The following is a 60,948-nucleotide window of genomic DNA, read 5'->3' as shown; positions in this document are numbered from 1 at the left end:
ATATATTGTTTTTGAGGAAAAGTGGTTGAGTGTGTTCCAAGTAAGGAACATTCTCAATTGCTCGCATTGATTTCTTCTGCAATAGAATTAAGCTATGTATATTCTTTAATGTCGTGTTCCCCCAAATCAGTGAGCAATAATCAAGCTGCGATTAGATTAATGAATTATAAAGAAGTTATTTTACACCAGTTGGAAACGAGAGACGGCAGCTATTTAAAATACTGGCAGCTTTTTGCACTTTTCCGCAAAGAATCTTGACATGTGCGTTCCAAGACATGTCATCTGAGAAAGTCATCCCAAGTGTTTTTACACTTTCATCGCACGATATACTAAATGGTCCTAATCTTGTAGTATTTTTCATCTTGACGCAAGTCCCTCGAGCCCTGAAAAGGACGCATTTTGTTTTTGCCTCGTTGATAAGCAGGTTGTTTCTTTTCGACCATTCTTGCTTGCTTTGCGAAGCATACATGATAAATCTCGGCCGGCAACGTACACAGTACAGTCATCGGCGTAGATTACAAATTGACATCTGGGGATTGCTTGAACAACATCATTTACATAGTACAAAAACAATATGGAACCTTGGATACTGCCTTGTGGAACGCCAGTTTTTATTTGTCGAGGGCTTGATTTATGTTGGTTTATTGCTACAAATTGGGTTCGTGAGTGAAGGTAAGATTTTAGAAGCTGGAGCTATAGTCCTCGGATACATATCTTTCTAATTTTGTGAGCAATAAGTCGTGGTTAACGCGGTCAAAAGCTTTACTGAAGTCAAGGTAGATACCAAGCGTCATTAATTTTTTTCAAAGTTATCTAGTATTATGTCTTTCTTAATTAGGCGGTTTCTGTAGAGCGATTTTGTCTGAAACCATGCTGACTATCTGTTATTAAATTATATTTGCGAAACTATCCACTCGGACCATAATTACCTTTTCAAGGCCTTTAGAAAAAATTGGCAGTATAGAGGCTTGATGATAATTACTCATATTGTTCCTATCTCCTCCTTTGTGTATAACTGTCACTTTCGCGATCTTCATGCTCTGGGGAAAAACGCCTGTTGACAATGCAGTGTTGAAAATATGAGCTAATACAGGTGCAATAAGATCCACTACATGCTTAACTGGTCTGATTTCGATGCCATCTGCATCTTTACTGCGGCTTTTTTTGAGGCTCTGGATAAGCGTTTTTACTTCTGAGGTTACACAGCGGCTGTTCTCCCATAAAAGCGCGGCTACAGGAGAGCGAATTATTTGTGCTTTGGGGAGTACTTCTGCGTAAAAAGGATGAAAGGATTGAGCATGTTTTCTTTGTCGGCTGGAATGCAGTTTTTTTCTGTGCCGTTGTCCAAATGACTTTTAAGAAAGATTTTGTTTCAGCCCTGTAGCATTAGATACCTGCAGATTGAAAACGAGATTGGCGGGCCTTACGATCTTGTCGTGGCTTTGGGAGAAGCCTTTGCCCTGCACTGGGCTGTTGGGGATCGGGGGAAAGCGCTCGGTGTCGCACCCTGGTGGGACCACAGGTCAGGAACGACGCTTGCTCCGAACACCGCCACCACCACCAGGACAGGACTGCCGACGAGTTAAAGGAGTTGGATGAGGGGAGGAAGGTAACAAGTGGGTTTATTTACATTATTTACATGGATAGAGATAAAAAGGAACTTCTCTCCGAAGAGAGGATCTTAAGGTAGGATCATAATGGAGGATCCCAAAATGGAGCATGGATTCCAAAATGGAGCACCCAGAAGGAGCATTAAAAGGAAGCATGATTCAGCGCACTCACCGTCCAGTTTTTATACAGTTCTCCGTCCCTAGATTTCCCAAGTTGAGGACGTCTCCGCCAGGGTGGGAGTGGCCTAAAACTTGCATTATCGCGCAAAAACACGCACCACCACACACAGGGACACGCCCTCGTCACGTGTCGAGCCAGGGAGAGAGGAGGATGACCCCGGGTTCACTCCGAATGCGAAGGGGATGATCTCGTAGCCAGCCGAAAGATCCCAAGCACCGCCGACACCTCTTCTTTAGATGTCAGCCGACGCGCCGGGCAAGATCGCACGGCCGGGTCAAGAAGTGGGAAGGAGTCGCTTCATCATTTGCCATGCCTGCGAAGATTAGAGGACGACGACCTCCAGCTTGCTGTTGTATCCCCACGCTGAATGTCTTCTACCGGGAATGAGGTCACATTAGTTCCCTGAGCTTAGTCACGGGCATTTGGGAAAAACAGTTGCCGTTGTATCGCTGCGGCGGCGCCTCCCCTTCACTTACTTGGTTCCCGGAATCCACCCGGGCGACGTTCTCGGGTACTCGGATCGGGACCGTGGGAGCGATCCTTATAGCGTGGCTCGGAACCATCCCGAAGCATCGTAGTGTTGGTTTCCAACAGGTGAGCCTTGGCGACGATGCCGCTAATACAGATGGGCGGGCGCCCGAATGTAACACGGCATAGTCAGGCTGATGATGATGAAGATGGTGATGATGAGTATATGAAGGAGCAGGGTGGCGGTGCGTCACGCAGACCTTGACGTACGGCTAGTTAGAGAGTATTAAAACAACAATTGCAAGATATCATAAAATATTCAGACATCAGGGTCCGGCCCCTTACTGCCTCCCGTACATTGAAACCTTAAACACCATTAGAGAATTTTAGTTTTCCTACGTCAGTCACTGGTTGGCTCTGGCTTCTTGTGTACAATGTTGGTATTCAGGTAGCAGCATCCCAACGCTGCCGCCAGTTGTTGGGATTCAGGTAGCCTGAATGGGCCGGAGAAGAGACGAGGACGATCGAAGGAAGAACACTTTGAAAAACTTTATACAAGGACTATTTACATAATGTACAAGTAAGGGCAACTGAGAGTGCCTCTCAGTAAAGAGAGCTTCTTAGCAGTCGGGAGTGTTGGGTATCTCTCTAGATGGCGGCTCTCCTCCGGTACCAAACCAGCAGCTCCTTAAATACTCTTCGTATTGCCCAGATCCCTAGCTGGGGAATATAGTTCGAAGAATGATGTCCAATCACACGATGGCACTGATGGTACCACTTACGGCAGGGCGGTCCTGATGTTCTCTCGCAGCTCGGTCGAGGGAAAGGAAACAGGACCCGGTCACGTTGTCGTCGCCGCGGCCTCCAGGCGGGTGCGCATGTGTGTCCGGACCGCGCCCATGGGGACCCAGAAGGCGCCTGCGTGACACAGGAATGCAGACTGTCTCCCAGCAGTGGTTGAAAGATCTTGTACTGATGACCGGAACGCGGAACCTCTGTCGAAGGCGTGGCACTCGGGCAATTGTTAAACCCCAGCGTGACTGAAGAGGGCAATGCTGATCCTGTACTTCGTCGCCTGATGACCGGAACGATTACGTGGGGACGCCGTGGTCATCGCTGCTTCCGGCAATCCTTTTCGAACACGCGGGGACGCTATTTTCGTCGCTGCTTCCGGCATTCCAGCAGCCAAGTCTCCCCCAGAGGGCTCACCCACCCTCGCGGGGGTCCTCAGGAAATCCTCCCCATGTCCAAATTCGCCGAACTCAACAGCAGGAAGGAAGCGCGAGCACAACAACATATTGTATGATCCAGTTGGCAATAAAGGGAATTAAAAACAAAGGAGCAGCAGGGGCGTAGTGGTCTAATGCAGCGACCAGCAAAGCTGATCTGTTCGCGCTATCCCGAATTGGTATCCCCTTCGTGGCCATAAAGTGGTTTATTAATTTGTTTATTTTATTACGTCACCGGCAAATGTGTCACTATAAATCCCCCTGATATGCTTGCCCTCTCCGTCAGCGACATCCATACTGTTGCAGCCTCCTAGCTGCTCCTGTGGTGGTGGGTTTTTAAATTAGGCGGTGCGCCTTTATAAAAATGGTCTATAGGTACTCTGCATACGTCTTATAGACTATATTGCCTTACTGTTGATATTTATTTTGTCTATTCATAGTCTATAGACGTTATATAACAAATGTATACTTAACGCGCATGATTATAAATCTATAGATTGTGAATAAAATGTCATAGGAATTGTATTGCCTATTGTCTATTCTTAAAGATTATCTATAGACAGTCTAGAGACTGTGCAGAGAGAAGTCTGCAGCTGCCGCGGTGGCTCAGTGGTTATGGCGCTCGGCTGCTAACCCGAAAGACGCGGGTTCGATCCCGGCCGCGGCCGTCGAATTTCGATGGAGGTGAAATTCTAGGCTAGGTTGGTGAACATCTACGCATAGTAGCGTATCGTGTAGGCTAGATCGATGAACATCTATGCATAGAATAGAAGCGTATCGTGTAGGGTAGATCGGTGAACGTCTATGTATAGTAGCGTATCGGATAGGTTTCGTAGTAGGTTGTCAGTAAACACCGCGTGGACAATACGGGCACAGGGAACTAAAGGACACGACGCAAACGAGCGCCCGAAGAATGCGATGTATTTCATGATCACCTACCAAGAACCCCCATGTTTAATGATAATCAACCTGATTTCTCCTTCGCGCGGACCTTCACGTTGTGTCCTTTCCTATGTGTGCCGTCTTGCCGCGCACCGCAACTGATTTAGACGCCTTTAGTCAGGAAGTGTCTGCGAAAATAAATTCTTCTAATAAAGTCTCTTGGAACTGGTTCTGCGAATTTTGGAACGCTTAACTCGCGTGGCGCGACGATAAATGTCTCGAAAACGCATCGCGGGCTTCTGCAGACGACGGTTTTAAAAATCCTCGTCTTCCAATATGTGGGTGTATTGAGCCAATCGGCCGACCATATCCCGGCATTCTGTGGCTGCGTCAGATAGCACGATGAGCTCATCGGGCTTTACTCTTCTCTGCAGGATCAAACTATGGGTTGGGCAACGGCAAAGTGCAGTCGTGTCCTTGAGCCCAGCTGCGACGGTGCAGGCCATGGTGCTGTTGAAGATGTACATGGACGGCTTTCCTTACTCCCACATCAGCGAGGCGGCCACCGCACCGATAAGCACGCAGTACACGTCGTTTAACCTCAACGAACTCTTCATCACGTTCCTCAATATACTGACGGAGTACAAAGTGGTGAGTACGCTCTTCGATAACAACGGCCCGACGCTGAAGGACATTGACGAACCGCCTAATGCCGGGGCCGGTTGAAGATGTCCTGTCAAGCGTGCCTAAAGTCCGTGGAGGTCGGGATCGGCCTTTATTTTCCTGCAGCAGCCGTATGGCCGGCAGGATCGTAATACCGCGACGACGGGCACGCGCACACTTGGGTGCCTCGATGGGCAATCGCGGAGGCTAGCGGACATCCGGCACCCTAGCGGATGGATAGTGGAAGATAGGAGCGTCCCCTTTCAAGCGGGGAGGTGGCAGTTGCCGTAATGTTGGGCTTTTTTTCTTTATATTTCTTTAATTCGATGTTAGCGGTCTGTAAATTCGCTCTCCTAGCGGTCGCGCTGGGAAAAACCTAGAGGGGAGGGATACAGAGAGAGAGAGCAGAAAGGAAGTGAATCCAGATGAATGAGCTAGAATGGATGGATTGGGCTGAACCCTTTAAATCGTGCGGTGGTTCAAACCACCTAGCCATCACTTGTGAAATTTTACTCTTGTCTTGATTTTAGCCACCAATCAGATAACCTTCACTTGGTTGCTTCCACCCGACTAAAATTTTTCCTTCACTGTTCTTAAACCCCAATGCATTTATTAAATCAACCCCGCTGCTTTCCACTGCAGGTTGAAGGCCTTTGCAGAAGCAGAAGCAGCGCGCACTGCGGTTGTTTCGCGAAACACTGATCGAGGACAGTTGGAGAGCTTATTTAGGGTGAAATTCTCGGTAAATATGTCTTTGACCCCACCTTGGGTACAAGAAAAATTTGGAGGAAACAAGCTGCCATGACAGGCGCAGTCTCATCGCCGACCTCCACTTCCTATATTCCGAGGGACTGTATAGCTCTGCCTTTAAGGTATGACGTAATAGCGTTAATGTCTCCCTTGAGTGAGCTGGGGAACTCTGCATATTACTTCGCAGACAAGCCCACTGTCGGATAAGGCAGGCAACGCCTCTGTTTAACCAAGTCAAACAAACATGCATCGAGGTATGCAAACATGCATACGGATAGTGTGTCTGACACTCAACTTAAGAGGTCACAGGTTAGATTCCCTTCTAGTTACCTCAATTTTCTTTTCAGGGCAATTAAATTACAATATTCTATGTTTAAGTGACGATTGAGTCATGCTGTGAAGCTATGCTCACAATTTATCTGGTGTTTTAAACACTTTTCAATTCCGCAGCTCTATTGTAACATCAAAAACTTTTTGACCAATCCCGATTTTCTCGACACACCATCGCCAACTACGACGAGGGGTTCTCCGCCGAATGGAACCCCTCTGACACAATCGCGCTACAAGCTGAGCTGCTTATAAACCATATGCTGTTCGCTGTAAATATGAAGTGTTCTAAGTTATCGCGACAAGCGATGACTTAGCTGAAATTAGAAAAATAGCTGTGCGCCCAAGTAGTATCATTGGGTGCCTGTCTTGAATATGCGACGTGCTCTCCGACGCTCCAAAGCGAAACACGGATCCGTATCGCCTTTTGCTGCTTTTAATTTCTTGTTTAGCGGACTGCAACTACAGGAACAAAAGGGGATACATTGTCGACGTGCAATAATGATGCGTGGCTACTTTCTATAGGTTTCTTAGCATTTGTGAAACACCCTCGCTTGGTCGTGCCATCTATGGTAAATGAGTGTAAGCGGAGCTAGTGAAGAGTTTAAAAAAATAAGAATCTATTCTGTAAATATACAGTGAATGCTAATGTATACCAGAGTTAGTTACAACGAGTTATTTTTTACGCTTGTGCAATTATCTATTTTTTTAACACAATAGCGTTAAAGACACCGTTAAGCAGAAGTCCGGTGTTGGCGGCGGCGTCGTTTTGAGCGAAAAATGGGGTAGCGTAAGGTGGTCCATGTGGCCAACCCCCTATGAAGCAACCTATGTTGGCCATCTACACAATCTGCCCACCGGATTGTGGGCAAACTGACCTCCGTGGCAGGTGGATGTTAAATTAATGATTGATTGCGATAGATTGCTCGAAAAGAGCAACTTGAGTGTCACAAGCCCCACCGGTGGCAGCGTCTGCCATCGCCCGACAGTGGCGCATCGCTTAACCGCTGCACCAATGAAGAAGGCGTTTTGTGAGCACTCACAGGGATCTTTGAATGTAAGGTCTAGGATGACCAATTCCGCATATATTCGCATTAACTCATTAACACTACTGTATCATATCGTTAAGACGGAGCATAAGTGACCTCTCCAATTTTTTCTCTTAGTCATTGTTTGTCATGTTGTGGGTTATTTGGAAATGTTAGTATTGATATCGCAGGTTTATCTGTTGGCAGAGCTAATTTTGAATGATCTTAAACATTTGTAATGCTGTATAACTGACATCGTTTATTTTGTTTTATTTTTTCTCATATTCTGCTCAAGTGCGTGGGAGAACGACTGCATTCCTTATTTAGAGTTTGCGAGAGACGGTGTAAGCCAGGTTTCAGCCCTCGAACCTTACACTACCTTCCATAAAACTTGAACGCTGCTTTTTGAGAAAGATGGCTCGCACTACCACCAAGACAACTTCGGCAAATTTTTCTGCCATTCTTAATCCAGCATGTTCGGGGAATGCTAGGTGAGGAATCGTGAAAACAGGGCGTGATAACCGCTCTGGGCGTTGAAAACAAATTTTGCGGTCTCTGTCCGTTTGCCTATCTTATCTATTTATACTATCTAATTCCACCTGGTGTTGGACGAGTGCGGCGCCGAGGCCGATGTTCCTGGTGCCGGTGATGACTTCGGTGTCAGCCTCTTCATCAAAGTGCGCAAGAACAGGGGTTGTTTGCAGTCGTCTGCGCAGCTCGGCAAAAGCCCCCTGTGGCTCGGCGGCCCACACGTACTGTGTACCAACGCGCGTGACGCGGTACAGGGGTGAGGCAATCTTGGATAAGTCGGCTATGAAGCGGCGGTAGTATGCACATGGACCCAGAAAGCGTTGGACACTTTTCTTGGTTGTAGGAACGGGAAAATCAGCGACAGCAGCAGTGTTCTCGGGGTAGGGCTTAACACCATTGGCGCCCACAAGATTACCAAGAAGCTTCAACTCTTTGTATTAAATGTGGCACTTCTCGGGCTTGAGCGTTAAGTCGGCCGACCGGAGGGCATCTAATCCTGTGCGCAGGCATTCAAGGCGTTCGGCAAAGGTTTCGGCAAACACGACATCATCGAGATAAACCAAACAAGTTTGCCATTTGAATCCAGCGAGAACTGTATCCATCATGCGCCGGGAAGTTGCCGGCGCTGAACTGAGCCCAATAGGCAGCACTTTAAATTCGTACAGCCCGTCGGGGTTAACGAAATACGTTTTTTCGGGGTCCCGCTCGTCGACCTCTATCTGCCAGTACCCGCTCTTTAAGTAAATTGAGGAGAAGTACTGGACGCGATGAAGTCTCTCGAGCGAGTAGTCGATACGGGGCAGCGGTATAGATGTCTTTTTTAGTGATGTTGTTCAGCTTTCGTTAACCAACACAGAATCGGAAGGTCCCATCCTTTTTCTTCACCAGCATGGCAGGTGACGACCACGGGTTGCTTGAAAGTTTAATTATTCCATCAGAAAGCATCTCCTTCACCTGCGTTTAGATCACGTCACGTTTCATCGATTAGATACGATACGGCTGCTGGCGGATAGGGCGGGCATCGTCGGGCGTAATGATGCGGTGCTTCAGAAGAGCCGTTTGCCGTACTTTCGACGAAGACGCGAAAGAGGTAGTGTATTCGAGTAGGAGGGCACGGAGTCCTCGCTGCCGAGTCGCCGAGAGGTGCGGCGTGATATCAAGGCCGTCAAGGGACGGGCGCACAGGTTCAACAGCTTCAAACGCAAAACATTCAGAAATCTCCGCTAAGGGGTCAGCGAATGCGATCGCAGTAGCACGAAAAAGATGCCAGGGTTCGTCAGTGAAGTTAGCCACCAGGAGCTCAGGCCAGCCGTCGCGGAGATGGATGAGGCTTCGCGCTGAGCAGATGCCGTGGGTGAGCAAAAGGGACCGGTTGCCTTCGGCGACAGCTTTGCCGTGACGTTCTCCATCGCAGTAAACACTCATAAAAACACTGGAACGTGGCGGAATCCAAACACTGTCGACAGAAATGCGAAGGGCGGCGCGGCGTTGACTGTCCTCGGTATAAACATAAGCTTTCTCGGTCGAAAATGTTACAGTGCGCTTTCGGAGGTCAGTAATAGCTGTATACTCCCGGAGAAAATCAACGCCAAAGATACAGTCACCGGAGCAGTCTGGTAGAACTGGGCAGCTGACGACAAATGTAGAGCTGCGAATTTGGACCCTTGCCGTGCACAGGCCAAGCGGAGTTGCGACATGTCCGCCAGCCGTGCGGATATGCGTGCCAGACCACGGCGTCATCTCCTTTTTAAGATGCGCCGCTAGCTTTCCGCTTAAAATCGAGAAATCAGAGCCAGTGTCCACCAAAGCGCTAATCTTATAGCCGTCGAGGAGCGCGGGTGTATCCAGCGAGAATCGATCTTCGATTTCAGGAACTGCCGTCGGCGCCTTTAATTCACGGTCGGTCGCTGTTCGCGCCGTCGGGGGGTCTTGTTCGCATCGACTGCCAGCGGCCTCGCCCCCGGAGATCGCTGACTTTAGTTTTCCCGGCGGGCGCTTGGCCACCGTCGCTGCGCCATCCAGGAGGAGCTTTCGGGCTGCGTCGAAGGTCGGCGTGGAGACGGAGATCGGGACTGCCGCTGGGAAATTTTCGCCATGCGCTGCTGGGGCACGTAGTCCTCTATCTCGCGGGGTCGGTGACTAAATGGGGGGGGGGGGAGGTGAGCAGATCATGTAGACGGGAAACTCGTAGAGTCCAAGGTGTCAGTATCGGCAAGCCGCATGCTCTCTCGCGCTGAAACAACCTTTTATACTACGAAAAAGGAATGCCTCGCGGTTGTGTGGGCAACCATCAAATTTCGTCCTTACCTCTACGGCCGTCCGCTCAAAGTGGTTACCGACCACCATTCTTTGTGCTGGCTGGCCAATCTTCGCGAGCCATCGGGGCGCCTAGCCCGATGGAGCCTCCGTCTGCATGAATTCGACAGCACTATTGTGCACAACTCTGGCGAGACGCACGCAGACGCTTACGCACTTCCGCGCACACCCGATGAGACCATGGAGGACGAGAGTTGTTTTCTTGGAGTTGTCAGCGACTTCGACTTAAGACCCGACAGCGAGCTGACCCAGACCTGCGACCTGTCATTGATTATCTGGAGGGCCGAGCTGCTGACGTACGTCGACAGTTTGATCAAGTCGGCATCGATCTTCGGGGCCCATTTCCTTTGTGATAGGCCGGTCACAAATAGATTATAGTCGCGACTGACTACTTAACAAGGTATGCGAAAACTAAGGCGGTGCCGCGTGGCACGTCATCTGAGATCGCCCAGTTTTTTTATGCAGCAAATCGTGTTGCGTCATGGTGCACCGTCCCACGTAATCACTGACTGATCGAGGCATGGCGTTTACGCTGCAGCTCATGCGGGACGTGTTTGAGCTCAGTCACACTAGTCATCGCAAAACCACTGCCCATCACCCACAGACGAACGGGCTCACAGAGAGACTTAGCAGAACAATCTCAGACATGATCGCAATCTGCATAGACTCGCAGCACAAAACCTGGGACGAGATTCTCCCGTACGTCACGTACGCCTACAACACGGCCACCCAAGAGACGACCCGCTTTACACCATTTCGTCTGGTCTACGGACGTGACGTTCAGACGATGCTGGATGCCATGCTTCCGTGCTGCACTGATGACCACCCGCTCATGCCAGACACCGAGCAGTTCACTCAGCGCGCCGAGGAAGCACGTAAACTGGCCCGTATAAACATTCAGCGGCAGCAGGGCACGGATGCGCGCCGCTACAACCTCCGTCATCGGCATGTAACATACCATCTCGGCGACCAAATTTGGATGTGGACCCCGCTACTTCTCTCAGGCTTGTCTGTAAAACTGTTGTGCTGTTACTTCGGACCTTAGAGTTTTGCGCCGTTTCGCGGAAATGACCTACGAAGTTATTCCAGACGGGACTGTGCAGCCTCAGCGTCGCCCACTCTGAGGTCGTGCACGTAGTCCGCATGAAACCGTACTTCACGCGGTAAGGGTAGTACGCTTTGCGCTTATCTAGTCGCGTGGGACCGCTTCGCCCGCCTTCTTTGTCCGTCCTTTTCTCGTGCTAATAATTGTGAGGGGGAGTAATGCCCCCTTGTGTTCTCAGGTGCCGCTGGAAGCCAACGACGACTAGTGTTCCTAATATGCTCCGGCAGGGAGCAGAGTTGCGCGACTGTTTTCCTCGCACCGCTCGTAACACTATTCGCGGAGCGGCGATCACGTGATCACGCTGACGTATTTTGTTCCAAACTGTGTCTGCTCATGCCCAACACATGATCCGGAGGGGGACAGCCGCTCCCATCTTGAGCAGAGTCTCCTTTGTTATCCGACTGAGGGGGTATTGTGAAGCCCCGACAAGGATGAGAAGGGGTGCTTGTAAACGGCCTTCTCATGAGGCTCCTGCCACACGAGAAGCAGCTTTCCCACAGAGCTTGGAACAAAATGGCGGACCTTCGCGCAACTCTGCTCCCTGCGGGGGCATGTACAGGAACACTAACGACAACGAAGTGTAGCGCGCGGGCTAGCTGCCGAACTCTGTCTTCTGTCTGTGAATTTTGTCGCCCTGTCTTCCGTGATACTATTTATCTACTTATATTATAATATCTATTTTTTAATCAATACTGCAGCTCAATGGCTAAGTAGGGTGAAAAAATAAGAATAAAAAACACATAAGGAATGTTAGTGCAATACAGAAAATAAGCGCTGACATGGAAATAAAAAAAAAACACCTGGAAGCAGCGAAAGGCAATGAATGGGGCGCGATATAGGACTTTTTTTTTCTGGAAAAGTAAAAGTGCAGATAGCCAGTTTTGTGCCGAACAGCTTGTTTTAATGGACAAATATACGATTAAGCAGATAATCCCACTGGTTGCGCATGGATACCTCTACATGGCCCTGGAGTAGCATGCCAGGCTGACAACCAGCCAGACCTCTCCTGTTCCATTGAAGTCCCTCCCTCCCTCCTCCTCCTCTACATGGCAATGAAAATACAAAAAAAATTTGGTACATGTCTATGATCTAAATAATGTGCCCAGGTTCGTTCAGGAGCTCTGTGCGGCATTCAGCATCACGACACTGTTTTCTTGAGCGACGAGGACGAAGGCATAGCTCGCCCGCTTGCACACTAACAGGCACACATACACCCCGGGCACTTGCAACCTAGAGATGACAAAATGAACACCAACGTCCTACTGTGGGTTCCGGTGCGACAGCCCTTGTCGGCGCCGAAGCACACGGCAGAGCAGGTACCGCCCGGTCACCGGGTTAGGTATCCGCAAGCAACCGGTTCACGGTCATGTCCCGGATACCCGGAGGCCGGTACCAGCAGGCCGGAGTGCGTCGATAGGCCGCCTGGCTACCGGGAGGCTGGAATCAGCGGGCAGGTGCTCGTCGCCAGGCCGCCTGGCTACCGGGAGGTTGGAGTCAGCGGGCAGGTGCTCGTCGCCAGGCCGCCTAGCTACCGGGAGACTGGAATCAGCGGGAAGGGTAGCGTGGTGTTGCGCGGGCAGCCAGACCCCGGACCTCAATGCCCGGCCAGTGCAGGCTAGCTGGCCTCTGGGAAACGCCGAGCTCCTAAGGACGTCCCGCCACTCAGCCACACACTGCCTAAACTGTCTCAAAGCCGAGCTCCAACGTTCGATCGTGTACGCGCACCGGCTCGCCCCGCACGCGGCCACTCTTGCTGTCGGCCCGGAACCCATAGTGGCACAACCCACTTCAACACAATGTCAATCCAACAAAAAAAGAACACACGCCCTTGGAGCCCAACACCATTGTGTGGAGCATGGCGTCATTCCAATGCCTGATAGTGCCCACGAAGATCGAGTATTTGAAAAGGCTGGTGGTGGGGTAAGGATTGTCGTTAGGCTGTATTCATGAATGGAAGTGAATTTCGGTTATACCTGGAAGGCTTAGTATGCAGTACGGGAGTCGTTGACCGCTAGGTGGGGCTTGTGTCGTGGCGTATCGCGCAAGTCGGCCCGAAGAATGCAGTGATGTCACATTAGACACCTTTAGCATACCGTGTACCGTGTTACCGTGACCGGAGTACCGGAATCCCGCCCATCGACAAGTATGCGTTGATTGGTCCCGATGCGGAAGGCTAGCGCGTAGCTAGCCACTGTAGCGCACACAGTGGTTGGATGGATGGATGGTTGGATGTACGGATGGATGGATGGATGGATGGATGGATGGACGGATGGACGGACGGACGGAAGGATGGATGGATGGATGGATGGACGGACGGACAGACGGACGGATGGATGGATGGATTGATGGACGTATCGATGGACGGACGGCCGGACGGACGGATGGAAGGGCTGAAACCTTCAAATCGGGCAGTGGCTCAAGCCACCTAGCCATGACTTATGAAATTTTACTCTGGTCTTGATTTTAGCCACTCAGATAACCTTCGCTTGGTTACTTCTGCCCGCTTAAAATCTACTTTCCCTTCACTGTCCTTAAACCCCAATGCATTAGATGCCTTGCAGTTCCCCAATGCCTTGCAGCTGCCGAGTACCTGGCGCCATCTGGCGGCCTCTAGGCTATCTGCACATGCTCAGTGACGGCGCGCGGGCTCCCGGTACTCCGGTCAGGGTAGCGGTAACACGGTATGCTAAAGGTGTCTATTAATGGGGGCAGAAATTGAGCTTTAGCTTTTTTCCGTCTATTTCGAGTAAAACTTCGAGACACGAACTCAAGAAAACCACTGGACACAGCGCTACTGGAAATATTTTTTACTTAAAAGCTTGTTACATACACATGTACAAAAAACAAGAACAACACAATCACACGCCTCCTGCCAGCATTTTGAGCGGAACACTAACACGCAAATCGCGATCGATTTTTCGAAGAAACTTGTCTCCGTTACAGACAACCCGATATACAAATCTTTCACTTATGAGTCCAGTTTTTAAGACGCGGAAAGATTCCACTAGCTCCCGCATCACCTGCTTGGCACAACATGACTGCACTAGGTAAAATAAGAATGCATAGCGCTAAGCACGAGGCCGCGAATCATTGCCGGCGCCTCGCATGCTAAAGTCAGCGTAATTGGTGTTGCAGCCGTTTGCCTGCGTTAGCATCGCAATGCTGTGCTCTTTCATTGAACATCTCTTCAGGCCTGATTGAAAACGTGGCTATTTGTTGGAAGCAAAGTGACTTACTCACCGCTGATTGGTGATTACCACCCGATCTTCTAGTTTGCTGGAAAGCATTCCTGAGGGAGGGTGGTTCCGTTGGTATGAATTGTAGTACTCTATTTCGCAAGCCGGCAGCTCATCTACCACGATGAAAAAAAAGAAGAAACAAATCGTAGACAGAACTTTTTCTTTAGGCATGAATGGATGTTTTAGATTACGATACAACCGGTTATATCTACCCTGCTTTCCTTAATTTCCATCAAAATCTCTCTCTGGTCCATCGCGCTTTCTGCTTGTGACTAAGCCGAAGTCTAGTGTGTTTCAGTTGGCGCCTTCCTGCTGTTCATCAGAAAGGAGGAGGAAAAAAATTTTCGAACGGCAGCTAGCCGGTTTCATGCCCCAGTTTTTGCCGTTGGTACCCTCGTGTGCGGCGTCGGTGGAAAGGGTGCCCTTTCTTACAGGATACTACGAGTAACCGGCTTTCCCTTCCCCTGACCCTTTATTTCGCCTTGTTTGGTATCGTGTGGGCGCTCCGTATGCGAATGTATTTGTACTACGAAGCAAATAACGGTTTGCCTTATCGCGTAACTTAAGTTTCATGTCACTTCTGGACGAAAAATTGGGAAAATGAAGCACAATTGGAAAATGCGCGCATTTAAATAAGGCCGAGACTACTGTGCCAGCAGCCGGCAAATTAGCCCGCAGGGAACTTTGCCGGCAGTTTGACCCGATTGCCTGATTCGGGTCACATCACAGCACACAGCCAATGAAACGACACTGACAGAATTCTTTTTCCAGCTGTTTTGCTGGCAGAATACCCTGCACAAAAAGCTGCTGGCAGACGGAATTAAAATCTAGCCCAACGAATCTCACAATGCTCCAGAGGAAACACATATTGATTTGTCCTGATTGATTGATTGATTGATTGAGTGATTTATTGGACAACTTTTAAGTTTCATCAGAAAAGACGTTTCTCCCCGCCACCGGCACGCAGCACTGCGAGACGGGGAGTTGCACGTCCGTCGTTAGAGGCTGCTTGGCAGTCCTTGACTGATAGCGGCCTCTTCCGCCGTATGGATGGTGGTGCGCTGGAGCTCAGGGTCCGGGCTTCTTAGCAGGGTCTCCCAGGCTTCTATACTATCAATATTTTTGCCCGCCCCGGGAGAATATGGGCACTCCAAAATTATGTGGTCGAGGGTCCTACTTTTGTCATGTATTAAAAAAACAATCCTTCTCGAGGGCGGCTGCGCTCGTCACGTGATCACAGCGAGCCAATTAGACGGCACTGCCGGCATAATGTTTTTCAGGAGGTACTGCCAGCTTCCGGTAATATATAGCCACTTTCTTTATTTGGGCATGCCCAATAAATGCCGAAAGCAAGTAGCCTTATGGTTTCTTTTTCGTGCTGCAGCTGCTCGCAACGTTGGATAATTTCTAAAATTAATCAGTTGCGTTTATGCTAATTGCAGTTTTTCGCATGTTAATGCTAATTAGTTCGCCTTTTACGGTTCTGGCTAAGAGTAGTGGGTGGATCTTGCCTGATGCCGCCATCTAGTAGCCATCATGGCCAGGTGGGATGGCGGACCGGCAGACCATATATAGCGCGCGCGCTCATTACAGGGCTCTTCACGACTGGACAGCACTGCTTTGCAGATGTAAGGGTGTCCTTTGTGGAAAGTACTTGTTTTGTATATTTCCTAATATTCTCGATGTACTTTTTCCATTTCTTTTTTTTTCATGAATGTGCGTTAGCCTTGCTAGCTTGGGCACCCATCGGACTACTCAGAAATTGCTTGCAAATCGTGGCTCGTGTCAAACTCCTGCCTTGTTTTTCAATTTCATTGCAGTGCTACAGATGCTACAAACGCACCAACTTCTGGCACTGGACCAGTTCTACCCGCGTCATTGTCTCTACTCAGACAGAAACAGTGCCTGAGGTGAGCCTGACGCATAGCGAGCAAAATCGCTGATACGCCATCGCGTTCAAGCACTGCAGACTGTTAACAGATACACACCGGAAGGTGCAAGGAGGTTGATCGGGTCGTAATGACAACAAATCAGGGCCATAGATCAGTTGCAGAGCTCCCCTTCAAGGGCAATGTCCCTCTGTTAGTCAGTTGTATCCTTCTATAGGACAATTCTGCCTCCATACGTTCTGAGTGTGTGAGGGTCAGAGATGCCGGAGGACGTCGAATAGCGACAGAAGTACGTTTGGAGGTCAAGAATCGCACATTCTGCAGAACTGGTGCTCACCCTCTATGGAGGCCTGAATAGGAGCTCGACTCTATCGCCATGAATTCCCCCGCTGTTCCCACTCCTCTTTAGCCTTCAGCTCTCACAACCAGTTCCCGATAAACAAATTTCCTTTCCCTGCATCGCATCTTGCCCATCTTTTCTAAGGCAGAGTAGGGGAATCTTCCCGGGAACGCTACCCGGAAATGTGGCTTATCTCGCGTAGTTTCTTCTCTTCGTTTATATTTTCACCGACATGTGTAACAACTACTATTGTCCTCCCTTAATAATAATTGGTTTTGGGGGAAAGGAAATGGCGCAGTATCTGTCTCGTATATCGTTGGACACCTGAACCGCGCCGTAAGGGAAGGGATAAAGGAAGGAGTGAAAGAAGAAAAAAAGAGGTGCCCTAGTGGAGGGCTCCGCAATAATTTCGACCACCTGGGGATCTTTAACGTGCACTGACATCGCACAGCACACAGGCGCCTTAGCGTTTTGCCTCCATAAAAACGCAGCCGCTGCGGTCGCGTTGGAACCAGGAAACTCCGGATCAGTAGCCGAGCGTCCTAACCACTGAGCCACCGCGGTGGTTAATTGTCCTCTCTTATAGACATGTTAATTAACATCTATTATTGCTTTGCTGCTTTTGTGAGAAAGTGGCGCAGGTGGAGGTCTATTACTTTTTAATATTTTTATGGCAGCCAAAACACACTGTTACTACATAGTAATGCCCATTATACTTTGCGACCCGGGCTGGGGAACTTAATTTTAATTAATTTATCCCTCCCATCGTAGTATCTACCACTGCACTGTATGTATCTCTATGAGCCATTCAGTGACCACGGCTGGCGTGGGCAGCCCTACCCTGACACTAAAAAAATTGTCCCGCTCACAGCGCTATGAGCACGTGAGACACGGGTTTCTTTAAACAGCCTCTGTAAAAGCTCCTTCTGTGGGTCTCAATTCTGCCTTTGCAGAGTGCCCTGGAGACTCGGACGTAATTGAAACTCATGCCGAGGCTCATACCTTGACATCTGAGTTTCGCGCATAAAAACTCTCCGTGTTCGGTGCTTTGTTTGCATTTTGACACCACCTGCTTCATTGTTGATATTGTATTGATGCTTAGTGAGCAGTGAATCGGGAAGCGCTGCTGCTTTAAAGGGCGGCTCTTCGTAAGAAATACATATTGCTGCAAACTAATTTTATGTTTCTTTTTATATTCTTATCGCCGTCGTCACGCGGCTTTTACCAGTGTCTCTTCGTTTTGCGCCATGGAGATGGGGGTTTGATCCTGGCCGCGGCGGCCGCATTTTGAATGGAAGTGAAATGCACAAGGCGCCCCTGCTCTGTGCGGTGTCAGTGCACGTAAGAACCTCAGTTGGTCTGGTCTACATTAATTCAGAGCCCGCCACTATACGGCGTCCCTCTTAGCCCATGTGTCAGTTTCGTATGTTAGACACCACAATTTATAACTCGTTTGCAGCAGCCAACTAATCTAATTTATTCTTTCGCAGTTCTCGCTGTGGAGATATCTCGGCACACGGGAGCTTGCCGATGTGGAAATAGTCGTGCACTGGGAACACGCTCCCGAACACCACGCATCTTTCAAAGCGCATCGCATGATCCTGGCCCTGCAGAACGACGTCTTCAGGGCCATGTTTTTTGGGCACTTCGCCAGAGAAGATCGCCTCACAATTATGGACCTGCATCCGGACGGCGTTGAAGGGCTTCTACGGTAGAACCTCCCCTCGCTCACGCTTCATTTATGAATTTTGCTCAAAAGCACTTGACGGCCTGTAATTCGTATTACATAGAGAAATATAAGCTTGATTCTATTGCAGTCTATTCTAACGACATCTGTAGAGGGGCCATTGAATTAACATGCAAGTAAAGAAGGGAATGCGATAAGTTAACACTTTATCACTAAAACAAAATTTGAAATGCCACCTAAGAAACCAAACATAGCAAATACCCAGAAAGAGAAGAGTATCAGGACTCAGAGCTGTGCGTTAGGCGCCAAACAAGGCGAAGTACGGCTCTGAACCCTGAGTCCTCCAAGCCTGCTTGACCTACGGCCCACACGCTGGACTCATCCACCGTTACCGTACTGATTCTATGAGACTTAAGCTCGCTGCCTGCTCCGTTATTCTCTCTAACGGCCCTGATGTGATCGTCCGCAGGCATCCCTATTAAAAGTTGTAAGGTCGCGTGATGACGTTCTCCATTACACTGCCATTAACAGCCATATATTTTTGCCGTGTCCTAATCCATGCATGTTCCAACCAGCAAATGTCGCATTCATAACTTGGCTAAAGGATTACTTATTGGAAAGGTCTTTTTCCTTGGCGATATTTAATCAAGAGAACGACGTTTGGGCGAACGACCTGCTTGTTTGAACGCTAATTCCATAGCATGCTGGTTACGGTACCCTGCCACCCAGAAACCATTACTGCCCACAACCAGAGCTTTGCCTTTATGTTTTATCTCAATAGACTACAGGAAGCGGTTCCCGCTTCTCATTCAAATAAGAATAAAGTGGGACGATTCTGTTACACTTTTGCTTTTGTAAGACGACAACGGGCCCTATTATGCTCACCTGCTCTGCGACGCAGGTATTTCTACAGTGAACAGCTCCAGGTGGAAAGCGTTCACCAGGCGACCTGCACCCGCAGCGCTGCAGTCGAATAAATGGTGCCTGAATTGGCAGCCAGGTGCGTCGCATACGTGGAGCGCTATATAGAGCCGGATGACGTATGTCCGTTTCTGGACTACATCCTGACGATGGGCGAAGACGGCGTGGACGGGTCCGCCAAGGCCGTCCTCCACAACAATGGCCTCTTCCTTCTCGCGTCGAAGATGTTCGAATCCTGCCTGCACTACACCGCGAACTACATTCTCGACAACGTGCACAATGCACCCGAGATGTCGGTGCTGCAAGCCGTCCACGCCTGCGGCCGCAGGCAGTGTCTCGAGAGAGGCAAGGTTGGCGGACAGCCCGCTGGCCTCCGTTCCGTGGTGCGGCCTTTCTTCCTCAAGCTCCGGTTTCTCGTGCTCACGGTGACCGAGTTTGTTCGCGGTCCTAACGTGTGGGGCATGTTGAACGCCGAGGAATCTCTGGCCATCCTTTGCAACATCATCGAGGAGGACTCGCTGCCCATGCCGACTGATTTCTGCACCGTACGAACACAGCGCGCTTAGTGGCGGAGTCCGTTGATGGCACGCCCCGGTGCAAGTCGGCTTTGGGAACAAAACGCCGTTTCATTCAGAAAAGCAAGGACATGTAATTTACAGTCACAGAAATTAGTGCTTGGAACGGAATTGCGACCTTCGGCGAGGCCTGCTTGATTAGTCCTTTGACATTTTCTCGAAATTTCGCCTTTAACGTTCGTTTCGCATTGTAACATGTCCTAGCGACTAAAGCAGTATGAATCAAGAAAGCGGGTTAAACGTTTTTGTTCCTTAAATCTTGGTACCGCTGTTGAATCTCACTCGGTCATTAGATATATTTTGGTTAGCACTCGTGCCTCATCGTGTTCATAATTGTCCGGCTGTTTTTCAATAAAATTTCGAAGACACCCAGTAGGGAAACCGGGGACCAGTTAGTTGATGGTGATTTAGTGGACAGGGTGAGAGTGCGAGAAATATGAGGATGAGAAGCACTGACCGAAGCGCGGTGTGTCTGTCGTCTCGTCCTTTTTCATGCGCTGCCTTTTTTCCCATGTAAAGCCACATGCGTGGTCCAAAAGCTTTTTCCAGGCGACATTAAGAAAATTCTCTAGCAGTGGTGCCGGGTTGAACAAAGCCCTCGCATTACTTGCCTTCTTGAACTCTAATCCTGTCTTCGTGCTCTGCGTGGCTGCCGCCGAATCGGACACAACTTTCTGCGCCATCGCCCAGCACGGGCGGTCCTCAAGGAGCAATGACGTGATAATTGCAGCAACACGTGCTGCTACATGAGGCTAGGGGATGAGCACGTCGCCCTCGTTGAAGTGGGTCGTGGTGAAGACATACTGATCTTGGGAGTTCTACTTGAAGCTTTGGGTGTTGGAATAGGTGTAATGTTACTTAGATCGTCGGCGCAGAATAAAATAAAAGAAAGTAATGCTGCAACCCAATTTTTGAAAATTTATTTTAGATATCGCAGCCGCGGTGGCTCAGTGATAATGGCGCTCGGCTGCCAACCCGAAAGACGCGGGTTCAATCCGGCAGCGGTGGTCGAATTTCGATGAAGGCGAAATTCTATGCTGTGTGAAACGGTGTCTCAGTATTCGTGCGTACGTGTGAAAGGCAAAAAAAAACAACAGGAAACCGATCGGCAACGGAGTTCTGTTGCGTTCCATTTAGTATGCCTTCTCGACGGAAAGTCCTCACAGTGCTGTCTTGTCGCATCTCAGGAAACAAGATGACTCCGGAGAGCGCTAAAGACCAAAATCCTGAGCACGAAAAAGAAAGCGTGTCTGCGTCCATGGTTGTTTGTTCGAATCAGTTCACTCGGTAGGACCACTTTCTTCCCGGTAGTTATGAGTTTACCTTCTGACCACTGTTTAATGTCGCATAGTGTTCCTGTGATCAAATTTCGGACTATTCTCCAAGGAACAAACTGGGATGTCGTATATAGCTCAGAAACATCTGATGAAGCGTATAATAATTTCTTGTCTCTATTTTTAAACGCGTATCTCGTATCATTTATTTCAGTCCCTAAGCAAAAACGAACAGTCAGGCAGGACAACAGCATGAGCGAACACTGGGCGAAAATTGGGAGAAATTGGCATGAACGGCGGTCCTACATTGGCATTTAGGCAAAGCGCTACCACTTTGACACATTGGTCTCACTTTCAGGCCAGTTTTGGGCCAACGTTCGGCCGATCTAGGGGCCAACGCAGGCCTGGCGATCGTTCCGCGACATGGGCCTGTAAAGGCCTCGAATTGGGTTTCTAGATTTCGAACACTGGCATCCAGCTTTCAAACATTGACAGCCAGCTTTCAAACACTTGTATCCTGCTTTCGACAATTGGCACATGCAACAGAACCCACTGCCCAATGACTGGAACTGTGTACCATTCAACCTAGCAAATATTCATAAATGAGGGCGCCTAATAATTCCGGAAAAAGACCGGTTTATTGCATCGAGTTACAAGGATCACGCTTCTAGCGCACGCAGAATGGCTTGCGCTGCTACAAGTCATCCTGGGAATTAATGGAAAGGAGGACCCAAGAGCATGGTGGCAGAGGCTGTGGGAAAATAATTTTTATCATATTACATGGGAGCTAGTGCATACACAATGTAGCTTTCCCAGGTAACAAAGAGCCAAATGCGGAGCATTGGGAGGACCGGCTAACGAGCAGCCAGCTCAAAGTCCAGAGACCTAGTGAGCCACGCATGCCGGATGGCCACGGACAGTGGTGCCTTGGACTACGGGCGCCAACCACGCTCAGCCTGGAAGACATCGGCATCCTTCGGGCAAGCAGCAAGACTCCTTTATTAGAGCAATAAAGTTTATTCACTCCCTTATTTTCAAGTGTGCTGCGTGCTGATGATTCAGGTTGGACAACACAGCTCGGCAAGATGCTGTAGAACGGCTAAGACATCTATAAAGTGCTTAACGGAGCTGCCCTCCTCTGAACTGATCAGTCATATCTGAAGCAATTGTTGCACTCCTCTTGCAAGACGACTCTTCCACTGCACTCCGGTCCGGCTCTTGCACGATGACCTCACAATGCTTCGAGCCTGCAAAGAAAGTTGTGAGGTCACGGTGAACCTAAATATGGCCGTCAAGAGGCAAATGCAGAAATGATTAAATAACACTGAATTTTGTGAGGCACGGTCGGCGTGAAAACACTCGACACAATTTTACAGGATACTTTGTAACAACTGGCACCGCATTTTTAGCACATCGCCTTGTACCAATTTGGTGATTTTGAGTTTAATGCGCCGTTTCGGACCTCCAGTAAGATATTCAATGTGAAAAAAAAAACAAATTTATGTGATATTGAAAGGAATTTGATGCACAATTTTGTTTTAATTTAACTACGGATCTCTAAATTGAGAGCGCATTTTTTATTCGAGTAAAGATGCACAGGTTGTAGCATTTCCTCCATATAGAGTCGAAACAATTTAAAACAAGGGTAGTTTTTTTTTTTGATGGGGCTCAAAATAAATATACTGTATGAAAAAAAAACTCAGAACACCTTTTTTTTTTATAATCCAGCAGTTTATCTTAGTCGCTTTCATTGCATGTAATAAAGATTGGAAACTGAGTTCAAAACCAAACAAAACACTCGTCTTACATTCCAGAGTAATGCCTTTTTTTTATTGAGAGATAACGTGGCAAAAGCTTTAACCATAAATTGCGGATTTCCTATTGCACCTGCAAGTGTGTTAGCCAAAGAGAAACAGCGCGGACGTAGTACACATATCCTCACCGAGTGGTCTGTAGTGGAACACAAAACAGTTCCGATTCCTCTGCTGCATAAGCTGTACATGACAAACATATTCCTGAATGCATCTGATGTCAGGTCACATAAATTCAAACCTGCTGTTCGAAAATGTAGCGAATGTTTGGTGAATTCATTGCACCAAAGACGAAAAATAAAGTTCTTACCATTCGGGCAGATCTGCACAGCGCACGACGTCAAGCCAGACATTTGGCAATGAGAGCAAGTACATAGAAGTCGTCCTCGTGCTTTGTCTCGTTCTCTGTTCCTACCGAAAAAAGTAAAGCCGCATGTAGTCAAAGCAACACTTACTCCTCAAATCACATTAATTTTCGAACGTATCTCGAGATAAAATATTTGTAGTACTTACAAATAAGATATTGCAGACCAGGGAGGGAACCGCGTCGGAGCTCTTCATATAGCATCAGATGTGGGTTTTCGCTTGCCCAGACTACGAACGGAGCCAGCTCGAGTATGCATGCTCTTTTGTCGCGCTGGTTGTGCGGTTGGACGCCCGCCGTGCCAGACAAGGCAAGACTCGTCCAGTCAGGTTATGTGTCGTGGCGATGCATAGCGCTGTGACGAATGACAGGGGAGACAACGGTGATGTGGGAAGGAGGGGGTGGTGGCTGCAGGGGGTAGAGCCATTTTTTTACACAACTTTTGTGGTCGCAAAAAAAAGTTTCCAGCTGAAAGGTACAGGAAACAAGATCTTGCCAGAGGGGGGGGGGGGGGGGGGGGCGAACGATGCAGCGGGTATCTGCGCACGGGAAAAACAGCTAGGACAAAGTGAGTAAAAAGGAAATCGCTTCGAGTAGTAGGGGTTAGCACCCTGCCTTGAAAAGGGCACGTTCGGAAGATGAGTAGGGGAGGTACGAGACTTCAAAAAGGGGACCGGGGCCGAAACAACTGAAAGAGGTTTGGAATTCTCGGAGAATGAGTCATAAGCAGTTTTGAAGGCAAGGGTGTGGAAAACGCGGAAGCGTCAAAGTATTTTTGAAAAGCCACATGAGAAGCATCGTAAAGCAATAAATCAAATATTATGCAAGCAGATTCGCATACGGGGCATGTGGAAAACAAGCTAGGTTAACATGGGCCTAACATTATTTGTCAGTAGATTTATTGGCCGGTCGTCGAAGAATCCTCCAAGTTTTTGTTGGTTTTGGAAATTTCATGCAAAAAGCTAGAACGAACAAAACTGTCTTGAATAGTGGCTCGAAACTATTTCCGATGCTTTTCATCAATAAAGGTAATGTTCGAAAGCAAAAAAATTAATTTTCGAGTAAATAAGTAAAGACGTCTGCAAGAGCTATAGCCCTCAATGAAAATTACGCAACAGAACAACAAAATGCACAAAAAAACAACATTTTGAAACTTTATGATCTGCAGAAAAGGAAGGAAAAAGCAAATCAAAAAACACAGGGCAAGGCGCGATCACAGGGAACGACGTACGGAAGCGCAGGAATCTCTTACCGCGTGATCGCGTGCGTGTATGAAGCGGCGGCCTAATATTTCACGCGTGCGCCACTTACAATTGTAAATTACGAGGCCACTGCTTCGTTTCTGGGCGTTACCATAATTGCGCACAAAGTCGGCTTACGGAATGCACTTGCACTAAGTTATTGTGTTTGATTTAGAATCTCCATTAAGCATACACCCACTGAGCAATGTGGCATTGAATTCTTTAGAGTGATGCAAAAAGCGCTTTTTTAATTAAAAAAATTTATGAAATGAGTCATTTGATTTTTTTAGAAGGAAGTCCTCTTTTGCTGGTTTCCAGATAAGCAGAGCGTGCTAAAGCGCTTTCAAATACATAAGTTACAAAAAAGGCGGGTTATTCTACCCAGAAATCGGACAAAGGCGACAGCGTGAGCTCTGTCTGTGCACTTCTAAAGAAAAAAGTATATTTCTTTATTAGCGGCTTGGCTAAGCCATATATAGTTACACAAATCATTACAACTGGGTCATGCCAACGCACATTCGTTAATTACTAAATTTACGAGACATTCTAAAAGGAATTTTAGTGGTTAGTTGCAGCGAACGAACAGAAAAGAAGTCGATGGCAGCGGCAGCATCGTTATACAGCGAGCGAATGCGTTTGGAATGCTTCCGAATGCGTTTAGAAATTGTTGCGAAGCACCTTAGAACTCAACTGATTAGCGACGGAGCCCGCGGCAGACGCCGCCGTGCCGCGGCCCGACGGCGTTGACATATACTCCTCCTTTAGTTTCTCCTGTACGAGAGCTCACTTTGAAGGAAGGAAGGAAGGCCTCAGACGTTGCTGGCACACATCCACAACGGGGGAGTGGCCAAGACACAGGTGGTTAATTACTGGATACAGGAAAGTTTTGACGGGAAAAGGAGTGGCAATAGTATGTAGTCTGATAGATTGGAAGAGGGAAGGAAAGGGGTTGAGTTAACTTGGAGATCGAAGACAGGACAATTGATTAATGTGCATAATAATACACAATGCCTGAGAGCGGGAAAAAGAAATTAGAATGGGAGTCGCTGCGTTTCATGAAGAAAATTTTGCTCAGCAGAGCGCACACTCCTGTCGCTTCGTCCAAGCAAAGAAGCGTCAATGGAAAGAACAACCGCGGAAGACACAGGCAAGCCCAGTTGATGAAATGGAATTTGCAAAATACGCTTCCTCAAATGAGAAATGCGGCGGCAGAACAGCAGGAAGTGATCTATTGTCTCAGGTTCGGCACAAAAAGGGCACAGTGGGGAAGCTCGCAGGCCAGATCTGTGAAGGTAGAAATTTAGAAGGGGAACCCGGCAACGCAAGCGCGTGAAAGAGACCTCTAGTCTACGTGAGCGCCAGTCTTTGCTACTCCAAGGATGCAGAAGATGCTGATATTCGGGAGATGATGTAAGAGCCGAGGCAGCAAATTCCTGAAATATTGTGTAGCTGCGAAACCTCACCGCAGCTGTATATGCACACGTTTTCAGGACAGCAACAATTGGGCCGCTGAGAGAGGCTCTTGCTAAGGAATCTGCAACCTCATTTAAGTGAAAGCCCATAAGACCTGGTACCCAAAGCAACCTTACCGAATTTAGATGGAGCGGAATCAGGAAATTAAAGAGGCGTAATGGCCGAGAGTCAGTGGGTGAGGATAAGGAAGAGCAAATGGACAGAGAGTCTGTCATAACCACGACCTGGGAAACGGTAGATTCTAATTTTCGTAAGGCTAAGATTACTGCTAATAAATCAGCCAGAAAAATGGGAGTGAGATCAGGAAGATGGAGAGAAAAAGCCCAATCCAGTGAAGGCGAAAAAATTCCCACACCTGCCTTTTCGCGATCCTGCGAGGCATCGGTAATAATAAGAACATGAGAGGGAAATGACCTTAGGTGGTCCTGCAATAGACTCTGAAGAAGCGGGAAGGGCTGCAGCTTTGCATTCGATGGGAAAATGTCATCGAATTCAATCTGGACAGATGAGGAGTTGTTATATATTTGGCGGACATCTGTGAAATGAATATTTATGCGATCAAGGAGGGACTGCAGGTAACATATCTGCGGAGTATGAAATTGAGACCAGGCAGCACTAAAAAAGGCGGAAGGTTGACTAAGAAATATTATACTGGAAGCGTGAAGAGGTGAGTCGCACAATTTTAAAAATGTTTGAACTGTTAAAAGGCGAAACCTAGCTGATAACGAAGGCATTCGCGCCTCAAAGTGCAGAACAGCATTGGCGACATATTTTGGAAGCCCCAGACAAAGGCGCAACGCCTCACGCTCCAAAAGCACAAGAGGGCGAAGTTTATAGGCAGGAGCTCCTGAGAATAAAACACACCCGAACTCCAAAATTGGGCGGACGTACATGTTATAAATCATTAGAAGCGTATGCCTTCTCATGCCTGACCTAGCACTGCAAAGCCTGCGCAGGATGCCAACGGCCCGAACTCCTTTTGCGGAAACTTGCTCAATGTGTGGCCGCCAGGAGAGAGTAGAGTCGTATATTACACCGAGATACTGCACCGTCTGAACTTGAGGTATTATGTTATTTCTATAGACCAGGCAGATATTTACAGGAACAGAAACTGGAAATACTAACAATGCGCATTTCTTCACATTAAGGGACATATGAATTCTTCCTAGCCAGTTGTCAAGAACATTGAGGTAATTTTGCAGGGTTCGATAAAGAGTGTGAATGTCACCTGCTGATGCAAAAAATGCAATATCGTCGGCGTACACAAAGTTTTCGCATTTTGAATGCATAGAATTGAGCTTAGAAAAATGTTAAAAAGAACAGGTGAGAGAACTGATCCTTGCGGAACACCTCTTGTCTGTGGAAATATCCTTGAGGAAACACCATTTTGGCAGCAGTAAAATTCTCTATTTTCCAAAAAAAAACAGAAATCCAGGGTACAAAATAGCTTGGAAAGTTGAGTTCCTGCAATCTTAATAATAGAGTCGAGTGCTCCACGCTGTCGTATGCTTTACTGACATCCAAGGTGACAAGCGCAGCAAACTTTTTTCTATTGCGAGCTAATTTAATACGACTCTCAAGGTCAGTATGAGCACACCAAATTGAACAAACCGGCCTGAAACCAATTTGTCATGGATTCAATACAGCATTTTCTGAAATGAATAACATGACACGGCTGAGAAGGACCCTTTCCACTAATTTCACTATGTTCGATGTTAACGAAATAGGGCGTATATTGTCTAAACTTAAGCCCTCCCCTTGCTTTTTAAGCAATGGAACTATTTCAGCAAGACGCCACTCATGCGGTATCCAAGGACCTTTAATAGAATGGTTAATTAGAGCCAACAGGTCTGCAGGAGATTCATTGAACAAAATTTTGATCATAGATGAAGTGACCTTATCGGGGCCAGGAGCCGCTGGGGATAAGCGCAGAACAATTTGCGACAGCTCAGGCATAGAGACCTCAGTGAAATCACTTTAGGTGCATGTGAATATAGTAGGAGAAGGTAAAGCAGATGTAAAGCGAAGCTCTAGGCCACACGCAATATCCTCTAAGGCCTTTGCGATGTCAGCAGGACACTGATCGAGGGATTCAATGTCGGCAGCCGGAGGAATCACCTTGTTGCGCCTCATGAAATTAAACAAAGCTCGTTTATTTCCTGATTGGGAAAGGAAATCATAATGATTTGTATTATACTCCTCCTTTGCACGGGCGACAGTGCGCTTAAATGTTGCTGCAACATACTTATAATCCAGCGAATTTTTTGGGCATTGATTGATGAGAAGTTTCTTCCATGCTGCTTTCCGTCGTCTATATGCACGCGTGCACTCAGCATTCCACCAATTGTTCGCGTTTGCACCCTTTGTTCTCTTAACCAAAAATTCGGACTTTTGCCTTGCATGATCCAGTACATAACATAGATGTGCAGCCTTGCTTTCGGCACTTCTCTGAGCGCGAGTGTCTGAAGTGATTTGGAGGGCTGATTTTAGTGTGTCTTTAAATTAACTGTAATTTATTAACGTGCGCTGATGTCCCTCAGGAAAAGTTAATTTACACGCAAACTTGAAACTAATCGATAGATGATCACTGTTTGTTGCACAGTCAACAGGAGCCCAAGACATAACAGAGACTCCTGGGGAGGAAAAAGTTAAATCCAAGGCAGAGCGGCATTGCCTGCAAACAAACGTAGGCAATCCGGAATTGTTGCAGATCAAGTTGTTGCAAGAGGCCCAATCAAATAGTCTAGAAACAAAGCTGTCTGTTTTAAACCCCCATGTCACATGGTGCGAATTGAAGTCGCCAAGTAATAGAACCTGAGATCGGCTACTAGACATGAGTGAGTCAAGGGGCCGAGTGTCACGCACACCAGACGGGAAATATGCATTAGCTACCGTAAAGGGCTGTTGACCTGGAAAACTGAGGTCAACCGCAAGGATTTCACATTCATTGTCCGCATATAGAAAAGAAATGCATGCCCTGTGGCAAAACTTTGTAGATATGAGCACTAACAACCCTCCCCCTCGTGATGATTGGTCAAGCCGGAACGGATGGTAATCCTTGAGATGATAATTGAAATTTGAAGTTAGCCATGTTTCCTGTAAAGCAACTAAATCAGGTAGAGGCTGATTGCATAGGCAATTTAAATCTGTTGAAGCTGAGAATATAGATCGACAATTCCACTGGAGTACGCTTAAGAACCCTATCATAGCGGCAGTGCCGCAGCCGCGACGGCCTTTTCTAGAATCCTGGTCTTAGCGTTTTGACTTGCGTTACTTTTCTTTGTCTTTGACTGGGGGCAAGATGGACCGGCAATATTCAGAGGAGACCCACTTCGTTTCTGGGCGACGAGATCAGACTCCATATCCATACAATCCATAGAGGATGCGTCCATAACGCTATTCGAAGGAGAGGCCTGAGAGGTCTTTTGTTGCTCACGTTGTTTTTGGCCCTGTAGAGCGGAATCGATTACTACAGACTAATTAAGTCTGCCAGTGGTAGCTTCCGAAGCCAAAGAAGACAAGAGCGGAGCGGTGGACGCCTGCAGAAGATTGGTACGTCATCTGAGCAGCTATGACCTGCGAAATGCACGTGGGCACGGTTTCCATAATGCGATCCATTGAATTTGCCACAGCTTTCTCAACTGCCGCTGTAATAGCCTGCGACCAACTAGAATCCATTATGGGTGGGCATTTGGCGGCCACACTAGAGTAGCCTGAGGCTCTCTCCTTGACTGCGGCAAAAGCCTCTCTCCGCGTGCATCTGCGCTTGTCTATAAGCTCGAGCACCTGAACTTCTTGTACTCGTGCAGGACAGTCAGGCGAATCAGCAGAGTGAGCACCGCTACACAAACAACATTTCTCTTGCTGTTCAGGACATTCCTCTCTGCAACGACGTTCCCGACAGGCACAGTAGCGTAAGGCCGATTTGCAGGCTTTGCCGCTTTGGCCAAATCGCCAGCAGTTTTGACACTGGAGGGGCCGAGAGTTAAAGGCATCTACTCGAAAAACCAATGGCCACACCTTAATCTCTGACGGGCAAAATATTCCTGCAAATGTGGCAATGACAGACTCCGTAGGAATTTTTACTCCGTCAACCATCCTGCTGCATCGATGGACAGCAATCACTCCCGCAGGCGAGAGGTTCTCAAGCGTTTCCGCAGGGCTCAATCGAGAGTCGACCCCTCGGACCAAGCTCTTGGAACATGCTAGATGAGGCGGAATGAATGCGCTCACCGGGTGGCTGGCGAAGGTCGTACACTTTAGAAGATCTTCAATACAGTCTTTATCCGGCGACCTGCAGAAAATACCACCCCTGCCGAACTGCCGGACATCGGTAATGTGCATGAAGTGCTGCGATGTGGACCTAAGAGCCGCCTGCACTGCCTCCGGGTTGTTCAGTCGGATAGCGCCGCCATCGGTAGGCACTAAAGCGACCGGAACGCTTGAAACACCACTGCGGAAAGAGAGATCAATTGGGAGCTGGTCTTTAGGAAGAGATGCCGACCAAGGGGAAAACCCCTGGCCAGGAAAAGAAGTAGACATTAAGCTCTCGTCCCGCACCCAATCACCCCAGAACAGGAGCAAACAGGCACAGACAAAAAGAAGGAGAAATTTAGCAAGCTAGCGCAACACCGCCAGGTACTTAGCCACTGCCCCGCAGCCTGGGTAGCTGAGCCACGTCGGAGGATGAGATTGAGAGAGTAAAACTACTGGTACTGGTACGCTCAGTGGCAGAGTCTTCTACTTTGGCCGGCTCACTTTGGCTCACTTTGGCCGGCGCGATCTGCTGACAGCTTCGGTTTCATTTAGTTTTTTTTTTCATAACTCTCCTCTATCTCCGAATGCGCTGTCGGAAAATATTTGTTGTTTATCCAACTTCACGCATGTGCTGCGAAAATATTCGGTAAGAAAAAGAAGAATAAACATAAATTTTTGAACTCGCACAAGCCCAGCCCTGGAGCTCAAACGAGTTTTAGCGCGTTCGAAAATTATAAAATGCCGAGATGGTACTCGACAATAAAATCAATCTTCTACCCAGTATAATGAATGGTACAATGTTCACCAACATCTGCCATGTACGTTTAACACTGGATAAGGGGTGGCAGGCCAAGACTAATATAGCCAGGTTTCGAAAATGGCCTAGTCAATTCTGGCAAATAGTGGGAGAACTCTGGCTAACATGGCCCACGATAGCCAGATTTCGGAAATGGCTTAGCCATTTCTGGCAAAGAGTGGGAGAACTCTGGCTAACGTGGCCCATGATAACCGGGTTTTGAAAATGGCCTAGCCAATTCTGGCAAGCTGTGGGAGAACTCTGGCTAACACGGCCCATGATATCCATGATATGATGATGGCACAGCCAATATCAGATGCCCATTGGCAACTCTGGGCCTACTTAGGGCCACGCATTGCCAGTGGCTTTCTAATATTGGCCAGCTGTGATGTGCTACCTGAGCTGGTGGTAGGCGACTATGGCATAGGCTCCAGGAATAGCAGGGGGAAGGTTTTATTAGAGTTCGCAGAGAGAAATTATTTACGCGTCACGAATCTAGGTGAAGCTCTTGGCAATGTAATGAGCAAACACTTTTTAACTTTTGGAAGTTTCGATGGGGCTGACTCCGGACATTTCTAGAATTGCTTACAGCACAGGCTAACAGATACCATGTTTTTGTCTCCAACTAGCCCTGAAGAAATCTACAGCCTAATATATAATTTAAAAAACAACTGCTCCTCTGCTTATGATGGTATCAAAGCAGCACCAATAAAAGCAATTTCTGACTTCATATGTGATGTGCGCTGTCATATAGCAAATCTTACTTTAACAACGGGCATTTCTCAAGAGAACATGGAAACAGCGAGGGTGGGGTGGTTCTTTACAAAGGCAGCACGGTGAACAATCTTGGAAATTACAGGCCAATTTCAGTGCCTCCGCTGTTTTCAAAAAATTTTGAAAATGTTACTAATTCTCGGATTACTAGTCATCTACAGAAACACAGCTTGATATGTAGCAGTCAGTATGGGTTTCAGAATCATAAGTCATCTGAATCTGCCTTAGTATAAAAGAAACACTTATTCGGAGGATAGAAAAGCACACACACACACACACACACACACACACACACACACACACACACACACACACACACACACACACACACACACACACACACACACACACACACACACACACACACACACACACACACACACACACACACACACACACACACACACACACACACACACACACACACGCACGCACGCACGCGCGCACACACACACACACACACACACACACGCGCGCACGCACGCACGCACGCACGCACGCACACACACACACACACACACACACACACACACACACACACACACACACACACACACACACACACACACACACACACACACACACACACACACGCACGCACGCACGCACGCACACACACTTAGCATATCCTTGGACTTCAGCAAAGCGTTCGGCTCTATTAAACATGACACACTTATTAAAAAAAACTCCAGTTCAATGGAATAAGAGGTATTTCCCTTACTCTACTAGAAAGTTATCTCTCAAACCGTTCCCAATATGTCGTGGCCAAATGTGAATTAAGAAATATAAAATATGGTGTACCGCAAGGCTCCATACTGGGTCCTATGTTATTCCTTCTCTATATTAACGACAATGTACCCATAGCAGGCTTGCCAGAAATCATTCTGTATGCGGACGACACCAGCGCTTTCTTTTCTACACCTAATTTATCAACTGCAGTTGCTACTATAAACCTATGGCTGACGGATTTGTCACAGTGGCTTGCAGCCAACCAATTAGCACTCAATGCTAATAAAACCAAATATATTGTATTCTCTTCTAGCAACAGACCAATTAACATCGATAATTCAATAATTTTTTCAGTCTCGACCTTTAGAGCGCGTTACGGAAGTAAAATTCTTAGGCATACAATTCCACGAAAATCTCCGCTGCACACCACATACTCAGCGCATTAAGCGTACCATAGCACAATGCATTAGGTGCAGCGATGGCGTAGAGGCACAGCGTCCGTTTCACGTGCAAAAGGACCGGGGTTCGAATCCCGGCGCTGCGCAATTCTCGGCCGGGCTTGGAAAAAAAGACTTCGCGTGTCTATGGAATTGCATAAGCAGGCCTGGGGTGCGGCCTGATCTCGGTGACGAGAACCAACAACGCACTCCTTCACCAGAACAGGATCTCGCCATCCTGGTGTAGCACTTCGCCACAACCTTCCATGACAAACCAATTAATCCTCGGTCCTCAGTCCGCAGCGGCTGCGAAGGGTGCTAAGAATCTCTGGCTCCGGACAGGCCGCCATTGGAATCTGAACCTGGCAACGTTTAACGCTAGAACCTTATCTAGTGAGGCTAGCCTAGCAGTGCTGTTCGAGGAACTAGCGGGCATTAATGGGATGCCATAGGGCTTAAAGAAGTTAGGAGGACCTGTGAGGCGTATACAGTACTAAAAGACGGGCACATATTGTGCTATCGCGGATTAGCGAATAGACGAGGAGTAGGTGCGAAGCTCGTGCGAAGGCTTTCCATAAAGCTCCTGCTAACGACAAAGACGCGGTGTATGCGGACGCGGCCGAGTACATCCACAATTCGGCCTACGCCAAGTCTGTAGCATTGCATAACCTTAAACATCAAGCCTCGTGCTGGATCACGACAACAACCTCACTTGAAGCCGAAGAAGCGGCCACAGCGCTTGCCATTTTCTCCTCCGCTGCAACACTCATTCCGAGTCACTCTAAACAGCAATCACGAAATTTGCACGGGGACAGATTCATTCTATCACGCGAAAAATTCTCGATTCTTACTCCTCAGAACCCTGACCACTTCAAAAAGTTTGGGTCCCAGCCCACGCAGGCAACCCCAGCAACGAAGTTGCTCACTCTCTTGCTCGAGTGTACTTCAACCGAGCAGGGCAGACCGTAGACCGGGGTAGCGCTAGGGACCGGCTCGTCACCTATCATGAAATAACCCTCCATTACAGGGAGCAAATGCCCGTCTATCCCCCCACACACATCTACCTGCCGAAAGAACAACAAACTCCCTGGAGACAGCTCCAGGCTCGCACATTCCCTTCACCGGCTTTGTTAGCCCTTATCCACCCAGGCCAATGCAGAACCGAATGCTCTCTTTGTGGGGCTCCGAGAGTGAACTCTGACCACATTTTAATCTCTGCCGAGACTTCCCACCACCATCTCGCGGAACCTCACGGACAAAGAGGATTGGGAAACCGCGGTCTCCAGCTCCGAACCGGCCTCACAAAGGCGGCTGTTAGAGAAGGCTGGACAGGTTGCCTCACGTTATGGACTGTTGGCCACCACCCGGGATCAAGAGCCAGACCAATCCTAGGCATTAACTAATTCATAAGGCTCATCAATGAAGTTTTCACCTAACTACCTACCTACTTGTCTCATATATCGTTGGACACCTGAACGGCGCCGTAAGGGAAGGGATAAAGGAGGGAGTGAAAGAAGAATGGAAGAAAGAGGTGCCTTAGTGGAGGGCTCCGGAATAATATCGACCACCTGGGGATCTTTAACGTGCACTGACATCGCACAGCACACGGGCGCCTGAGCCTTTTGCCTCCACAAGAACGCAGCCGCCGTGGCCGGGTTCGAACCCAGGAACTCCGGATCAGTAGCCGAGCGCCTTAACCACTGAGCCACCGCGGCGAGTAAAACGCAGAGAAGAGCGTCCCTCAGGTAACCGTTGAGGGGTCCACCGATAAACGAGACAGTTGCGGCACCTTTCATTTCCTCAAAAAAAAAAAACATCGTATGCAGTGTACAGCGCGAGTGAGAAAATTACTGCTAAAACAAATGTGTTTTTTTTGTTATCCTGGCAGTGCTCTTGAGCTACTCCTTTGTTACCGCGCAGGCTCGTGCAGGGGCACGGCCATCAAAGTAGTGAAGGATAAGGTAACGAATGCAGACAGAAAGTAAACTTATCCTTCAGGCTACTCTGATAAAATAAAATTGGGTTAAAGGAATTTCGGAAGGGGCGCAATAATTGAAGGCTATGCGATGTGCGCTGACATCTCACGTATTTTGTGCAGTTCTACAAGCAAAAGCTTAAGAACAAACAGTGCTTTACGACCATTACGCAGTAGTGCATGAAGGTATGAGGCGAGTATCTTCCTTGAACAGAATTAACACTGTGTCATGGGTACTGTGTTCTAATATTGTTTGCGGCCCTTAGGCGACAATAGTCGCTCTTGTTCTGTCGTTTTGTTTAAGAGGAGCAAAGGCTCCTGAGACCAACCCTTTTGATGAATGTATGTATGGATAACCTGTTAAGGAAGGCTCAAGGCCGTTTGTTGGGGAATTGGGTTGTTAAAGAAGGAAGGAAAAATGTAATGTGGATTAGCTCAGCTAGTCCAGGATATACAAAGCGAATATCGGCGTTCACTGTGTTCATTGGCGTTGGCGTTCACAATGTTCTAGACGGCGATGGCTTGGAGCAATGGAAGGGCGCATACCCAAGTAGCTCAGGTAATTGGCCCATCATTGGTACCGTATTGGCAAAGGCCGGCCCTTCAAAGACCCGCCGCGGTAGCTAAGTGGTTAGGGCGCTCGACTACTGATCTGGGGTTCCCGGGTTTGAACCCGACCACGGCGGCTGCGTTTTTATGGAGGAAAAACGCTAAGGCGCCCGTGTGCTGTGCGATGTCAGTGCACGTTAAAAATCCCCAGGTGGTCGAAATTATTACGGAGCCCTCCACTACGGCACGGTGTCCAGCGACATACGAGACAGATACTGCGCCATTTCGTTTCCCCAAAACCAATTATTATTATTATTAGGCCCTTCAAATGACCAGGATGCATGGGAACATCCTGTTTCTATATTGGGCCGATGACCCGTGCTGCTTGGGTAACTGGCTCCCTGGATGTGTGGACGCCTCATTCGTGCGTTTATTCGTGGTGAGATAGGAATGTGGAATGAATGAATTAGCGCTGACAGCGTTGTGGCTGACATGCGGCACTGCAGCAGTTCCTAGGCCGCAGCTATCATTTGGTGATCAATCTCTCGCGATCAACCATTAACTGCATGCGACCTCCCAGGGTGGCAGGGAGGGCGCACTGCCTATCCAGTGTGCGGAACGCAATCAAAACAGGCTTTTGACACCGACGCCATGTACATGAAAGCGAGATTGAGGTCTCCACTAAGCCACGGAGCCGGTTGTGCGTCTTTTCTTTCGTGAAAATGAACAGCCTTTGCAAATTTGTCAACGCAAATGGATTCTATCAACGCCGTCGGCTCACTTGTTTTGTTTGGTTTTTGAGGAAATGAAATGACACAGTAACCACCTCATATATCTCGGTGGGCACCCGAACCGTGCCGTAAACGGAGGGATAAAGGAGGGAGGGAAAGAAGAAAGAGAAAACTTAAAAACGTGACCTCGGCGGCTGCGTTTTTATGGAGGACAAACGCTAAGGCGCCCGTGTGCTGTGCAATGTCATTGCACGTTAAAGATCCCCAGGTGGTCGAAATTATTCCAGAGCCCTCTACTACGGCACCTCTCTCTTCCTTTCTCCTTTCACTAACTCCTTTACCCTTTCCTTACGGCGCGGTTCAGGTGTCCAACGATATATGAGACAGATACTGCGCCATTTCCTTTCCCCCAAAAACCAATTATTATTATTTTTAAAACTGAAAGTTGCATTTTGAGGAAAGGCGCGGCGCTGTGAAGTGGCGGGGCAGCTGTGGCTCGGTGTGACTAGGGAGCGAGAGAGAGAGAGAGAAAAGGCGACGGAGTCGGCGGCGGCCACCTGCGCCGTGCGTGACGTCACTCGTGCTCCGACATACGCCGGCTCGGGTGTTGACTAGCGTTAGGGTCCCTAGAAATACTTTCTAGTCGGCCGTTCGCGCGGGGCTCTCTACGGAACCGGTTGACCGCGCCTCGGATGATTGCGCAGGGGGCGATGCACACATTCGGAACGTCGTGCCTGCAGTAGCGGTCGTGCCGTGGCTGCGGTAGTGGTGCGCGCTGCTTCTTGGTCGCGAGCCCATAATACTGTTTTTTGTTTGCGAAATCAATGAACGCTGACTCGCGTGTGTGTTGGTTTGTGTGTTCTTATGTATGTGTGATCGCGTCATGTCTAGACAACGTGACAAGCGCCACATCTTGCCTGCTCAATTCGCCATCTGACTTTCCCTCATATTTTCACCATCTAGTTAAAAACGTGCGAGATTCATTTGCAGGCAAATGGTTTAGCGCACCTAAGGGTCGGGTGCACGCTCAAACCGATCCGAGAAGCTTGGAAAATGGACAGCCAGATCGAGTGTTTAGCTTAAATCCATGCCGAAGATCACCAGCATGCACCTGAATCCCAATTCTTTTGAGAAAACGAGAGTTGCTCCAGCATTCTAGCTATTTGGTGATCATATAATTAAATGTCTTTTTATTTATTGCACCCCGTTAGGACGCTCTTATGATTTCGTAAAAGGCACTGAATCTTTTGCAAAAGAATAAATAAGCTTATCGGGATAATGACTGCGCGTGTGCCAAAAGGAGCGTTATACCCGCAGTCAACAAACTTTTTATTTTAAAGGAGTTCCTTGAACACCTCACAAAGTCGGAAATTCATGGAAAGGCCACAATCGGCGGGGTTTTGAGCAACAGCATAGCAGAGGGACTTCGTGTTTCAATTCAGAGCACTCTTAATTAGTCACAGATGCAGACCTCAGCACACATCATTTTAAGTATGTGATGAGTGCAAGCTTGAGCCAAGACAGACTTGAAAGCGTATTTAGCATTGTTCGGCAATCATCAGGATCTTTGACGATCGGAATGCCGCTCAGTATTTGGTTACAGTTAATGTGCTCACATTCCACGATATTGCGAAACTACCACCATCGGGAAACTGTGCTCCAGAAGTGGTCACTTCCTTAGTTTCGTGGCGAAGAAACAGCCGTGCAGCGAGAATATGCTGCCTAGACTCTACAGACTAATTGATAAAGGAGCGCTCATGATGTAAAAACTGCATTGGTTTCTTGTGCGCCACGTACAAGTATTACCTCTGACGAGAGTGCCTGTGTGACAGAAAAAAAGCCACGAGATGTTAATTTATGGTATCTCGGGCTAGAAAAGTACTGAAAAAGAGCCAGTGCATAGACAGTGCTTCAGCCTTGACGACTTAAAAGCAGTGGCTATACAGAAAATGATCGGGTTGCAGCATTCACTGCAAAATTTGATAATGGTGGCTTACTGCATCCGTATGGCCCCTTGAATAACTTAATTATTACCGTCCTTGAAGACAGCTTCACTGCTTATTTTAGTCTGAACAAGTTGCACGAAAAGAGCATAGTTGGCTTCGCTGATTTTTTAGCACATGTACATTTTCCGCCTCTGTCCTGTGTGAAACATGGACGTGAAATTGTTAACGCCATAATCAAATTCTATATTCAGCTTCGCCTGCGCTTCTACATGAAGTCAATCAATGTTGAGAGGGCTGCCAAAAAAGAGCAGCAGAAGCCGTTAAAGATGACAAGATGCCAGGAGGTGGTGCAAACAAAAATTTGGGCAGCCTGAGTGCAAAGTGATGGAAATAAATGTGTTTAACAATGATTTTTATTTTGTGCTATACATGACTGATCCTTGGGTATCTTTTCCCTGACAGGTCGTGTGACCTACACAGCATGGGCTAATAATGCTATTTTACCATGCACGGGACTCTAAGAACTGCTTAGAATGCATGCTTGTGTTGATTACTTCTGTAACTCGGTCGCCTAAGCACTAAGGAATGCGTTCCTGCAGTTTGCCTAAAGCACATGATTTACAGGACTCAGGTTCTCATCTTACATGTTTTAATTGTGCGTGCATCTAGAAGTTTCCAGTGTTCAGTCTTTTTTAGCTTCAGAGTCCGTAGAAGTTGAGATCGGATCAATAGTATGAATGAAAATGCCGCTGTCAATAGCGCTCTGATGCGCGCACACACGGTTATGTGGTTTAGAATCGTGGGTAACGTTCTTGATGCAAGGATATTTTTATTTAAATTCCTCAGAAGATGGTATATAATACGGCATGGAAGCAGTATTCAGAAAGGAGAATAGGGTGTAAAAGTAAGTGGGTTCGATCGTTTCGCCTTCGACTCTGAAGTACGCGCACAAAATTTGTTCGCAAAAAAAAAATCATTTGCGTCGCTACGCCGATGACTGAACTGCGCATTGAAAAACCACGGATGAGCTGAAATAAAAAAAATCAGTGCAATCGCATGCGCAAGTCATCTGAAAACACGCAGGGAATTCGTTTCAAACGCGCGCGTGTACCACAGACGCCGTGGCTGTCAAGGCACACCGATTGCTAGCAGCGCCATCACGGCTATCATTCAGCAGCAGACCCGCCGCAGCCGGCCTACGCCAGACTAGCAAGTATTTCTAGCGACCCGACTAGCGTAGTGAAGCTTGTCGCTTCAAAATTTGCAGTGGCTTGGCTCGGCTATGCCAGGATATACGTAGCTTGAGCTACGCTTAGCTGCTGAGCATCAATTGCAGTTGAGCAGCAATTTCGCTCCCTTTCTCCATGGCTATACCACACTGGCAAACGCCCCGCTCTATGCGTATACCCCCACTGATACCTCTGCGCATGCGCACAAAATGAGAGGCGCTATCAAGCGGCCCCGGCGCAGCATCAAACTTAATTCTATCAGGACCGAAGTTACGCTCATTCCTGCACTCTGGCCTCCTGTTGCTTGTTATTATAATCTGCCTCACATTACCCGCCGCGGTGGCTCAGTGGTTAGCGCGCTCGGCTACTGATCCGGAATTCCCGGGTTTGAACCCGACAGCGGCGGCTGCGTTTCACCTCCATTAAAACGCAAAGGCGCCCATGTGCTGTGCGATGTCAGTGCATGTTAAAAATCCCCAGGTTCGAAATTATTCTGGAGCCCTCCACTACGGCTCCTCATTTTTCCTATCTTCTTTCACTCCTTCCTTTATCCCTTCCCTTACGGCGTGGTTCAGGTGTCCAATGATATATGAGACAGATAATGCGCCATTTCCTTTCCTCCAAATCCAATTATTATTATTAGCCAGGTTCGCACAACCGCTGCCATTAAATACGTCGCAGATATGCGTTCGACCTCATTCTGGCCACGAACATATGCTGGGAGTATGGGAGTAACCAGGGTAATAATAATAATAATAATAATAATAATAATAATAATAATAATAATAATTGGTTTTGGGGAGGAAAGGAAATGGCGCAGTATCTGTCTCATATTCGTTGGACACCTGAACCGCGCCGTAAGAGAAGGGTAAAGGAGGGAGTGAAAGAAGAAAGGAAGAGAGAGGTGCTGTAGTGGAGGGCTCCGGAATAATTTCGACCACCTGGGGATCTTTAACGTGCACTGACATCGCACAGCACACGGGCGCCATAGAGTTTTTCCTCCATAAAAACGCAGCCGCCGTGGTCGGGTTCGAACCCGGGAACTCCGGATCAGTAGTCGAGCGCCCTAACCACTATGCCACCGCGGCGGGATTTGGAAATTCGAGTTAAAGAAGGAGTAGCTCTAGGTTGCAGCAATGCCATCGAACGAAGGAAACTCTGGCTGTCATGTTGAGAAAAATAGAAAGCATGTAGCAATCGGTGTTCATAGTGATAGTCAAAACTAATAATTTAATATTTTGCAAAGAGATGTCTTGTCGTAGAGTCATGATCAATATTGGCTAAGTAGCGAAGGTACCTTTTTTGCAGCACTATGATCTCAATATTTGCTCTTGTGGTGCTTGCCCACCCCAGACTGCAGTAGCTCACGTGCGGGGCCAATAATGCGTTATATAACTGAAGTTTAACTTCTTGCGGCAGAACAGTACGACATCGCGACATAGCTCCAGTCACTGAAGAGATTTTCCTTGCAACATAGTTGACATGAGTGTCCCAACTCAAATGGCACGAAAATTAGACACCGAGAATTTTGTGAGTATCGACAAGGTCAATATTTTTATCTTGAATCATTAGGGAATTTTCTAGAATGAATTTCTTATTTCTGGCTCGAAATAAAATAGCTTTCGTTTTCTTGGTGTTCATTTCTATGCGATTTAATTGGGACCAGACAGACAATTTTTCAAGTACGCGTATACATCATTACAATGGGACACAAGGGCATTGGGATCATTACCAGAAATAAGCACAGTACTGTCATCAGCATATATAACGAATTGTACACTGTTGTCAATAAGAACTATGTCATTTATGTATAAGTTAAAGACAAGCGGGCCTAATACACTCCCCTGTGGTACACCACTAGATATTGGAAGTAAGGATGGCTGGTGGTTGCTAATACAGACACACTGGCTTCTATTGCTGAGGTACGAGTTAAGCAAATCATGAGATTTTCCGCGGATGCCATATGAAGTGAGTGTTTTAAGAAGTATTTTATGGTCGAGACAGTGAAAAGCTTTGCTGAAATCAACAAAAAAACCGTGCGTATATGTTCCCTTTTCAATGCTGAGTAGTATATTTTCTTTTATTTCAAGCAGCGCCGTTTCCGTAGAATTACCTTTTCTAAATCCAAACTGACAATCGGTCAGCGCCCTAGTTTTATCTAAGAAATTTATTAGGCGTGAGTATATGATCTTTTCTAGTCCTTCGGAGAAAACAGGTAAAATAGAAATCGGTCGATAAATAGTTGCTTCATTTCTGTTTCCGACTTTAAAGATTACAGCAACTCTTGCTCGCTTCATGCCCTGAGGAAAGGTACCCGATTCTATTGCTAAATAAATATATAAGACAGTACTGGACACAAAAATTCAATCGCGTATATCTCGGTGGACACCAGAACCGGGCCGTAAGGGAAGGAAATTGAAATGAAAATTGGTTTTAGGGAAAGGAAATGATGTCTGTCTCACAATTCTCGCCGGACATCCGTACCGCGCCGTAATTGAAGAAAAATCCCTTCCCTTACGACGCGGTTCAGGTGTCCACCGAGATGCGCCATTTTTCGCTCACGACCAAAGACGCCGATGACACCGCCTTTTCTGTGACACGAGCTCCTTAACGCTATCGCGTTAAAACAATGCAGATGTGCCGTAGTGGAGGGCTCCGGAATAAATTTGACCACCTGGGGATCTTTAATGTACACTGACATTGCAAAGCACACGGTCGCCTTAGCGCTTAGCCTTAATCGAAACGCGGCCGCCGCGGTCGTGATCGAGCCCGGGAACTCCGGAGCAGTAGCCGAGCGTGCTAACCACTAAGCCACCGCGGCGCGTAAATACTTTCGACTACCTGGGGATCTTTAACATGCACCGACGTCGCACAGCACACGGGCGCCTTAAGCGTTTCGCCTGTATCGAAACTCGGTCGCTGCGGTCGGGTTCGAACCCGGGTACTTCGGATCAGTCACTGCGAAGGTTAACGGAAAGAAAATGAAATTTAAATTTGTTTGAAGGAAAGGAAATGACGCCTGTCGCACATATGTAGGTGGACACTCGAACTGCGCCGTAAAGGAAGGAAAATGAAATTTGGTTTTAAGAAAAACAAATGACACCTGTTTCACAATGCGCCATTTCCCTTCCCCAAAAAACCTATTTCTTTTTCAATTTGGATTTCTGAAAATATCTGCAGTGCTTGCGCGTCGTTTGGAACCTTATGTGGTTCCATATCTCTGCATACAACGATCAATAATATACTTGTAAATATTACCGAAGCTATATTAAATATATTGCGGTGTTGCGGCCCTTGCTGGACGCCGAACGCAGCCGGGCAGCGGGCAGGAACTGAGCCTGACTCCAATGCCGGGCTGTACCCAGACTTGTGGCTGTACCCATACTTGGGTACAGCCACAAGTCTGTTTTTGCCGCCGTCCAAAAGTTTTTTAATGGAAATAAATAGGCTACCTTGGTAATAATATATTTTTACAATATTATTTTTATTCCTACAATTATAATTACATTTAACCATTTGGATATAAACATCAGTCTCGATCTCCTGCGTGATTTATGCATTTACAGTTTCATTTCGCTGTTCTTTTTTGTTTACTTCTTCCTTCCTCAGCATTCATTTTATTTTCTTCCAGGAAATATCTGAAAAACTCTCCGTGCCCCCAATTCTTGGCCAATCCCCCTATGTGGGCATGTGCCATTGTATGAGGGTAACAACAACAACAATACGCCGCCGTGGGTATGTGCCATTAATACCGAAGATGTCACCATCATCATCATCATCTCGAGTCGGCTGCTCGAGCTCTCTATGCTCGAGCTGCACGAGACATCGAACGCACGCCATCTTTTCTTTAGAGCCGTTCCATCATGAGGCACCGCCAAGATATGTGCGTCCACACCGTCCCTCTCGAACAGTCGGCTGCTCAGACCCATCAGATTGGTTGCAGGCTCCAACTCGCGATGCAGAACGATCTTGGCCAAGGAGCTGACAGCTACCGTGAGAGCTGCCGGAACATCGCAACCTGTGCCACGCGGCCATCTGGGCAGCCACCAGACTCCGAGCTCGCCAAGCGCTTCGTCGCCTCGGGGCCACGCAGCACCATCGGAGGACAAGCCGCTGATGACCACCACCACCTCCGTGGCAAAGGCGAAGAGGTCCTTAAGCTCCGAGAAGCGCCTGCGCAGAAATACACGCAGCCGGTCGCAGCCGTCAGCCGTCCCTCGCAACCGGCAGGGTGAGTTTGCTTCTAAGCCTTGTACACTGCCGAGCGGCTTTGATGCACTTGCGGAATTTTTCTCTAGGCTGCTTCTCCTAACCCTGTGTTCAATGCCTTCGGTCAGGGCGCGTGTTAAGGTTCAGCCGGTCGTCATGCAGGTCCCACCAGCTCTAGTTCAGAAGTATCCAGGGGCCCGATCCTCGATATTATTATTCACCTGTCGGCGCCATGCTTCCTCTCTGATTGGCTCTCAGATGTGTCAGTCAGCGTCACAGTGTGCGTCACTTTCTGCAGTTACATACGCGCTCTTCGCGTCGACGTCAAAATGACGTGGCGTCGAAAATAGATTTTTAGGAGCGCTGTTCTTGGTGCCCTGAAGGTAATTATGTATGATTGTGGTGAGCAAAAGAAGCTACAGGTGGTACGTGTGAGAACACATGCGCTCGTCTTGCCAATTCGGATAAAACAGCTGCGTACTAGAAATAGGCGCTTCTTGAAATCTGATTGCTGCAACAATGTCACGTGAAATACGTGATACGCAGGTATTATGGAGTGATGTCTAACTGACGTGTCACGATATATACAATGGGTCGCCATTGGCAAAAAAAGGCTCAATGAAAATTGGTTTTTGGGGAAAGGAAATGGCAGATTCTCTGTCTCACATATCGGCTGATACATGAGCCGCGCCGTAAGGGAAGGGATAAAGGAGGGAGTGAAAGAAGAAAGGAAGAAAGAGGGGCCCTAGTGGAGGGCTCTGGAATAATTTCGACCACCTGGAGAACTTTAACGTGCACTGAAATCGCACAGTACACGGGCGCCTTAGCGTTTCGCCTCAACCGAAACGCAGCCGCCGCGGTCGAGTTCGAAAAAGGGGACTTCGATTTCGCCGTCTTAATATCGCCCTGATGCAAGGTACCCGAATCATGCAAATCAGTGAATTAAACGCTGATTTATTCGGCGTTATGTCGCCGCAGTTTAACAGGTATTTATTTGAAGCCAAAACTCAGCTCATAAAAGTCTTGTTTTCATTGCACAATGCAATGAAACGGCGTCATAAGGGCACATCTGAATTTAGCAGCGTTTAAGAGCATTAATAGCGAGAGGTTAAATGTGCAGCCGCATAGGGGCGCTAACTGCTCTCCGGTTGTAAACCCTTCGCTCGCAATGAGAAATCATCGGTCCGTGCGGTTAATGTAGCGTGGCAATGGCGGCGCCAGTCGGCAGTGCGCTTTGATTAGTTCTGCTGCTCGTTGCATTTATTCTTCCTCTATTAAAACCCTAGAACTGCGAGAGGTGATCGACTTTCGCGAGCACCACGATGCTGTCGAGTTGTCTCTGACTAGACAGCTCGTCTGTGACTTGACGAGACGTATGGTGTGGTGGCTATGCAAGGAGGCATTGCAGTGAACAGTGCCGAACTGTCTAGCTGTGAGGTGCGATCGACAGTCGTGAACGTCGATTGAACGGATGGGCTTTGCGCGCGTGATGAGTGGACACGACAGATGTTCGCGCTGCCCAGCAACAAACTCCAGGAATGTGTGGGCCTTCTCGACGAGACATCCGTGTGCACTGGCGCACTATCTGTTCACATCGGTGTCAGCAAGGCAGCGTGAACGCCTGCCGGGAAAGGTGCAAAGTGACATCGTCTCCAGCATCATTGAGGTAAGGAAACAATTTGTGCAGTCTCATCCTCATTCCTTTTGCATGCATGCTGAAAATGCGTGTGCAGGACGCATGCTTCGAATCCAAAATTTCTTTTCGGGATTTCGCGTTGCTTCGTGCACCATACTGTGTTTCAGATTTTGCACACAGCGCAAAATTGAGAAAACAAAGCCTAGCATGCCAGTGCGTTGGACGATTTGTTGGCTTTTGGTGTCGGTGTATGTGAAAGGAAGCATAGGCGAAATCAGCTGGGAGAAGTCGTTGCCTTAAGTGTGCAAAAAAATTCCGTGACAGCTTAAAAAATTGACTATAACCGGGCTTAAGCATTAATAATAAAGAACATAAAATTGCACTGCTCAAGTTGAAATTTTCATAGCAGTGTTGATAGCAGTCACGTGGAAATGACTGCAGATGGGAGGAAAACAATTGTGTAAGGACACGAGAAAACAGATATATGAGTCTTGTGCATTTCTTTTTACAGGTGTGCTGTACCTGCCGGTGAAGGTTCCAGCACATAAGTGTGTGTGGAATTCATCCATGTGTGGAATATCTTCATTCTCCTGTTCTGCCCGCATGTAAATTGTGAAACTGGTGAGCAGATGCTTAGTTTGTTGTGGCAGGCATGAAGGGATAATGTGTTTACCTGGAGTAAGATTGCATATGGCTAGTGATATCTGATTGCATTTATATATGGCTTATTGACCAAAGAAGGACAGCGTAAATAGAGCCTGCATATCAAAGTAGTGTAAATGAATCTTGTCTATAATTTTCAGATGAGAGTAGTGATAGGTGTGGGTCATACGTGTTCTGTGGCTTTGGAATTCTCGTGCTGACCACAATGTTACGGCAACCTCATTTTCGATGCAAAACTCAATCTAGTCATAAATAATTGAGCTTGTGCCCTTCCCTGCAATGCATTGTGTTGTGGTTTCCTTTGAAAATAAAAAGATTAAATTTTTTTGCCCATCAGTTTGGGAAATCTGCCATCAAGTACCCGTAGCTATTATGGAAACAGTTCGTTTCGATACTAATGATTGGTTTTGCAGAGGGCATTACATTTTACATTCGTATGTAAAACTAGGCTGAACTTGCCGCTTCAACAATTTCACATATTTGGTAGCCCAATGTCTAGCCCGTTCAAAGATTTCAGTGCACAGGGTTAACATCCAGCTGATGTATGCACCTTGTGCAGATGTGGCGCACCAGTCTCACCATGGGGTCTCGTGTGTTCAGAGCCCTGATGCCAGATTCGTCTTTAGTCACCTCTCGGCAGGAACGGCTACCTAGGTGGGTGGCTATACCAGGCTCTAGAACGACTACAAGACATGTCTGCAAGGGTTTCGAGTGCTGCACGACATGATCAAGGGTTCACAATTTCACCAGCGCTGCGACTAGGAACAAGAACAGAGAAGGAAGACAAGGACAAGCGCTACTAACAACTGAAAGTTTATTTGAAAAAAACCCAGATTATATGCACACAACTGACAACCCAAAGCGCCTGCGCTTCCCCCACCAGGCACGCAAAAGAGAGTTAAAAATCTAGATACAAAATTTCACACTCATGTAAGTTTACAGATGGTGTGCTAACGCACGTGTCGATGTTCTTGTGAATGTGATAGGCTTCACACAACTCCCTAGTTAACTGATCTGGATGTCTGAATTTAATCTTAGCCCTGTTAAGCAGAGGAAAGCATGCTTTTTTGTTAGACACACCGGGTTTGTTTAGAAGACAATCTCTGTAATGAAGGGACAGATTTGATGAAGGAGCACCATTCAAAGAGGTTCTATGCTGACGTAAGCGTGTATTTATGCATTTACCGGTTTGCCCAATGTAACTCTTGCCGCATTTAAAAGGTATGTCATAAACCACTCCCTCTGCACATGGCACAAAGGTTGACTCATGATCCACCTGGCATGCATTTTTTCTTTTGCCTCTTATTTGCTTCTGTTCCCGGGCTCTTTTGTCAACAATAGCACAAACCTTGCCTAGTTTATTAGGGACCGAAAAGAGCACTTTTACCCCATATCTAGTGCCAACCTGCTTAAGCCTATGGGATAACTGATGAATGTAGGGTATTACCGCATACTTCGTTCTGTCATTGCCGGAATTTTCCTGTGCTTCATGTCTACCAAACGACTTCATCTTCTTCAGGATCTTGTTGCTAGCAAGCGCTATCACATCTTTGGGGAAGCCCGCTGACCTTAGCCTTTGAACTTGCTTATCGAAACTGCTGCCTAAAGTATGAATACATGACTTAGTAAGTGCAGATCCTAAACAAGACACTGCTATGCCACATTTAACTATTTTCGAGTGCCCAGACTGATAATTTAGCAAGGGCTTTTCCGACCGCTGTAGGAAGGACCAACAAACATGATTCACCTTTTTCTCTAATCTAATATCCAAGAATTGCAGCTGATTATCTTCCGGTAATTCAAAGGTAAATTTCAGACCAAACCCGCAGTTTTTAAAAGTCTTTAAAATGTCATCCACATGTGCCTTGAAGTCATGGGATTCAACAAAAACAAGATAATCGTCTACATACCGGAAGATTTGTTTTACACGGTTGTCTAAGTTAACTTTAATGCTCCTATCTGCATAGGAAAGAAAGATATTACTTAGTACCGGAGCCACTTTTGAGCCAATGCACACTCCTGTTTTTTGAACAAATAGCCTGCCTTCCCAATCAACAAATGTGGATTTGAGATAAAATGACACAAGCTCCAAAAACGAGCCCACAGAAACGCCACACTTTGAAATGAATGCTTCTTCATCATTATCCTCTACTATACATTTCTTAACACACTGGAGGAGCCTATCATGTGGCAATGAATAGAATAAATCCTGCACATCAATACTAAACATATCACACCCACCAGGATTATTTAGTTTCAGATATTGCACAACCGCCTCGGAATTAGATACAAGAAACGGGTCTTCTACTGTCAGTGAACACAATTTACTTTGCAAAAAACTTGAAACGGCATGTTGCCAAGTTCCCCGTTCAGTAACAATGCAACGGAAGGGGATGTCAGTTTTATGAGTTTTGGCAGCAAAAAACACTTCTAAAAAGTTGCCTTTCGCCTTCTTAATGGATGCTTGCAGGCCAACTAAATTCATATCACCTACCAGCCTTAACGCCTCGCTTTTTTGTTTAAGGGCACTGGAACGCACAGGCTTAAAGTTTTTGGCAACTGAATTCCTAGCCTTCTCACGGAAAAGTTTCTCTGGCAGCGTAACGAAATAACCTTCTTTATCCGAGACAACCACGCGAAGTTTTTCGGACGTCAAGAAATCGGTCAAGTGCGCAAAGTCCCACCTTTTGGCCGGCCCTCCGCCACTCTTCTTGAGGGCCTCAACACATTCCACAACGCACCTAGGCTGCTCCTCTTTCCGTGCTTGGCGCGCGATTGACCTTCCAAGAGCCAACTTTTCTTCTTTTCCCAAAGAAGGCTGGACACCGAATTTTGGACCCAACTTTAGAATCTTCTGGAACTTCTCTGGCACCGGCTGATCACCCAGGACCAAGAGCTTTCCTTCGGAGCACGGAGACGCTGTACTGGAGGGAGACCACGGGCGGGCGGTTGACCAAAGGAACTCGGTATGTTTTTTCGCTTGTTCGCACCACTCATGGAAGTGCCGCACACGATTTTTGTCCTTCCCACACACCACCCAAAGGCAATCCTTGTAGTATCGATGTTGACGCCACCACTCTGAAGATGCAATCCGGCAAATCCTGCGGCTGTGCCCTTTAGATGGGAGGAGGCCACCGCACATAACTTGGACCTCAACTGGGCAAAGAGCACGTCTGGCATGCCACGAAGCTACCCTTGCTTTGAAGGCACAAACTGCAATTAGGGAAGCCAGGGCTGCCTGGTTGTCAAAAGGAGCGGGATTAGGACATAGAAAAGAGCTCAATGTACTAGAAATGAACTGTAGCAAAATGGTGGTTTGAGCTAGTTGGTACATATTCACAATTTCACCAGCGCTGCGACTAGGAACAAGAACAGAGAAGGAAGACAAGGACAAGCGCTACTAACAACTGAAAGTTTATTTGAAAAAAACCCAGATTATATGCACACAACTGACAACCCAAAGCGCCTGCGCTTCCCCCACCAGGCACGCAAAAGAGAGTTAAAAATCTAGATACAAAATTTCACACTCATGTAAGTTTACAGATGGTGTGCTAACGCACGTGTCGATGTTCTTGTGAATGTGATAGGCTTCACACAACTCCCTAGTTAACTGATCTGGATGTCTGAATTTAATCTTAGCCCTGTTAAGCAGAGGAAAGCATGCTTTTTTGTTAGACACACCGGGTTTGTTTAGAAGACAATCTCTGTAATGAAGGGACAGATTTGATGAAGGAGCACCATTCAAAGAGGTTCTATGCTGACGTAAGCGTGTATTTATGCATTTACCGGTTTGCCCAATGTAACTCTTGCCGCATTTAAAAGGTATGTCATAAACCACTCCCTCTGCACATGGCACAAAGGTTGACTCATGATCCACCTGGCATGCATTTTTTCTTTTGCCTCTTATTTGCTTCTGTTCCCGGGCTCTTTTGTCAACAATAGCACAAACCTTGCCTAGTTTATTAGGGACCGAAAAGAGCACTTTTACCCCATATCTAGTGCCAACCTGCTTAAGCCTATGGGATAACTGATGAATGTAGGGTATTACCGCATACTTCGTTCTGTCATTGCCGGAATTTTCCTGTGCTTCATGTCTACCAAACGACTTCATCTTCTTCAGGATCTTGTTGCTAGCAAGCGCTATCACATCTTTGGGGAAGCCCGCTGACCTTAGCCTTTGAACTTGCTTATCGAAACTGCTGCCTAAAGTATGAATACATGACTTAGTAAGTGCAGATCCTAAACAAGACACTGCTATGCCACATTTAACTATTTTCGAGTGCCCAGACTGATAATTTAGCAAGGGCTTTTCCGACCGCTGTAGGAAGGACCAACAAACATGATTCACCTTTTTCTCTAATCTAATATCCAAGAATTGCAGCTGATTATCTTCCGGTAATTCAAAGGTAAATTTCAGACCAAACCCGCAGTTTTCAAAAGTCTTTAAAATGTCATCCACATGTGCCTTGAAGTCATGGGATTCAACAAAAACAAGATAATCGTCTACATACCGGAAGATTTGTTTTACACGGTTGTCTAAGTTAACTTTAATGCTCCTATCTGCATAGGAAAGAAAGATATTACTTAGTACCGGAGCCACTTTTGAGCCAATGCACACTCCTGTTTTTTGAACAAATAGCCTGCCTTCCCAATCAACAAATGTGGATTTGAGATAAAATGACACAAGCTCCAAAAACGAGCCCACAGAAACGCCACACTTTGAAATGAATGCTTCTTCATCATTATCCTCTACTATACATTTCTTAACACACTGGAGGAGCCTATCATGTGGCAATGAATAGAATAAATCCTGCACATCAATACTAAACATATCACACCCACCAGGATTATTTAGTTTCAGATATTGCACAACCGCCTCGGAATTAGATACAAGAAACGGGTCTTCTACTGTCAGTGAACACAATTTACTTTGCAAAAAACTTGAAACGGCATGTTGCCAAGTTCCCCGTTCAGTAACAATGCAACGGAAGGGGATGTCAGTTTTATGAGTTTTGGCAGCAAAAAACACTTCTAAAAAGTTGCCTTTCGCCTTCTTAATGGATGCTTGCAGGCCAACTAAATTCATATCACCTACCAGCCTTAACGCCTCGCTTTTTTGTTTAAGGGCACTGGAACGCACAGGCTTAAAGTTTTTGTGTAAAACAAATCTTCCGGTATGTAGACGATTATCTTGTTTTTGTTGAATCCCATGACTTCAAGGCACATGTGGATGACATTTTAAAGACTTTTGAAAACTGCGGGTTTGGTCTGAAATTTACCTTTGAATTACCGGAAGATAATCAGCTGCAATTCTTGGATATTAGATTAGAGAAAAAGGTGAATCATGTTTGTTGGTCCTTCCTACAGCGGTCGGAAAAGCCCTTGCTAAATTATCAGTCTGGGCACTCGAAAATAGTTAAATGTGGCATAGCAGTGTCTTGTTTAGGATCTGCACTTACTAAGTCATGTATTCATACTTTAGGCAGCAGTTTCGATAAGCAAGTTCAAAGGCTAAGGTCAGCGGGCTTCCCCAAAGATGTGATAGCGCTTGCTAGCAACAAGATCCTGAAGAAGATGAAGTCGTTTGGTAGACATGAAGCACAGGAAAATTCCGGCAATGACAGAACGAAGTATGCGGTAATACCCTACATTCATCAGTTATCCCATAGGCTTAAGCAGGTTGGCACTAGATATGGGGTAAAAGTGCTCTTTTCGGTCCCTAATAAACTAGGCAAGGTTTGTGCTATTGTTGACAAAAGAGCCCGGGAACAGAAGCAAATAAGAGGCAAAAGAAAAAATGCATGCCAGGTGGATCATGAGTCAACCTTTGTGCCATGTGCAGAGGGAGTGGTTTATGACATACCTTTTAAATGCGGCAAGAGTTACATTGGGCAAACCGGTAAATGCATAAATACACGCTTACGTCAGCATAGAACCTCTTTGAATGGTGCTCCTTCATCAAATCTGTCCCTTCATTACAGAGATTGTCTTCTAAACAAACCCGGTGTGTCTAACAAAAAAGCATGCTTTCCTCTGCTTAACAGGGCTAAGATTAAATTCAGACATCCAGATCAGTTAACTAGGGAGTTGTGTGAAGCCTATCACATTCACAAGAACATCGACACGTGCGTTAGCACACCATCTGTAAACTTACATGAGTGTGAAATTTTGTATCTAGATTTTTAACTCTCTTTTGCGTGCCTGGTGGGGGAAGCGCAGGCGCTTTGGGTTGTCAGTTGTGTGCATATAATCTGGGTTTTTTTCAAATAAACTTTCAGTTGTTAGTAGCGCTTGTCCTTGTCTTCCTTCTCTGTTCTTGTTCCTAGTCGCAGCGCTGGTGAAATTGTGAATATGTACCAACTAGCTCAAACCACCATTTTGCTACAGATCAAGGGTTCTCTTCGAGGATCTGCATAGCTTGCATTGTGCAACACAACATATTCATCCACACTCGGCTGCAGGACCATTTGCACCACCGGAGAGTTGTGATAATAGCAGGAACACCAACATCTACATCGTAAAGCAGGACATAGCAACTTTTGTATTTTGCCTGATAGACAGTAACTGCGTGTGGGAATCTCGATCGGTTGTTTTCTCATGTAGCTATTGCCCAAGCAATCAGTGTACATTTTCTCTGCTTCAAGTTTGATAGCATACTGCAAGGAAGCTGGTGAAGTCATCGCTTTGGTGCTCTTCTATATACAGGACCATATTTATGGCATTCAATTTATTAGTGGTACGCATCACAATAGAGACCAGTTTTCTCTGGTGCTGCAGTTTTTCGTGAGTCGGGAAGTGTGCCAAGTGCTTTCCGCCTGCCGTCTGCCAACTTGCTAAGGGTGTGCTGCAGCACAAGCTTTTGTGATGGTGAAGAAATGCCATTGCTTGGTTTGGCGCCTCCTTATGTGTTCTGCTTATACACACTGCAGGTTTTATTCGGTGCTTCAGTTCAGTGAAAAACAGGAAGGCACCGAAATGTTTTACTTCTAGCACCAGAGTATTGACTGAACATGCTTTCACCACTGTTTTGCTGTTTGCTGTGTTGCTTGTGGAGAGCGTGAAGTCCACAGCATGCAGAGTATACAGCATGGTCACTATTTCTGTAGTCATTTACATCTTTTCTTCAGGGTGAAACACATATTGTGTGGCACTGTTTCTGTGATAAGATCGCAAGATGCTTTGCCTCGTGGCATTTTGTAGCCTCTGTGCTTGCTTTAGACTGCTTCTTTCTCATGCTGCATGTAGTTACACAGCAAAGAACTATTTTTCTTGGGGGAAAAGTCAGGCAATTGTTTCATGGTCATTAAATTCCTGATGAAAATGCAAGACTTGTACATAGTTTTGACAGGCTAACTATTCTTAGCTTTTCTAGTCAGAGTGGGTACGCCTGACGGAAACCGACAAATTCTTCATTAATTCAGCTGAAGCTAACTGGAAGTATAAGTTATCCAGTTGGACATAATTTATGTATAGGACAAATTGCCGGGCTAGTTGGTAATGATCCATTCTTGTTGACAGCGCGTTAAAGCACAGGGACAGAAGAAACACAGAGGACGACGTCACGGGCGCTGAACTTCAACTTTATTCAAGAATCATCGAAACACTGCATATATACCCATGACAGAGACGCCACCAAGCGGCGAAAGTTTTATGCGCTCGTGGAAACAGATGATAAGGCAGGTGGGGCAAAATGACAAAGGAAACAGATGATAAGGCCCCACCTGCCTTATCATCTGTTTCCACGAGCGCATAAAACTTTCGCCGCTTGGTGGCGTCTCTGTCATGGGTATATATGCAGTGTTTCGATGATTCTTGATTAAAGTTGAAGTTCAGCGCCCGTGACGTCGTCCTCTGTGTTTCTTCTGTCCCTGTGCTTTAACGCGCTGTCAACAAGAATGGATAATTTATGTGCCATTACTTAAGCCGCAAAAGACATTTTGCAGCTGGAATTGAATGGTTTCCAGCTGGAAGGATACGATTTCCACCGCAGTAATCAAACTTGAAATGAGATCTTTTTTTTTTACCTGGGCTCTCAACCTTGTATACTTGTGAGACAAGATCACTGTCGACCTGTACGCCCAGTGGCACTGTGTTATATCACATTTTCACTGACTCAGACTTTTGCACTTTGCTCCATGGAAGTTGGTGATGCTGTTTGGAGATTTTAAGGAAAACTGCCGACAACCTGCTTGCCCTCTACACTCTTAGTATGACTGGGCCATCGATGATGGACACGTTGCCATTTTACAGTCTAACAAAGCTACTGTTGGGTTCTCCACTTGACGTTCATAGAATGCAGCTCTGTTGAAAAAAATTCATGCCTTTGTGTGCGAGCCATGCTAGCCAATATTTAATGTTGCACTTTGTAATGAATTGCAATTAGGCTGCATAATATATTCCAGCATGCGTGAAAGAGTGATGAAATTAGATAATTTCACCAGTGTTTACTGTGGGCGAAAAACAAACCGCACTCCTCTTAGGCATAGTAGCTTGTCTTGCTCTCAAATAAACTCAGTTACTGTGATGTGCACAGGCTTTCCATACCGTTTTTCTACAGTTGCACATCTAGCAAAGTGGTTTCTTAATGCTTTTGCTAATCCCATATGCAGTCCAGCACTGGTGATATCTGGTTTTGTGATAAATCTTTTTTTTTGTTCTGAGTGTGCAAACAAAAAGGACTTGCTTTGCTTTGATACTTCTGCTTTACCTTGAAAATATGATTACCAACACAGGAGTATAAAAAGCTAATTTTTCAGCGGCCTAAAATTTATGCATTTTGCAACCTTTTATACCATTATATTAGACATGAATAATTTGTGTAATTCATGAATTTTACTCCTTCCTACCTGGAAATTCATGTTTCACACTGCCTTCATCATGCCAAAGAAGCAGTTTACCCTTTTTGAGCACACACCACTGTGCGTCTAAATTTTTTTTGTTCATACAGCCAAGCACAGCAATTTCCTTCGTGCCGATGAGTTCACCACTACAATCTTGTGCCCTTAAAGCATTGACTGAAAAAATTATGAAGTGTAATGATCTCCCTTCCCGTAATACTGCTACGCTTGTGTTGTCTAAGATTCTCTGTCTGCTGTCTGTGCTTTTTCCATTGTGTAAACGTTATTTGGCTCCTATTTTTCCAGTTTTCTGTACTTATGTAATGTATCCCATCAAGGATCATTTGAAGCATCATTAAACGAATGAATAAATAAACGAATGTTGAAATGGGCTTAGTGTCTGCAATTACGGATGAACACGGAGAAAATCCTTTGTGTTGGTTGGGCTTTTAAATGAAGTAAAGCATTTTGGATGTATATAAGCTTCCGTAATTGGCAGTCAGTGCTTTATGCCATCATTGGTAGCTCATCAGATAGGGATATTTTTTACCTGCTGGGAAGAAAGGCAAAGATAAATGGGCAATACACTGTCTTGTCTAGGGCATGGCATCACTTAAGGAAGCACTTGAACACGTTAGCTGACAGGCGAGAGGCAAAAAGCCCTCGTGTTCATCTCTGCCTTATACACCAGCCTGCGGAGATATGGTACGCACATGTGCCACATTACCATAGTTGCACACAACCATGCGCACACAAGTCTGAATCACACCACATGCGTGAAGCTACCACTCCTTAAAAGTGACAGCTGAAGACTTCACAAGCAAAAATTTTTAAGCACTTTATGCTTTTCATGCTCCAATACACAATCTTATTTTATTGCTCTAATACAAAGTGGTGATGGGTTCTTGTCCCATGAAACCAGCTGACTTGTAAATTATGTGGCTTCTGAAGAAGACTTTCAATTTTTTTCCTTGATAAATTGCTCCGAGGAGGTTTCCAAGCATTTATGGTATGTATTGTCGACCTGCTTGATGGGTTCTGTGGTTGCAGGTGCCTATGATTTTTGTGAAAAGACGCATGCTGCACATTTAGTAAGACAGCTGTGTACAGTAAGGCCGGAATAAATGGTGAACGTGCATATGGCGTAGTTTTCTACTTTGAAGTGCGAAATCCATTTAGGAAGAGTTTATAAATGTGTACTTCAATTGATCCTTCACTCGGACACATGAATTAGGCTAGTTGCATACTGCAGCTAAAAAGCATGCTGATGAAATATCTATTTTCTTCGTAGGGGTTGTTTGCATTTCATTCCGGCCTGACTGTACATGTACATATATGCCTTGCCGTATTTTATGAATACTTCTTTTTGTCTGAACTGCAGCTGAACATATTCTGTACACTGTTATCTTTTGTACGCACCATAATGTTCGCAACTGAATTTTTTTGTTTGATTTGAAATCATCTGGTGGAAACTTCTTTATGGCCTTTCATAGATGCCCTTAGTCCTTTATTAATGCGAAAGCATTGTATGGGTATGTTGGCGGTTTCGTGTCATCACAAGCTTGTCCGCACGGTTTTGTCCGAACGATAGGTTTATGTGAAAAGAATGGTACCATGGGATAGATCATCAAAAAAATCTTGTACAAGAAATCAGGGGTTTGAAGTGGGTTAATTAGTTAAATAATTAAGCCAAACATGTCCAGAAAGTGGGCGGGGCTGGAGCAAAAGTGGCGCCAAATTTCAAAACACCTGAAGTGGGTGGAGCCAAGTGTGGCGCTAAATTTGGAAGACCAGAAGTGTGAGCGAAGCCAGGCATGGCGCGAAAGTTGAAAACGAAGTGTGGCGCCAAGTTTGAAAACTCAAAATGGCCAATTGATGGAAGAGTGGCGAGGAGGCGTCCATGCTTTCGCATTCCTCTAATGAGGGTTACCGCAGTGATCTCGGACGTTTTTTCTTGTTGTTCATCCCTGAACTGTTTTTTTTTCTTTTTTGCTCACCACAACCATGGTCATGAAAACAGAACTTCTCTTGAACACTTCTGCACACATGAGAGGTTTCTTTGAGCAGTAATAATTAAAGCCATTGTAAAATGTCTTCACCTTCCATCTTTACTCTGTGCCTCTATGTTCCTCTCCTACCCCAATCTTTTGTAGCCTATGTGAATACATTTTCTCCAGTCGACTTCACCTTTCCTGACATTAAACCTTTCCCTTTTACGAGGAGTCTTGCTGCAGTGAAAGGAGCAGCTTGGCGCTGCTGTAGATACATTGCAGTTGTTCTCCAACAAAGGGATTGTAGGGCTGTGCATGACAAACTTCATTTCACATCTCATTTTGATGTGTACTTGCATCACACGAGCAATGTAGCTGCCTATATGCTTTTGGTAAGAGCTATGTGCTCATGTCAGAGAGAATTAATGAGATTGGGGGCCTTTCCAAACATTGAAAAGCGAGTAACATTCTTGAGAGCTTTTTTTAAAATAAAATAGTGTACCTGCCACTGTACACAGTAGATATGAATCGTGCTTTATAAAGATTTTGTGAAGTCTGCATGCCGGCACACTTCATATTTAATGTTCACAAAGCAAAGGTTGAGTATCTCAAGACATGCTAATGAGGTGTATGTCCTCATATAGTGAATATCTCTCTATTTTGCTATCGCATTTGAAGCTTTTGACAATAAGACACTATACGTGTTCGGAGCGTTGCGTGTGACGCGATTCGAAGTCGTGTACGTTTCGTGTGCGGCCGCTTGCAAACGTAGCCAAGGATAGCGTTAAATTTGATAAGCCTCGATTCCTAAAATCTATAACGGATGGACGTGCTAAGCATGCGTTTTCGCACCCAACACTCGCTGTGTAAGGCCCCACTTGTTTAGACCAACCTCCTGCGCGCACTACACTGTTCCACCCCACGCTGTACACCGCTGAAGGCGACACATTGAGGTTAAGCATTACAACACCACTGATGCGTTGAGGTTACGATAGACAGCCGATAGCCATCCGTTTCTCCGCCAGTTGCTCTCTCCATGACGCTGATCCGTTCTCACAAGTGCCGAATCGCCGCATATGGCGAAAATTCGGCGCGACGTGCTGCGCGATGGCTTTTGGGCGGTGAGCTGCGAGCGGTTTCCTCGAAGCTGCCGACGCCGCTTAATAAATATCCCTGGATCTAAAGGGTGTGTGAAAGCCCGGGAGCAGCTGTGGAACAGAAAAAGCTGTTGTATAGGGCATTTCTTCATTTTCCTTCAGGCTGTCGGATTTCTGAACGGGCTGCTACCGCAAGCCTACTGTCTCGTAATGCGAGGTGACTGAACACAGAAGCGGCCACAACTGAGCAACGCTGCTGAAACGCGCTGATCTCCCACCAAGTCTCATTGCTTCATGCTGATGTACCAGTGGCAGCGTCGCGAAGATCTCTTCATGCCGTATCGCTTCATGAGTATAATTACCGCCAGACTGCTTGCTGGGTCTTTCGCGTTGCGTTCAGCACCATCGCCCGCAGCTGGCTTCAGGCATGACTTTAGAGCATTGGAGCTTTTTTATACTCGAAGTAGCTGTCGGCAGTATTTATTTTTTCCTACTTTATTTTGCATTTTTGTCATCCTATTCTGCGTTTACATTCCTTGGGGCCGTCCCGATGTGGACGTCACGGACTCACGGGTACGCCCCGCTCTGGGCGGATTTGCGAATATTGAGAAACTGGCCCCAGATATTTACTGGGAGCAGATTTGTTAGGCAAAGCGCAGTTATATTTTCACGCATTGTGCTAGGAAAGGGCGTCTCGATACTAGTAAGCTTTTTCAGAACGTAATGACACGGGTATAGCATGTCTTGCATGATGAGGGAAAGCCAACAACTTGCTGTTAGGTCTGACGACGAGCTGCTGATGGCAGCTGCCACCCCGGATTTCAAAGAACAGGAGGGACTTCACCTGTAAGACATGCAAATGAAAAAAAAATACGGGGCGCTTACTCCTGAGACAGCGAGCTCGAGGGGAAACGCAGGAATGGTTTAGTAATTTCGAGAAGGGGTGCCTTTTAGCGACCGGGTGGGAGTAGCCAAGTGCAGTCACCAGTTGATGGGTGTCCAGGTGGAGTTGGGGAGATGTGTGGGGATGGGGTCATGCAGGTCACGCACGTTGGCGCATGGTCCCTATGTAAGACAGACGTTCAGCACGTCAGATACAGTGAACGACAGGGAAGAAGGGGCTGCAGATGGAGACGGAGACCGCAGCTGTCATCCGTTGTTTTCAGACCAATCAGTGATGAGTATTCTGGCCCATCATCTTCGTGCCTTGCAATGACGCATGCATGACGTCAGCTCATTCTGCTTTACGACAAGGACAACGGCGCGGCATGAATGGAGCCATAACCCCAAGAGCTAACGGGGCAGAAAAAAAATATTCGAGACTGCCAAAATCCTTAACAATCCTGGCCAAATAGCGGCCTGTGCAAGAATACCAGTAATCAATTCAGGCGTGCAAATGCGCGCTTGTTTATTGTGACTCGTAATGTCAATGTTTTTTCATGCCTCACGGCACCTGTAAGCACACACTGACGTCGCAGTCATCCTTCGGCTGTTGAAATCGAAACAGCACGAGGAAGAAATTCTATTATAAGTTATTTAGCGGTCCTAGGAGAATACCACTTGTTTATCAATTCTTAATAGTGTCTTACGCATCATTACAAAGAAGAAAACATGCACCCGAAAGTTACCCGCCGTGGTGGCTCAGTGGTTTGGCCGCTCGGCTACTGGTCCGCAGTACCCGTGTTCGAACCCGACCGCGGTGGCAGCGTTTCGATGGAGGCGAAACGCGAAGGCGCCCGTGTGTTGTGCGATGTCAGTGCACGTTAAAGATCCCAGACAGCCGAAATTATTCTGGAGCCCTCCACTACAGAACCTCTTTATTCCTTTCTTCTCTCCGTTTCTCCTTCATCCCTTCCCTTACGGCGCGGTTCAGGTGTCCGCCGATATGTGAGACAAATACTGCGCCATTTCCTTTTTCCTAAATCCAATTTTCATTTTCATTTCCAAAAGTTAGAAGTTACCGCGCATTGCTATAGCGGTATGTTTAGAATCTATAACGCACGGATGTTAGCTGATCCAGAGCAGAGTGCGAGAGACTGGCATCGGGATGTTGAGCTACCGCGATGCACAGTTTTCTTGGTCAACAAACAGTAGTGCGCAATGCAGGTCTTACACTGTTCGCGTCTGAATGTACAAAAAGCTCTACAGAGCGTCTGCAGTGGTTGTGTGGGGATTCTTTTGGGAGCGGGCTAGCCGAACCAACCTTATTCGGCGGATCCCTCATGGAGGTTGTGATCGCAGGGCGGTGGAGCACGCTTAACCGCTGCACCACTGCGCCAGGAGGGGCACGAGGACTCCCGGGATCTATGAATGTAAAGTAGAGAATGACCCTCTTCATATATGGGAATTGACGCATTACACTATCGCGTCATAACCTTAAGCCAGAGCTTATATAAGTATACCCTCCAGTTTTTTTCTTACACAGCGGCTCTTCTCCAATAAAAACGTGGCTGCAGGAGAACGGATTAATTGTGCCGTGGGGGTATTTCTTCGTAAAAAGGATGAAAGGATTGAGCATGTTTTCTTTGATGGCTGGAACGCAGTTTTTTTTTCTGTGACGTTGTCCAAAGGACTTTTAAGAAAGATTTTCGCTTCAGCCCTGTGGCATTAGATACCTCCAGATTGAAAACGTGATTGGCGGGCCTTACAATCTTGCCATGGCTTTGGGAGAGGCATTTGCCCTGCAGTGGGCTGTTGGGGATGGCGCTTTAATCCCACCGCTGCCACCATTTGTTGGATGGGGAGGGGGGGGGGGGCTCGGTGTCGCACTCTGGTGGGACCACGGGTCAGGAACGACGCTTGCTCCGAACACCACCACCACCACCAGGACAGGACTGCCGACGACTTAAATGAGTTGGATGATGGGAGGAAGGTTACAAGTGGGTTTATTTACATTATTTACATGGATAGAGATCAAAAAGAACTTCCCTCCGAAAAGAGCATCTTAAGGTAGGATCATAATGGAGGATCGCAAAATGGAGAATCCAGAAGGGGCATTAAAAGGAAGCATGATTCAGTGCACTCGCCGTCCAGTTTTTGTACAGTTCTCCGTCCCTAGATTCCCCAGGTTGAGGACGTCTCCGCCAGGGTGGGAGTGGCCTAAAACTTGCATTATCGCGCAGAAACACGCACCACCACACACAGGGACATGCCCTCATCACGTGTCGGGCCAGGGAGAGAGGAGGCTG

General features: G+C 46.9%; 1 protein-coding gene across 1 annotated transcript; it reads left to right on the top strand.

Annotated features, from left to right (window-relative positions):
* The first annotated feature begins 4,874 nt into the window (after nucleotides 1-4,874).
* On the top strand, nucleotides 4,875-19,234 carry LOC144117306 (uncharacterized). The gene is made up of 4 exons (XM_077651235.1): nucleotides 4,875-5,021; nucleotides 16,150-16,239; nucleotides 18,049-18,269; nucleotides 19,147-19,234. Exons 1-4 carry the CDS (start codon nucleotides 4,875-4,877, stop codon nucleotides 19,220-19,222), a joined length of 534 nt encoding a protein of 177 aa, XP_077507361.1. The 3' UTR covers nucleotides 19,223-19,234.
* The last annotated feature ends 41,714 nt before the right edge of the window (nucleotides 19,235-60,948 follow it).

Source organism: Amblyomma americanum, chromosome 1 (genome assembly GCF_052857255.1).
Source record: "Amblyomma americanum isolate KBUSLIRL-KWMA chromosome 1, ASM5285725v1, whole genome shotgun sequence".
In the NCBI taxonomy this organism is placed as follows: Eukaryota; Metazoa; Arthropoda; class Arachnida; order Ixodida; family Ixodidae; genus Amblyomma; species Amblyomma americanum.
The sequence above is the reverse complement of the archived record's forward strand: the minus strand, read 5'-3'. Positions and strand labels throughout refer to the sequence as shown.

Bases quoted from the DNA above. Each gene is read 5' to 3' on its own strand.
- LOC144117306 (XM_077651235.1), top strand. From the start codon at position 4,875: ATGGTGCTGTTGAAGATGTACATGGACGGCTTTCCTTACTCCCACATC. The intron at 5,022-16,149 runs GTGAGTACGCTC...ATTTCATTGCAG, and splicing joins TACTGACGGAGTACAAAGTG to TGCTACAGATGCTACAAACG. The intron at 18,270-19,146 runs GTAGAACCTCCC...TCTGCGACGCAG, and splicing joins GGCGTTGAAGGGCTTCTACG to GTATTTCTACAGTGAACAGC.